The sequence below is a fragment of the Apodemus sylvaticus genome, chromosome 20 (genome assembly GCF_947179515.1).
Source record: "Apodemus sylvaticus chromosome 20, mApoSyl1.1, whole genome shotgun sequence".
In the NCBI taxonomy this organism is placed as follows: Eukaryota; Metazoa; Chordata; class Mammalia; order Rodentia; family Muridae; genus Apodemus; species Apodemus sylvaticus.
The window spans coordinates 2,826,193-2,898,281 of NC_067491.1; the positions used below are offsets into that span (position 1 = coordinate 2,826,193).

General features: G+C 35.5%; 2 long non-coding RNA genes across 3 annotated transcripts; both read left to right on the forward strand.

The window, feature by feature from the left end:
- The first annotated feature begins 15,695 nt into the window (after positions 1-15,695).
- Positions 15,696-39,858, forward strand: LOC127671349 (uncharacterized). Its single transcript, XR_007974720.1, has 3 exons — positions 15,696-15,795; positions 19,016-19,080; positions 39,763-39,858. It is a non-coding gene; the product is annotated as an uncharacterized LOC127671349 (long non-coding RNA).
- A 19-nt stretch (positions 39,859-39,877) lies between these two features.
- On the forward strand, positions 39,878-41,969 carry LOC127671350 (uncharacterized). 2 transcript variants are annotated; one of them, XR_007974722.1, is made up of 2 exons: positions 39,878-39,944; positions 41,717-41,969. It is a non-coding gene; the product is annotated as an uncharacterized LOC127671350 (long non-coding RNA). The 2 variants fall into 2 exon arrangements; XR_007974721.1 differs by lacking the exon at positions 39,878-39,944 and adding an exon at positions 40,851-40,914.
- Positions 41,970-72,089: the final 30,120 nt, after the last annotated feature.

Here is a 72,089-nt window from a genome sequence, read left to right on the forward strand (position 1 = left end):
ACTCAACATATTTTCCTTTTTACTGTATCTCAACAAAGCACAATAGCACCCAAAACAACAAAGAGAATAGGAACAATGAGATGTATGCACTGGTGTGGCCTGTGTCATGTGTGTGTGAGAGGATGGGTCTAAGTCCTCCAAGAGTTGTGTTACCTACATCATCATTCCTCTCCAGAAAGGAGCCCAAGATTTTTGCTATGCACAAAATGAGGAGTATCAGTTCCTCATATAAGAAGAACTGGGTCTTCTTACATTGGGTTGGATTCATGTAAGCAAATGGAACTCGGTAACTGAGGGGACCTCTTGTCTCTCTCTTAGAAACAGCCAGCCTAAATAGTGCTCTGCACAGAGTCAATCCATTCCAGATCTTCTTCACTGACCATATACAGTCAATAGTGAGCAGTTCGAGTTAAAGGAGCATTTCCTAGTACTTTTACAGCTCCTTGTATTTTATGTCTTACTCGGAGTAATTCTTCAGTGTTCCAACTTGATACGAATCTGCATGGAAAACGGTTGCTTGCAAGGATGTATTAAAAACAGTCTGTACAGACCACATACCTAAAAGATGTAAAAATGAAACTTAAGTATGCCAAGAGTGTCCTTTCTAATGATTATGTTTTGTATTTATGAAGAAGTACTTCCTTTGTGCCCAACCAAAGAGATCCTACAAGCTAGGTTTTCAAGTATTTGCGCATGCAGAGCATACATCTTTTGATTTTCAAGGGAACACACTATTTGCCTAGAGAGTCCTTTGGATGAGTATCTCATTTTCAAAGACTGCTGCTCACAAAACAATTGAAATTCTTGTAACTTGCTAAATATAAGCCACAACAAGGTGGTTTGCTCTTAGGTTTTGTAAGATCTTGGAGTCAGACCTTGAGAAGTGCTGATGTGTGAGGCAGTCTCCTGTGACTTCGTGTTCTTCCATCCAATTGCATCTATTCTTACTGCAATGCCTACTTCAATAATATAATATGCCCAATTGAAATTTGGCCTTTTGTGTCTTGGGACTCAAAAGGGAGATTATAGAGAAAATGAGTAAGGCACATGAGGCAAAAAGCACAATATACTGCCGGAGAAAAATATAGGCCAGTGTGGGTTGCAGAGGAAGAACTGCCACACATAAAGCAACTTATGATAACTTAGGAAGAGGAGTCCAAAACAGTATATAGGGGAGGGGGATAGCATTGGAGATTGATACACTGACCTCCTGTATCAGTGAGCATTTCTGTTGGCTGGGATTTATGGTTTGTATTGGAAAAGAATGCCTGATATGTGTTGATATCAGCCATCAGAACCATGCCATCCCTTGTCTTGGATGGACTGGAAAAGTAGTGGTGATTTTGAGTAGAGGGAAAACATTGTGGAGTATTCTGAGCAAAATTATGGTGTGATCAAAGCCATACTCTAGAAGTTAAAATGAAGGAGATGCAAAGCTGCTTGGTTAGGGAAAGTCAGGTGAGGTTTGGGAGCTGATACCATGGAATGATGATAAGGGGGGGGGGTGATAGTCTTGTGTGTGTGTGGAGGAGTGATCAGGGGAATTCAGATATCCAGGTAATAGGGATAAAGTTTGAGGAATCTGAGACAGGGCAGGATTCCAGTTAGGATCATGGTGAGGGCAGTGTTCATCTCATAAACATGAGTAGGATTTGTATAAGAGGACAGAACTTGAAAGTGAGATGTAGTTATAAAGTGTGCAATTGAAGGCACATGTGAGATATTACAACTACACCAACATTGGGAGAATGAAGTGAGAAGGCTAGAGAGGGACCTGAGGCACTTAAACATGCAGGCGGCTCATGAACTCGGTAAATATGGAGAACTGGCTGCAAGAGAAACAATTCCTAGCAGCTTAGGTGAATGTCTAATGAGGAAATCAGGGACCACAGTGGGGATGAAGGAACAACAAGGCTGAAAGGGCACTGGATATGAGGTCCACAGAAGCCATAGGATGGGGACACAGGAAGCAGGAATTCAGGATGGAACCTGCTGGAGTTCTGGGGATATTGACTTAATGTATTTTAAACCATGGAAGGCAGATAATGCAATGTCCAGTAATGTCATAAAATCTAGTTATACTGTCACTCTCCTGGACCCCCCAGCATTCAGGAGGATAGAGTGCAAGTTGGTGAATTTGGTGCCACGTTGAGTGAACAGTAATATTGTGCCTCAAAACAAAAGTCACTTGATGAGAAATTGGTCATTGTGGATTCTGTTATAACTGTCATACTGAAGCTGGCATCTAGGCCCTAGAATCTAGGGGAATTTGAAGAGGAGGCTGCTCTTTGGGAATGGGTTAGCAGATTACTGTCATGTAGGAGCTGTGAAATAGTTTGGGCATGGTTTCTTCTTGTTTATTGTTTTTTTTTTTTAATTTTTTACTTTTTCATTGATTTCACTTTAGATTTCCAAAAGCTTGATGTTGTAAATGATAGCTTAGGTGTGAGTATACATACATAAACACAGTTGTTTAATGGCTCATGTGGGAAGCCTCTGTGTTCATACACAACTTAGAGAAAGAAACGAGAATGTGCTAGAAGCCTGCTCGAAATCTCACTTTCTCCCTCGAAGAATGAAACCCCTCTTGCTCTCACCATGTCTTCCTCCATTTTACATGTGCACCGCTTCCATTCTAACAGTGATTCAATTGCAATGGGTAGAAATGTAACTTTTACAACTGGCTTGCAGGGCTTAACATCTGCAAGATTTATCACCATTCATGCAAGCAATTGTTTGGTGGGTTTTTACATATGGAGACCCAGTGAAGGAAGAAGAAAAGTAATGGAAAAAGACATAGTATGATCATATGACAGTAATACTATACCACATCAGAAGGACAGAAGTAGCTCCTTCTCACATAGGGAGAAATCCCATGGGTCTCAGGGGCAGGATACAATAAAAACAGCTGCATTATCAAAGAGATTGTTGAAGAAGTTATCAGAAATATTGATGAAGCAATCAGTCTGCTGTTGTCAGGAAGGAAGCAGAGATGGGTTAGAAGTGAAGACAAAACTTGGAATAGTTACTGTCTAGACATCAGGTTTAACTAAGCGTGGATGACCAAAAGGGCCTTGTCCTAACTGAGGGACAAGCTAAAAGTAAGTGTAGTGGTTGGAATACTCCTGTCCCAGGCAGGGTATTGTGGGGTATGGCCTTGATGGACTAGCATTGGCATTGTTGGAGGAAGTGTCTCTTTGCGCATGAACTTTGAGGTCCTCCTTGAGAGAGGAGGAGTCATTTTTCTCCTTTTTGCCTTTCAAACGAGATGTAGAACTCTATGCTCACCAGGCACCATGTTTGCCTGAATGCTGTCATACTTTCTGCTATGATGATAAGAGACTGAACCTCAGTACCTATAAGCAAGCCTCAATTAAATGTTATCCTTTATAAGTGTTGGATTAACCATGATGTTGATTCACAAGAATGAAAACACTAACTAAGGCACTAAATGAGAAAAATGCAGTACATTTTGAACATTATGAATTAGGAGGACAAAGAAGATGGTTCCACATTACTGCTACACATGACAGATGGCAGTCTACATTCAAGGATTTTGGAAATCACAGGAGAGAACAGATTGTTAATGTTCCTTGTGCCTCCCTTCCTTGGTGAATCAAGCATAGCTGGCTGGGCTAACTTAGAATTCTTTGCTTCTTTTGTCTTCTCAGACCCATCCAACCCAGACAGCCTTCTGGTCAAGTGCAGAACTGCACACACATTTTGGATATCAAGTGGTGCTCCCTGAATCCATTGCTGTGGTGTGTGCCCCCAAGTATAAATAGTAAGTATGTGAGATTCAAGTCTGGAATTTACAATACAAAATCACCAATGTCTCAAAACTATTTAAAAACTGTCTTTGTACAGAATGTCTTGACTGATTGCTATGAATGCCTTCCCTTTATGTGCATATTCTAATGATCACCAACCACTCTTAAAAGACAGGGTGACACCACTGCTGGTTTTTAAGACAACCTTTTAAGAAGTAACTTTAAGAGGCAGAGATTGAAGAAATTCAACAGGAAACACTATATGGGAGTTCCATGTCTCTTCCTTCCCAACGCTGTATTCTTCTGAATTCTTCGGGCAAAGTAGTGTTGGGTAAGCAATGAATATGATTAATTTATAATATGTTTTGTCACTTGATGTCCTAAAGAAACAAGCTAACCCCAGTTTTATATTATTGTCCCTTGTTCCTCACAATCAATGGGCAAGAATTCATTGTGCAAGAAAGGGATCCAGAGACAGTGAGACAGAGAATTTTTTACACACAGGGGAAAGAGAAGGAGGACACAGAGGACAGAGTGGAGGACATTGAGAAGATGAGGAGAAGGAGGAGGACTATGAAAAATAGAAGGAAAATGAATATCGAGAGAAAGAATACAAAGAAGGAAGGAAGAGAGGAGAGAGAGAGAGAGAGAGAGAGAGAGAGAGAGAGAGAGAGCTAGAGAAGGGGAAAGAAATCAAAGACAAGAATGGACAAAAATAAGAAACTAGAGGGCAATTAAGATTGGACAGGGATGACAAGGTCTAGAAGGAGGACAAAGATGACAATGATGAATTGCAAAAGGAAGATAAGTTCACAGTTTCTAAGAGAATGGCAACATTTTGCAGAGAAGATGAAACGAGAGTTGGGAGGAAAAGAGAGAGATAAGAAGGGAAAGAGAAAAGGGAGAGATAGGGAGAGACATATGAGAAAGAATAGAAGAGGAATGAGGAATGGAAAATTGAATGAAGGGAGGAAGGTGGAGAGAAAGGTGGAGATGAGAGACAGGAAACTTGGACTTGGAGGCAAATGTGTGCAACTGTGAGTCTGCCTTTTCTCATTTCAGAATTGGAATTTTCACACTGGTACCTACTGGATTAAAATAAATACCCAATTATCTACAGAGTGGGCTCCATGCCCACAGACAGGACACAGCTCTCTTTTGTGTATGTATCTTTGTGCAAGTAATCAAGGCCGTGTTTTCAGTCAAGACACAATGCTGATTGGTTTTTATCATTTTTTGCTTACCCTCCTGGCAGTTCAGCTTCATCACCCCCTTCTTAGAAATCCATAGTAACCAAATATCTATGATTCTGGGATTAGTGAATGTACGTTTTCTCATATTTGAAATCTGATCATTCACTGTCTCTGAGATGCTATTCCTTTCTGCCCCATAATCCTGATATCTGAGGATACTAATACTCTCAGGAAAAGATTAAGGAAAGAGGACGTGTGTGTACCTCAGAGTCAGAGTGTGAGAGCAGCATGCTTGAGGCTCTGAATTCCATCCCCAGTAACATGAGGAAAAGAACAAAGTATGAAACTCATTAGCTTATTTAATGCTTATTCTCTGTTACTTTGTTCTTTATCAATGTCAGTTACAAACTTTCAGTCAGAGATCTGTATGCAAAGGACAAACTTGCACAAAAGGTAAATTATGCAAATCTTGTTCTGGAATTTTTTCTAGAAGTGTATGGTTCTCACCATCTAGGGAGGTGGTTTCTTCTCCTATGTTGTGGTCTGTGATCTCACACTTAGTATGATCAGATATCTGCGTGTCAGATCAGACCCAGATAGTAAGATTCTATCTCTTTACTGCCTATCAGCCAGGACTCTTCCATTGAGTATAGATTCAGAGGAGATGCAGCAACATAGGGAAAGGACCAAAACGTGTCCCATGAAATAGATAAGAACCAGAAATTCAGTCATAGAGATCCAAAGTAATCTAAGATACTATATCACTCTCTCTCTCTCTCTCTCTCTCTCTCTCTCTCTCTCTCTCTCTCTCTCTCTCTGTGTGTGTGTGTGTGTGTGTGTGTGTTTCTATATACTTATAAATGTATATGTGTATACATTTTGCATTATTCTCCTTATCAAAAATACTGAGACCTAATAAAATTTAAGATTTCTTTTATAAGACACATATATTATCTTCCTTCTGTAGCATCATTGTGTAGACATGTGAAAACAGATACTATTTTTAGTTTATGCCTTTATCTGTGGTTTCAGTACCTGTTGTGGTGAGAAGAGTTTGGCAGATGCCCTAGATCTGGAGTCAGGTTATTGTGAAGTGCTTGCTTCCCTGCACGATCAGTGGATACTGTTACACACTGTAAGATTTCCCCAGATTCCCTTTGTGTACTCTCATGGATCAAAAGCAGAGAATGATTTTCAGTTGAATGTGAGAAAGACTTTTCTTGCAGATCTGATCTAAACTACATAGTCCTATCTTGGGAGACAATAATGTTTAGGTACTGGGATGTTGAAAAAGATTGCACGATTATAAAAATGCCTAGAACTCCAATCCAAAGGTTCTCTGTTGTAAAGATCCTTTCTAGTTCTGGCCAATGTAAAGCATACCTGTAATGCCAGCAGCAGGGCAGCTATAGCAGGTGAATCATGAGTAAGAAGCTATCTGACCCTACATAGACAAACTGTGATAGACTGATTAATCCTTGCATTTCTGTATGCCATATTTGAGCATCCCTCAAAAATTATTAGGTAACTTTTACTATGTGATTTATATCATGACTCCAATATGACACTGCACTTACTGGTCCTTGTAATAAAGCAATATTTTGCAAGTGACTCTGGATAAAATGTGCCAAGGTACGTGGTCGTGACACACCTACTCTGACCATAAGGAGAACTATGTAGGAGTACTGGTCCCTAGACCCTTTCGCATAGCTGCCACCAACACTGCAATCACACTCTCTAGGCTGAGAACTATTGCCCTACAGTGAGCTTTTTAATTAGAGGTTAGGGACAGGGCTCAGTAGGGAGAGTGCTTGTTTTTCAAGCTTTAGGCCCTGGATCTAGTTCCCAGCACTTCTGGAATCTGCCAAGGTGCTGCTTGCCTTTAACACAGCACTGGAGAGCAGGTGTCAGGAGGATAATTCCAAGATCCTTCTGTGCTCTCTAGGATATATGGTGTAACCTAGATCACATGAGACTCTCCTTTAGTATAATATAAAATGTATAAGTTGTTTCAAAATGGGAGTTTTCCATGACTTATCAACATTTCCTTTTCTCCAATTGCAGGACTGCAGTCATGTCACCATCTGGAACATCAAGGTAACTGTCACATATTTGAGATGAATCAAATCTCACTTACCTTCTGTTGTGGGAGTGTGTGTGTGTGAAAGTTTAAGTATGTTTGTGTGTGTCTGCATATGCACCTATATATGTCTCTGTGTGTTTTATATATGTGAATGTATTATATATTTGTATGTAGTGTAGTGTAAATATCTGTTCAATGGGTGTTATGCATGTTGTTTCTATGTCATGCATATTGTATCTATGTCATTTATGTGCACTGGTGTGAATGGAAGGCATACTATTATCGTATACAGTGCCCAGAAAGAAATATATATATATATAGTTATAGTTATAGTTATAGTTATATTCTTATATAATTATACAGTTATATATATAGTTATATATAGTTGTATATATAGTTATATATAGTTATATATATATATAGTTTTATATATAAATATAGTCTATATAAGTTTTATTTAAAGATAGAATGGTATATGACGAGTTCATAGCCATTAGAAATTAATTATTTTATATAGCATATTTATTAAGAGCTTAAGACAAAATTTTTGACCATGCACCAGTATGCGTGTAAGGCTCCAGTGCACCCAAATCTAGTCTGCCTTACCTGATGCAGGGTCAATATGGGACAGATTGCAATTCCAACAATAACCTACTGCCAAAGAAACATATCTCAATGGTCCCAGATATTGGTCTATATTTTTCATCTACTCAAAATGTAACCCTGAATAACAAATTGATTTTTGAATAATTAAGAGAATTTTCTGACTCAAGAGAAACTTACTTTCTTTTGGGTTGACTTTAATCTGAGATGAGTCTACACCAATATTCAGTTTCTAATACAAACTGCATAATATGATGTTTCTCCTCATGACACTCTTCCTTATAGTCTGGTACCCCATCATGGGAAACTGAAAAAGATGTATTTCCAGGAAAAGATGCTAGTGTTTCTGCTAGGCTCCCAGAAGCACTTTTGTGGATGCCAATTGAGGCTTATACCATTAAAGTAGTGACAGCTGTACTTTGATTTTCACTTCATATTGAATTTGCAGTTCATCATAGATGTGAAAAGAACTTTGATAACACAGTGACCACCTCTCAAACCCTGGAAGACAAGAGGAGATGACTACAGCCCTGAGGAAGTTGTTACATTTATATAAAATAAATAGGAAAAGGAAGACTTTCTCCACTCCTCATACGCCATGTCACTTGCTCCAGTTTGTCCAGTCCTGCTACCAAGTTGTCCTGATGGTCATATTCCTGACTGACCAATCTAGCCACAAAACACATCATAATATACCAGGAAAATCTATCTGGCCTAGAGACAGTAAAGACCTTGCCTGAACATGTTTTCTACAGCATGTGATTTCCATGAATTGTTAATGACTTGTCCACTGAGGATAGAGTTTGTGTCTACCTCACACAAAGTTACTGTCGTGAATAAGGGATGACACGACAAACTCACTGTTGCTGACAGACTGGCAGAAAGAAGCTCACTATGACCTGAGGGTGGACAACTATTCTCTTCAATGCCTCTGACTTTGGCCCTGTGCACATGTGAAGCTAATCAGAACACATTGATGCTTCCCTAAAATTTCACAGAATCCCTTATTTTATTTACATAAGTGAATGCTCAAAGAGATTCCTAGTTTCTTTAAAAAGTTATTTTAATTCTATAGTAAAAGTTAACTTTGATTCAAACTCTCGAGTCTTGTGCCTATTCCTGTTTCCCAAAAGCACATTAAATGAGAGGCCTGACTGTCAGGAAATAGGATTGGCAGGTGATGGTGGACAACCTTGTCCTGGTTATTTATTTCTCTTTTCTCTCCATTCCACCTTTTCCTTCTCCCTTCTTTTTCCTTGTGACTGGATTTCTGTGTGAAACAATGTCTGTCCTGAAGCCTGGTAGTACTTATGTTGTCCAGGCTGACAGGGAACTTAGAAAAAAAACATATGTTCCTGCCTCCCAGGTGCTGTGATTAAAGACTTTTTGGGTACTATGGCTGGAAACTTTGACATTTATCCTTTCACATTGACTCAGCACTTGTTTGCAACACACAGAGAGTAAATAAGGCTATGCATTAACAGATTTCCATGTGAGAGTTATCTACAATGTATCTTGATGACATTTAGTCCTTGCTGCCCTCTTGCATGCTTCCCCAATTAAAAAAAAGAGGAAGTCTCTCCTCTTATGGTTTGATCTTGAAAATATCATCCTAAGTGAGGTAACCCAGTCACAAAAGAATACACATGGAATGCAATCTCTGATAAGTGGATATTAATTAGCCCAGAAGCTCTGAATACCCAAGGCATAAATAGCATAACAAATGACTCCCATGAAAGAGGGCCCTGATCCTGGAAAGGATTGATCTAGCATTGGAGGGGAGTATCAGGAGAGAGAAAAAGGAGGGAGGTGATTGGAGAATGGGTGGAGAGAAGAAGGTTTATGGGACATATGGGGAGGGGGGATCTGGGAAAGGGGAAATCATTTGGAATGTAAACAAAGAATAAAAAAATAAAAATATAAAAAAAGAAATGCACATCTCTCTCTCTCTCTCTCTCTCTCTCTCTCTCTCTCTCTCTCTCTTTCTCTTTCTCTCCCCCTCCCTCTCTCTCCTCCTCTCTGTACATGAGTGTTTGTTTCTCTATATGAGTTTACTGTGTGTTTCTATCCTGAGAAACACCTATGCTAGATATTCTCTGGAGTTAAGGAGCACTTTCAGGCATCAGGTATTTCCTACTATCATGTGGGATCCCAAGATCAAACTCTTCTTGTCAGGCATGGTTGCAAGGGCTGTCTTCCTGGAAGCCAAGGGGCCTGTATCATTTAAAAAACCTGCCTTGTTTAATCAGGGTGTCTTGCACATCTTCTTGTGACATCCTATAAATTCTGGGCAAAATCCCACCTCATACCCCCAAACAGTTGCTATTAATAGCTCGTCTGCTAAGGCTAGAGCAGGAGCTTCTTTCATATGCATGATAGAATACTGAAAAGCCTTTACTTTTTAAAGCTGGAGTGGAAGTAAACACAGCTGCTGGGCTTTTATGAATGCAATTGCTTGTCCTGTCCAGAACAGAGGTTAACACAGCAATACTCCCCACCCTCCATCTATTATACTGTTTCTGGGTTATGTTACACCATGCCCTCTGAGTGGTGAGGTCTGGTGTTTATCTGTGTTCTATAAATTACTTATTTGGGATCAAACACTCAACATTTAGTCTCTACAATATAAGGAGTAAATAAATCTATACATTAACAGATGCAAAAGGAGTTTCTGTGACCAATGGGAAAAGTAGCACTAATCTATGGACATAACCACATTCAGGAAGGAGACTGACATGTCCAAAATAGCATTTGTTTGTTTCCTCTTGGTCAATGTATGGGATTAGGATGAGATTTAGAGCCTGTTATGCTTGTCTCTAGAGGGGCCCTGACAGATACAGATGAGAAAACTAGCAGCCATCCATTGGACTGAGCATGAGGTTCACAATGGAGGAGTTGGAGGGTGGACTGGAGGAAGTGGGGTAGGGTTGCAGCCCCATGGGAAGAATGATGATTTGGTCAACCACACACCCCAGGGCTCCCAGAGACTAAGCCATCAACCCAGGAGTACACATGGTTCCAGCCAAAAATGTGGCAGAAGAATGCCTTGTTGGTCATCAGTGGCAGGTGAGGTCCTTGGTCCCTAAGCCCCTCCCCCCTGAGCACCTCCAACTGCCAAGTTCCACAGAGAGAACACTCTAACTGCCCTACAGGCTGGCCTCAGTCTCCCCATCCACACTCCATCCTTACAGAGTAGCCCAAGCACAGAAGTCAAAATCGCAGCCATCCCTACCCTGGAAAGCTCTGTGCCCAACCCCACGAACAGGTTTATATCCCTGTCGTGTATTAAATTCTTTGTTGCTTTGCATTTGAGCAGAGGCAGACGCACCAGAGGAAGTTAAGTTCGGTTCTTTCTACCAGCCCCATTCTCCCAGGAAGAAGACTCAAACTCAAAATATATTTATAAATACACTCATCATATAGTTAGGCTCATTTCTGACTTGATCATAACAAAAATTAATCCATTTATTCTAATTGATATTCAGCTGTGTGTCTGTTTACCTTTGTTCAGCTAACATGGGCCTGTTTTTTCAGTTTCCCAGGCGCATCTTCCACCCAGCACTCTCCCAGAATTCTTTTTGCCTCCTGTATGCCCGCCTCCTTCATTGTGCCTAAGCTATAGGTCATCAGATTTTAATTGACAGGTACCTCATCCATACAGATAGAAGATATTCTCTCCACACAGCCCTCTGGGTTTTTCCTTCCCAAATAAACTTTGGTGTGTGATTTTTGAGCTATGTGACTCTATAGAATTCCTTGCCTTCTGATTGCCAGGTTACTTTTCTATCCCTGTTGTAACATGTACAGGGGGTTCCATCTCATATGACATCGCCTGAACTCAGATTGTTTAGTTACTCCCACATCTTTTGTGTCACTATTGCTGTGGCATATTTTCAGTCAAGATATTAAAAATAATTATGTCTTTCTTGGTTATATAAGCATAAGTGTTTTTGCATGAATGTGTGTGTGTGTGTGTGAGTGTGTGTGTGTGTGTGTGTGTGTGTGATGTGTATTCATATGTATGGATGCTGGTGCATGCCACAATGTACATCTGAAAATCACAGGACAACCTAGAGTATCTGCCTTCATGTTCCACCATTTTGGAGGCAGGGTCATATGATAATTTTTCTGCTGTGTATGCCAAGCTAGCTGGACCATGGGGTCTGGGGATTCAGTCTCTGCCTCCCATCTCCCCAGTAGTGTTGGGGTTGTAGACAATTACTCTATATGTCTAGCATTCACATGGGCTCCAGGCATACAAACTCTGTCAGTCCTCACTGTTGTACATAAGGCACCTTGACCTAATGAGCCACTCCTCATTAATATTAATAACATTAATATTAATAACATTAATAAGCTTCTACAGGAACACTTTTTCAGCTTGATGTGTTTGAGAGCCTGGGGAAAGCAGCCATCTTTGTTATTCACTGCTATAAACAGAACATAGCCTAGCAGAGTACCTTGCACACAACAAGTGTCAAGCAGTATCTAAGCTAGCTTGAAGGAGAGAATTTTACATTTAAAAAGAAAAAACAAAAGAAACACCCACAAATGCACTATAATCATTATAAGAGAATCATAGAAAATTCTAGAAAGAGCTATAAAATGCTAACAATGCTGATTTGGGTAGCACGTCCAACCTCTTTAGACCCCACTTGTCCATTATTTGTGTTAATGCAGCTTCGCAACACTTTTAATCAGGAAATAATGAGTGGGAAATGATAAAGGAGTCAAGTAGGGCAGAACGGCCCCATTAAATTCCGACCCACTGTCCACCATTGCTCCTCACTCCCACTCTCATGAGATAAGAAGGAGACAAGAACAACCAACTAAAGGGGGAAGAACAGTGAGCACAGCCCAGGTAAGACATCATTTGTAGCTACACTTCCTTGGATATAATTTCTATCATTTGGTCCCATACTCCAAGGAGACTAGAAAGTGCAGGAGACTACAGATGAAGTTAAAATGGCCCTTACTGGACAACCATAGCATCTGGCTATGGGGTAGATAAGAACCCACTGATCCTGACTGGATAATCAGAGCATCTGGCTACACCGTAGACAAGAACTCATTGGTCCTGAGTGGACAACTCCAGCATCAGCCTGTCAGGTAGACAGGAGTCCACTGAACTAGTCTTGTGAACTTTGAACTTTTACATAATAAAACACTTTATTAATGCATCTTGTAATTAGCAGCCTTGGTTAATGATTATTTTCCCTTGATCTCCATTCCTATAATAGCCACATACAGCAAACATGATTGAAAAGCCAGATCATCCAGAAAGGGAGATGACACATCTTTTACGACTCATAATTTAATCATTCATCTATAGAGAGGCAAGTTTACAACCAGGTCAACAAAGAAGAAATACTTTTCAGTAACTCTCACCTGCATACACACCGATAAACCATGAGCACAACAGGGCTGGTCCAGTTTGCTCTCTTATCATCTTATCACAGAGTTTCTTCAGGGATAATGGAAGCATTAACACTGTAATTCATCCTTCCTTCTTTCCTTCCTCCCTCCCTTCATTCCTTCCTTCCACGTGAAGAATCCCACTCGCTCACTTCTTCCCCTGCCTGTATAAGTTCCCTGAGAAAATACAGTTTACTAGGTCTTGAGCAGTTAATTTGACTTGACCTCGTTCTTCACGTCTCCTGTTTCTGTTTCTCTGCCCTTCTCTTCTAGGGTCCCCTGTCGAAAATCCCCGCGGGGCAGGGCAACTCTCATAAAATGCTCCCTTGTTTCCTTGCCTTCTTTCCTTCTTCCTTTCTCTCATTTTTCCCTTGAAGAAGCATTTTAACTTACTGCAACTCCTATAGGCTTGAGTTTAAGGCCCGTGTGCTGAGTCCAGAGGCACTGATCAATTGCTGTGATTTCATGTCAGTGTTTCCCTGGAATATATCCCAAAGAACATGAGCTAATGTGTTTCCTCCCACACTGAGTCAGCTGACAGGGTCCACTTGTCTAAGCCTCTCCTAACTCTACCTCTAACACAGCATCAGGCAGCCACTCTGTGGCTGAGTCTCTGAATCAAGTCAGATTGATATCATTCTGATTCCAGATCTCATTAAGAAAAGCCCTGTGCAAGCAAGGTCCTCTAAATGTAGATGTACACCTATAAAAGGGGGCACCTAGTGCCCATCCTAGGAGACATGAATTCATCCCTGTAGTCTGCTCTTCCATGTATTTTATAGAGCTACACCTTTATAAATAACTTCTTTCAAACTAAGGGGAAATGTAAGCAAAATGTAATGCCCACATAATGACCTCAAATGTCATTTTAGAAAGTAAGGAAGCAGGAAGCAGGAGAAAGACAAGGAAGATAAACAAAGAAGACATTCTACATCATAAAAGTCAGTGTGACAGAATGTCCCCCAGGGTTTCCCTGCTAAGTTAGTGCTGCCTGAGCCACATAATCAACTGAGCATCCTTGCCCTCAGGAAACCTCAGTCTGCTAACAGTGACTGACACCTCTCTCTCCTCTGGGTTTTTCAGTAAGTTTTGAGTGGCTGCAACTACCTCATCAATATGCACATCTGCACCTATAAAGTTTCTATCTTCAAACAGAAACCACTGGGTGTCCTCAGGGCAGAAATCACCTCCCCAGAGGGAAGCAAAATCAAAGGTGGAGAGGGGCAAACACAGGCTTTCTGGTTTTTCTGGTTCTCATATCACCTAGAAGCAGCTAGTTGCAACCTTAACTTCCATCCTAGCAGCAGGCTCTGGGATTTACTTGGGCTCCTTGCCCTGCCAGAGGCATCAGAGGAGCTCACTGAGGCTGTGGTGCAAATCTGAGACTCCATATGATCCTCTCACCACCCACTCTTACTTTGAAGCCCCGATTTTTTAACTCCTTCTTGACTCCTCTTTGGGGTAGGTAGAACCCGAAGGTAGCCTAGGGGAAAGAGGCCTGGCTTGTGGGTGAGGGACAGGAGTTGCTGAAGGGGGGGCTGGAGATAGCCATGGAAAGTGTGCTCTTTAGTCAGCTGTGATCCCAGCATCCCTTCCAAGTCCGAAGGACCAAGACCACTTCCTCTTTGAAGCAGGCAGTGGCCAGTGAGTGGGATTAGGGCTGAGAAGCAGCCCCTTAGCACTCCCAGTCACTGCAGCATCTTTTAAGGACCCCTCAAAGGGACCAAAATCTGTCGGTCAGCTGGACCAGAACTCAGTGTCACCTGGGGGTTAAATAGTAGGTTATAGTTTCTGCTAAGGGGTGCGGCGGGAAATGCAGGAGGTGATGGCGGGGTCCGGGCGAGGAGAGGAGCCGAGATGCACAGGAACTAGAGGGCGGAGAGCTCGGGACCGCCCGGCTCTGGCCCTTCCCCGCTGGACAGAACCGGGATCCAGGGCGGCGCTGCAGGTCCTAGGCCTGCTGAGGGCCAGGTGGAGCCTGCGTGTGCTCGGGTCCCAGTTTTCCCTGAACCTGCGGCCTGGCTGATGCCCTGGCAGCCGGGATGGGGTGGGGGGAGGCGCCGGCCCCGCATTCCTGCACAGGAAGGTCGTGGGCTCTTCTTGAGTAGGGTGGTGGGGACTGGACCTGCTGGCCAGGCGCTGGTGTCGCCTTCACTCTACTGCTAACTCTTCCCTCCCCACCTCCTTGGAAGGGCTGCAGGCCCTGGTGGTCTAAAACATTTTGTTTAGTTGAGGCAATCCAGTTCTTATAATTCTAAGAGACTTGGCTTTCACTTTTTGGGGACTCTTGTTAATTGAAGTCCTGAGTTACTTAGTGTGTTGAGTTTTGATGCCACCAAACTGTTCAGGTTTTGGATACTTAACGAATCTCAATTCTGTGCCCCTGCAACTTTTTCAAAGAAAGTAATATGCCTTTGAAAGAGTTGAAAGAGGGCTGGAGAGATGGCTCAGCAGTTAAGAGCACTGACTGCTCTTCCTAAGGTCCTGAATTCAATTCTCAGCAACCAAGTGGTGGTTCACAACCATCCATAATGAGATCTGGCTCCCTCTTTTAGAGTGTCTGAAGACAGCTACAGTGTACTTAAACAAGATTAACCATGTTTCCTGTTGTTCTCGCCTCTGTCAGATACGCCTTGTTGGAATTAACATTTTCACTGGCAGAAAACATGAAGATATCTGTCCCTCTACTCACAACATGGATGTTCCAAATATTAAGAGAAATGATTATCAAGTAAGTACTGATCTCGTTCACAGTGTTTCAGAAGTGTATAAATGCCCTCTTTGGTAGTAGTTTTTCAAGACTTGAGAGTAGTTTTATAGAGTATATTCCTTACCAGTTACTAGACTCCTCTTATCTTACACATTAGAGAAATAGTGTTTTGTTTTGTTCTGCTTTTGTTAATATTCTGTGCCTTTTATTGTTGGGAAATAGAGGATCATATATCTCAGACTGGCCTTGAACTCCCTATTCAAGGATAATCTTCAGTTTCTGACCCTCCTGCCTCTGCCTGTGAGTGCTGAGATTATAGGTTGCATCTTCATGGCTGGCTGTCCTGTACTGGAAGCCAAACCCAGGGCTTTGTGCATGCTTTAGGCAAGCAACCTACAGTTGTGCTGTTTCTCCAGCTTCTATTCCTGCATCTTAAAAATGCTGTATTGGACCAGTGAAATGGCTGGGTTAGGCACTGTCTGTGAAGCCTTAGTCTGGACAGAGGTGTTCTGTACTTGTGAGCTGGGAAACGCCTATACCTGCATATATACACTCACTAGATAAATAAATGTAAGTGAGGCAGGAGAATCAGAAAGATTTAGGAAGGTTGGAATCAGCTGCATTCACTCGATGACTTCCTTTTATTCTATCTGTCTTTTAATTCCTTAAGAAGTTTAAAGGAGATTGGTTCCCATTCTGGATCTCCATCATCCAGTGTTACAATTGGGAAAAGCGTCGAATTTTCCCATTGTTCTCCAGCCTTCTGTACTGTTTGTAGAATATGGGACTGGGGGGGTGTCCTTTTCTTGTCCATCATCTTAGGCCTAGGAGGTAGAAGAGGGAGCAAGTAAGGATTTTGATATTTAGCTGTTTCTATTTTGTGGAATAGTTTGAAGTGCCACGGTCACCCCAGCTGGGTATGGAGGTCCCTGTGATGAGGGTCCTTGATGTCCAGGTGGGTAAGGATTCAGCTGTGAGAAACAGAAACACAGAGGCAGCTTGAATCTGAGGGTATTTTGCAGCTCTCAAACAGGGGTTTTTATACATTAAAAATCAAATGTAGCAACTCTGAAACCGTATCCAGTGAAACAATGACTAACACCAACAAAAGTCATTTGGCACAGTAAAATACAAACATCATCTGAGCATTACAACTCTGAAAGTACATCAGTGTAGTGAATCAGAAACAGGACAGGTAACATCATTATTATTAATATAAATCATTAAAATATAACAATTCTAAAAGGATGTATTCAATAGGGCGGTCATCCAAGGCTAATGGCATATTCCCAAGAACAGGTTAATAAATCTATATGTTCAGTGCTCTCCAATGTCATAAGTGTAGCCATATGAAATTTTATTATTGGGAAAGTTTTCATCTATCATAATAATTTTATAAATGATTTAAAAAGTAAAGCATTGCTTTGCCTGGAGATACAGTCATGTTAGTGATCCCATCTTAAGGGATAGTTTCATACCCATTGTTCTTGCTTAGGATCATGGTCTAGGCTCCCAGGAACCTGTAACTAAGGAATGAAAGAGAACGGAACAGGAATGTTGTCATGAGAACTAGGGCTCAGTATGTTTGCTCCAGGGGAGAGTTCCACAACTGGCTCCAGTAGACCTCTTTCTTTTGAAGTTGAATTCTCAGTCTGTGGAACTTGTCAAACAGATTCTCCTGGTGTTGGTGTGGCATTGAAGGTTATTGGTATTAGGTCTTTGTTGAAGATCTGATAGAACTCTGCATTAAACCCATCTGACTGATCCTGGGCTTTTTTACTTTTTTTTTTTGATTGGGAGACTATGAATGACTACTTCTATTTCTTTAGTGGGTTTTGGATGGTTTAGATAATTTATCTGATCCTGATTTAGCTTTGGTACATGGTATGTTTCTACATAATTATACATTTCATCTAGATTTTCCAGTTTTCTTGAGTATAGGTTTTGTAATAGGATCTGACGATTTTTTGAATTTCCTCAGTATCTGTTGTATGTCTCCCTTTTCATTTCTGATTTTGTTGATTTGGATACTGTCTCTGTGACCGCTGGTGAGTTTGTGCAAGGGTTTATCTATCTTGTTGGTTTTTACAAATAACCAGCTCCTGGTTTTGTTGATTCTTTGTATATTTCTTTTTGTTTCCACTTGATTGATTTCAGCCATGTGTTTGATTATTTCCTGCCTTCTACTGCTCTTGGGTATATTTGCTTCTTTTTGTTCTAGAACCTTCGAATGTGCTGTCATGCTGCTAGTGTATGCTCTTTGCTGTTTCTTTTTGGAGGCATTCAGAGTTATGGGTTTTCCTATTAGCACTGTTTTCATTGTGTCCCATAAATTTGGGTATATTGTGCCTTCATTTTCGTTAAATTCTAAAATGTCTTTAATTTCTTTCTTTCTTTCTTCCTTGACCAAGTTATCATTGAGTAGAATGTTGTTCAGTTTCCATGTGTATGTGGGCTTCCTCTTGTTTTTGTTGTTATTGAAGACAATCCTTAGTCCCTGGAGATCTGATAGGGTACATGCATGGGATTATTCCAATCTTCTTATATCTGTTGAGGTCTGTTTTGTGTCCAAGATGAGTATATGGTTACTTTTGGAGAAGGTACCATGAGGTGCTGGGAAGAAGGTATATTCTTTTGTTTTAGGACAAAATGTTCTATAGATATCTGTTAAATCCATTTGGTTCCTAAATTCTGTTAGTTTCACTCTGTCTCTGTTTAGTTTCTGTTTCCATGATCTGTCCATTGATGAAAGTGGGCTCTTGAAGGCTCTCCCTATTATAATGTGAGGTGCAATGTGCACTTTAGTAAAATTTCTGTTATGAATGGGGGTATTCTTACATTTGGAACATAGATGTTTAGAATTGAGAGTTCATCTTGGTAGATTTTTTCCTTTGATGAGTATGAAGTACCCTTGCTTACATTTTTTGATTACTTTAGGTTGAAAGTCTATTTTGGAACATTTTCTTGGAAAATTTTTTTCTAGCCTTTTATTCTGAGGTAGTATCTGTTTTTGTGCCTGAAGTGGGATTCCTGTATGCAGCAAAATGTTGGGTCCTTTTTACATATCCAGTCTGTTAGTCTATGTCTTTTGATTGGAGAATTGAGTCAATTGATATTAAGAGATATTAAGGAAAAGTGATTGTTGCTTCCTGTTATTTTTGTTATTAAAGGTGGAGTTTTGTTTATGTGGCTTTCTTCCTTTTGGTTTGTTAAAAGAAGATTATTTTCTTTCTTTTTCTAGGGTGCAGTTCCCTCCTTTTTGAGGTTTCCATTCATTATCCTTTGAAGGACTGGATTTGTGGAAAGGTACTGTGTAAATTTGTTTTTGTCATGGAATACCTTGGTTTCTCCATCTATGGTAAAGTTTTTCTGGGTATAGCAGCCTGGTTTGGCATTTGTGTTCCCTTAGGGTTTGTATGACATCTTTTCAGATTCTTCTGGCTTTCATAGTCTCTGTCAAGAAGTCTGGTGTAATTCTGATTAGTCTGCCTTTAAATGTTACTTGACCTTTTTCCCTTACTGCTTTTAATATTATTTCTTTCTTTAGTGCATTTGGTGTTTTGATTATTATGTGTCAAGAGGAATTTCTCTTCTGGTCCAATCTATTTGGAGTTCTGCAGGCTTCTTGTATGTTCATGGGTATCTCTTTCTTTAGATTGGGGAAGTTTTCTTCTATAATTTTGTTGAAGACATTTACTGGCCTTTTAAGCTGGAAATCTTCATTCTCTTCTATACCTATAATCTTTAGGTTTGGTCCTTTCATTGTGTCCTGGATTTCCTGAATGTTGTGGGTTAGGAGATTTTTGTATTTTGCATTTTCTTTGAGTGTTGTGTCAGTGTTTTCTATGGTATATTCTGCACCAGAGATTCTCTCTACTATCTCTTCTATTCTGTTGGTGATGCTTGTTTATATGACTCCTGATTTCTTTCCTAGGTTTTGTATCTCCAGAGTTGTTTCCCTTTGTGATTTTTTTTATTGTTTCTCCTTCCATTTTTATATCCTGGATGGTTTTGTTCAATTCCTTCACATGTTTGGTTATGTTTTCCTGTAATTCTTTAAGGGAGTTATTTATGTCCTTCTTGAAGTCCTCTATCAGCATCATGAGCTGTGAATTTAAATCCAAATCTTTCTTTTCAAGTGGGTTGGAGTATCTAGGACTTCCTGTTGTGTTGCCATGCTGCCTTGCTTTCTGTTGATAATGTTCTTATTTTGCCTCTCACCATCTGGCTATCTCTGGTGTTAGTTGGTCCCTCCTAACAGCAGCTACTAATCAGGGGAAACTGCAGGCACTGAGTTCTTCCTGGTTGGTGATTCTGCACATACTAGAGAAAAGTGCTGTGATTAAATGAAGCAGTATACAAGGTTGCACTCTAACTTATGACCATGGAGGTGTTTTCTGGGACCACATCACATATATTCTCCTCTGCCCATGATCATAGCCTTCATATTATTTTAGAAGGTATGAAGTTGATACTGACATTATCAATTAAATAATTTAAGGTATGTTCTCATAAGTTCGTCAATCGTGTTGAGGACAGATATCAATGATACAATATTTTCAGTTTGGGGGGATAAATTTTCTGGTCATCCATAAATACTATTCCTGAATATCCACTTCAAAAATTGTGAAAAAATGAAATGTTTAGAAGAGAATAATAGGGTAAATTTGGATTTCACCCCTGATCAGTCACTGTAAGCTCCCAGCATAGAAAATATTAGTTAGTGTCTGATGCAGGCTCAAAATAGGTGAATGTCCAGGCTGTCTGTCAATCTGTCATCCTTCTTGTTATTTCTACTCAACTCACTTTCAGTCCACACTTGAAAATACTCACATTTTTTAGAAGATAGTAATCAACTCATTTGAATGAAAAATGAATATATATATAAATATATATATATATATGTTTATATCCTCATAGTGTGCCTTTCAAGTGTAGTTGGTATATGTAAGAGAAATTTACTTTAATTTTTGAGAGTAAAGAAAACTAAAATGAATGTTTTTCTTGAAAGACCATATATGTGTCCTGATTCTGCTGTCTAGTGAATAAAAAGTTAAATTATTTTGAGGATGTCTTTCATGTTATGTTAAGAGCATTATTAGTTTCATAGGAGATGATCATCATTATTTCCATTTGCAAGGAAGGTAATTACTTATCAGACATTTAAATTGGAGATTTCAGTTTTATGTATTTCTTCTGAATTTTGGTTCATATATACAGATATATATGTATGTTTACAATTAGATGTCTTGAGGTGAAAAGAAAATATAAGTACAAATGTTTCATTTGATTTGACATTTGTTTGTTGTTTGTTTATGAGTGTGCATGTGTATCCTTTAGTAAATATTATATATTCCCGTATTTTGAGTGTTATATGGTACATGAAATAGTGTGGGAAATTTTCTCTGTAGCATCATGTTTCAAAAATATCACACATTTGAAGAGTATGTGTATATGTATATGTATATATGTATATGTATATACACAAGATTTTTGATTCAGGGTTTATATTGTGTCATTTGCCTCCTGATCCGAGACAGTATCTTCAGATTTGGACCAACATATTAGCTTAACAGTGTCCAATACAGATTTATATACCCAAGTGAGCACACACACACACACAAACACACACACACTCACACATATACACACATTCATACACAAAGAGGTAATATTCACCCTATCATGAAGTAATAGAACATCACACATCTGGGAAGTATTCTGTCAAAAGTTAGAAGGGAAAAGAGAGAACAACCACAACAAAAAATAATTATGAACTATTACGTATGTGAATTTTACAAAGGACAAATTTTATAGAAAAGGAATTATGAAATCAGGAAATCAAGATTTGATTTGCTTCCAAGATTATTGTTTCTTATAAACACGTGATAAGATCAGAATGCTTGATGGGAAGACATATTTCTAATTACTTGTTTAAATTATTGAGACAAATAATCATCTTTTTGGACACTTGTATGAGATATGCTTTGTGTGTTTACTAAAGGAGCCATTGTAGTGAGCTGACGTTACTTCTTAGCATACAAAGAAGGGCAATGGAAAATGAATTTTATCCAGTTAGACAATATTTCTATATCATTTATTTTAGAAAAATTATTTAATGTGGTTAAGTAAAGTACAAAATTTTAACTAATATTTTATGGTATGGTCATTGTGGAAATAAATAAAAATGCTTACTAATTCACAATATTTAAGGAAGAAATCTTGATACATAGTTTTCTAAAAATGCCATATATATATATATATATATATATATATATATATATATATATATATGGCCATATTCACAGTATATTCATTTTCAACCTTCTTCAATCAGAAAACAATCAGGCTATGTCTGTTTGTGAGCACTGAGAAGCTCATATTCAGTACCGTCTTTCACACATGCTTTGTTGAATTCCATCTACCCTGGCTTGAACTGTGCCTGAAGTTCTCTGTTCTGGGGCAGGAGCAACAGGATTATTTCCACCAGCAATACCAACTACAATGGAAATCAAACTAACAGAGATACTTGATTCTTTTTCTAGGAGTAAGAACAAGTTTAAGATAAAATGTATCATCCCACTGGATAACCTGTGGGCTGTGGATAATGTGGACCTAGTCAGAAAACAAGCAAACCTGTCCAGCAAGAACATTTCCTGCCCACTGGAAATTTTTTGGCCACCTTTCTGTAAGACCAACACTCTGGACCAGTATTCACAGGAAGAGAGCTGTAGAAATTGTTGGGCAACTTAATGCTTCCTAATTCACAGATCAAGCCAATTAACCAGGATGTTTACAAAATCCAGTTTAGTTTGATTTTATACAAGGTGACAACTCCAACTTTACCCTTCTATGATGACCCCATTTTGTCTATAATTTCCACAACATACATTTCACATCTAAGGATATACCTTAGTTTTTGATCTGTGATGTTCATCAGGATTCCAAAAGATTCAAAAAGACAAATGGAGGAACATTGTCTTCTAAGAAGGATGTGGACAAAACAGAACAAAGCAAAACATATCCTCCACTTTCTTTGCTCCATAATGTCTGGTATTATTTAGGCTTTGAAAATAAACAAATTGATTTTTCTCCAATAATACTGCATAGAATAGCTAAATTTAACAAATACCTCTGATACTCCCCAGCTAATTTCCATAAAAATAGTATTTAATTGAACAGATAAAAATGGTTACTCATAGAATGCTCAAGTATTTGAAGGTCGGTGTAGCAGGCTATCACTGGTGGCATATTGTCGATTGATAAGGATAAAGGTCAAGGGATAAGGTTCCATCAGATCCTCAGATGAGCTCATGTTGATCTGCCTTAGCTCAATGGCCAGGCTCTTCCAAGCCTTCCTCACTTTTCACTCCTCTTCCCGACTTTTCTCCCACAGCTTCACACCTCTGAATCTGCCCTCAGCTTTTGTGCTCAGTCACCTTAGTCCAAGCTCAGCACCCTAAATCTACCCTCAGCTTAATTATGTTTCTAATCTCCTGCCTGCAACCTCATACCAGGTGTGGGAGTAGCCAATGGCCAATACTCCTAAGATCTCACATGGCTGGTGACTCTTTCTCCCTCTGTAGCTGGTGAATCTTTTGCTCCTCCCCTGAATCTGCTAGCCTTATTGTAGTGAAGCTGGAAATCCTGACTAGTCCAACCAGCTCATTGGCCAATAGGATCTTTATTGACAGATGAAGAGGCAGTTAGGTAACAGGACCTTCAGGGTTCACATGCAGATTCCTGATCAAAGTGTTGGAACCAACCCCTACATATCACCAAGCACCTGTGAGGTTTCCACTTGTGTCAGTTTTTATTTTAGTGATATGTGATGTGTTATATATATATGTGTGTATGTATATGTATGTATATATATATGTATATGTGTATGTATGCATATATGTACATATACACATAAGTGCATATAGATTAGTATTTATATGTGCACATATGCATGTATATATACATATATGTATAATGTATGTATATAAATGCACATATGTATGTTTGTATATATACATATATAAAAGTATGTGTATATATGTATATGCATATATATCCATATTTATATATACATATGCACATAAGTATGTTTATATATACACACACTCACACAAGTGTGAGTGTGTGTGTGTGTGTGTGTGTGTTTATGTTGGTGTAGGTTGAGGGGCACAGACAAAATCCACCCTTCTTTTTTTTTTAATATTTTTATTTTCTATATTCTTTGTTTACATTCCAAATGATTTCCCCTTTCCTGGATCCCCCCTCCCCATATGTCCCATAAACCTTCTTCTCTCCATCCCTTCTCCAATCACCTCCCTCCTTTTTCTCTGTCCTTATATTCCCTTCCAATGCTAGATCGGTCCTTTCCAGGATCAGGACCCTCTCCATACTTCTTCATGGGAATCATTTGTTATGCGATTTGTGCCTTGGGTATTCAGGGCTTCTGGGCTAATTAATATCCACTTATCAGAGATTGCATTCCATGTGTATTCTTTTGTGATTGGGTTACCTCACTTAGGATGATATTTTCCAGATCAAACCATTTGCCTAAAAATATTGTGAATTCATTGTTTCTAATTGCTGAGTAGTATTCCATTGTGTAAATATACCACATTTTCTGTATCCATTCCTCCTTTGAGGGACATCTGGGTTCTTTCCAGCTTCTGGCTATTATAAATAAGGCTGCTGTGAACATAATGGAGCATGTGTCTTTATTGCATGCCGGCGAATCCTTTGGGTATATGCCCAGGAGAGGTACAGCAGGGTCCTCTGGAAGTCTCATGTCCGGTTTTCTGAGGAACCTCCAGACTGATTTCCAAAGTGGTTGTACCATCTTATAGCCTCACCTGCAGTAGACGAGTGTTCCTCTTTCACCACATCCTCGCCAACACCTGCTGTCTCCTGAGTTTTTGACCTTAGCCATTCTGACTGGTGTGAGGTGAAATCTCAGGGTTGTTTTGATCTGCATTTCCCTAATGACTAATGATGTTGAGCACTTCTTAAGGTGCCTCTTGGCCATCCAAATTCCTTCAGGTGAAAATTCTTTCTTTAGATCTGTACCCCATTTTTAATAGGGTTATTTGGATCCCTGGGATCTAACTTCTTGAGTTCTTTGTATATATTGGATATTAGCCCTCTATCAGATGTGGGGTTGGTGAATATCCTTTCCCAATTTGATGGTTGCCGTTTTGTCCTTTTAACAGTGTCCTTTGCCTTACAGAAACTTTGTAATTTTATGAGGTCCCATTTGTCAATTCTTGATCTTAAAGCATAAGCTATTGGTGATGTGTTCAGGAACTTTTCCCCTGTACCCATGTCCTCAAGGGTCTTCCCCAGTTTCTTTTCTATTAGTTTCAGTGTGTCTGGTTTTACATGGAGGTCCTTGATCCACTTGGAGTGAAGTTTAGTACATGGAGATAAGAATGGATCAATTCGCATTCTTCTGCATGCTGACCTCCAATTGATCCAGCACCATTTGTTGAAAAGGCTATCTTTTTTCCACTGGATGTTTTTGGCTCCTTTGTCGAAGATCAAGTGACCATAGGTTTGTGATTCATTTCTGGGTCTTCATTTCTATTCCATTGGTCCACTTGTCTGTCACTGTGCCAATACCATGCAGTTTTTAACACTATTGCTCTGTAGTATTGCTTAAAGTCAGGGATACTGATTCCCCCAGAATTTCTTTTGTTGTTGAGAATAGTTTTAGCTATCCTGGGTTTCTTGTTATTCCAGATGAAACTGAGAATTGCTTTTTCTAACTCTGTGAAGAAATGAGTTGGGATTTTGATGGGGATTGCATTGAATCTGTAGATTGCTTTTGGCAAGATGGCCATTTTAACTATATTAATCCTGTCAATCCACGAGCATGGCAGATTTTTCCATTTTTTGAGGTCTTCTTCGATTTCCTTCTTCAGAGACCTGAAGTTCTTGTCATATAGACCTTTCACTTGTTTGGCTAGAGTCACACCAAAATACTTTATATTGTTTGTGGCTATTTTGAAGGGTTTCATTTCCCTAACTTCTTTCTCAGCCTGCTTATCCTTTGAGTATAGAAGGCGACTGATTTGCTTGTGTTGATTTTATAACCAGCCACTTAGCTGAAGTTGTTTATCAGCTGTAGGAGTTCTCTGGTGGAGGTGTTCGGGTCACTTAAGTAGACTATCATGTCATCTGCAAATAGTGATAATTTGACTTCTTCCTTTCCAATTTGTATCCCCTTGATCTCCTTATGTTGTCTAATTGCTCTAGCTAGAACTTCAAGTACTATATTGAAAAGATATGGAGAGAGAGGACAGCCTTGTCTAGTCCCTGATATTAGTGGGATTGCTTCAAGTTTCTCTCCTAAATGGATGTTTGATGTTGGCTACCGGTTTGCTGTATATTGCTTTAATGATGTTTAGGTATGGGCCTTGAATTCCTGTTCGTTCTAATACTTTTAGCATGAAAGGATGCTGGATTTTGTCAAATGCTTTCTATGCATCTAATGAGATGATCATATTTTTTTTCTTTGAGTTTGTTTATGTAGTGGATAGCATTGATGGATTTCCTTATATTAAACCATCCCTGCATCCCGGGGATTAAGCCTACTTGATCATGGTGGATGATCGTTTTGATGTGTTCTTGGATTTGGTTGGTGAGAATTTTATTAAGTATTTTTGCATCAATATTCATAAGGGTAATTGGCCTGAATTCCTCTTTCTTTGTTGGATCTTTGTGTGGTTTTGGTATCAGCGTAATTGTGGCTTCATAGAACAAGTTGGGTAGAGTTCCTTCTATTTCTATTTTGTGGAATAGTTTGAAGAGTATTGGTGTTAGGTCTTCCATGAAGGTCTGATAGAATTCTGCACTGAAGCCATCTGGTCCCATGCTTTTTTTGGTTGAGAGACTTTCTATGACCCTTTTTATTTCTTCGGGTGTTATGGGACTGTTTAGATCTATTTGATCCTGATTTAGTTTTGGTGTAGGATATCTGTCTAGGAAACTGTCCATTTCCTTCAGATTCTCCAGTTGTGTTGAGTATAGGCTTTTGTAGTAGGATCTAATGATTTTTTTGAATTTCCTCAGTATCTATTGTTATATCTCCCTTTTCATTTCTAAGTTTGTTAATCTGGATACTGTCTTTGTGTCCTTTGTTTAGTCTGGCTAAGGGTTTATCTATATTGTTGATTTTCTCAAAGAACCAGCTCCTGGTTTTGTTGATTCTTTGTATGGTTCTCTTTGTTTCCTATTGATTGATTTCTGCCTTGAGTTTGATGATTTCCTGCCTTCTACTCCTCCTGGGTGAAATAGCTTCTTTTTGTTCCAGGGCTTTCAGATGTGTCATTAAGCTGTTAGTGTATGCTCTCTCCATTTTCTTTTTGGAGGCACTCAGGGCTATGAGTTTTCCTCTTAGCACTGCTTTTATTGTGTCCCATAGATTTGGGTATGTTGTGTCTTCATTTTCATTAAGTTCTAAAAAGTCTTTAATTTATTTCTTTATTTCTTCCTTGACCAAGGTATCATTGAGTAGAATATTATTCATTTTCCATGTGTATGTGGGTTTTCTGTTGTTTTTGTTGCTATTGAAGACCACTTTTACTCCATAGTGATCTGATAGGAGGCATGGGATTAGTTCGATCTTCTTATATCTTGTTATATTTGTCTTGTGACCAATTATATGGTCGATTTTGGAGAAGGTACCATGAGGTGCTGACAAAAAGGTATATTCTTTTGCTTTAGGACAGAATGTTTTATATATATATATATATATATATATATATATATACACATATATATATACACATATATATACACATATATACATATATATACATATATATACATATATATATACATATATATATGTGTGTGTATGTATATACATATATATATATATATCTGTTAAATCTAATTGGTTCAAAGCTCAATTAGTTACATTATGTCCCTGTTCAGTTTCTGTTTTCCTGATCAGTCCATTGAGGAAAGTGCAGTGTTGAAGTCACCCACAATTATTGTGTTAGGTGCAATGTGTGCTTTGAGCTTTAATAAAGTTTCTTTTATGAATGAAGGTGCCCTTGCATTTGGAGCATAGATGTTCAGGATTGAGAGTGCTTCTTGTTGTATTTTTCCTTTGACCAGCAAGAAGTGTCCCTCAGAGTCTCTTTTGATGACTTTGGGTTGAAAGTCAATGTTATCTGATATTAGAATGGCTATTCCAGCTTGTTTCCTGAGACCATTTGCTTGTAAAATTGTCTTCCAGCCTTTTACCCTAAGGTAGTGTTTGTCTCTGACCCTGAGGTGTGTTTCCTGTATGCAGCAAAATGTAGGGTCCTGTTTATGTATCCAGTCGGTTAGTCTATGTCTTTTTATTGGGGCATTGAGTCCATTGATATTAAGAGATATTAAGGAATAGTGATTATTACTTCCTGTCATTTTTTTATGTCATTTTTAAAATTTGATTGGTTAACTTCTTTTGAGTTTGATGAAAGAAGGCTACTATCTTCCTTTTTCCAGGGTGAAGATTCCTTCCTTGTATTACTGTTTTCCTCCTATTATCCTCTGTAGGGCTGGGTTTGTGGATAGATATTGGGTAAACTTGATTTTGTCGTGGAATATCTTGTTTTCTCCATCTATGGTGATTGAGAGTTCTGTTGGTTATAGGAGTCTTGGCTGACATTTGTGTTCTCTTAGAGTCTGCATGAGATCTGCCCAGGATCTTCTAGCTTTCATGGTCTCTGGTGAGAAGTCTGGTGTGATTCTGATAGGTCTTCCTTTATATGTTACTTGGCCTTTCTCTCTTACTGCCTTTAATATTCTTTCTTTGTTTAGTGCATTTGGGGTTTTGATTATTATGTGACAGGAAGTATTTCTGCTCAGGTCCAGTCTGTTTGGAGTTCTGTAGGCTTCTTGTATATTCATAGGCATCTCTCTCTTTAAGTTAGGAAAGTTTTCTTCCATAATTTTGTTGAAGATACTTGCTGGCCCTTTCTGTTGTAAATCTTCACTCTCATCTATACCTATAATCCTTAGGTTTGGTCTTCTCATTGTATCCTGGATTTCCTGGATGTTCTGGGATACAAGCTTTTTGCATTTTGCATTTTCTTTGACAGTTGAGTCAATGTTTTCTATGGTATCTTCGGCATCTGAGATTCTTTCTTCCATCTCTTGTATTCTGTTGTTTCTATTTGCATCTATGGCCCCTGATATCTTCTCAAGGTTTTCTATCTCCAAAGTTGCCTCCCTTTGTGATTTTTTAGTTGTTTCTACTTCTGTTTTTAGATCCAGGATGGTTTTGCTCAGTTCCATCATTTGTTTGTTTGTGTTTTGCTGTAATTCTTTAAGAGATTTTTGTGTTTCCTCTTTCATGACTTCTGCCTGTTGACTCAAGTTCTCCTGCATTTCTTTAAGATTTTTTTGCCTTTCTTCTTTATTGGCTTCTATCTCTTTTTTAAGATGCTTCTCCACTATCCGAAGTTCTTCAGGTGAAAATTCTTTGTTTAACTCTGTACCCCATTTTTAATAGGGTTGTTTGGTTCTTTGGGGTCTAACTTCTTGAGTTCTTTGTATATATTGGATATTAGCCCCCTATCTGATATAGGGTTAGTGAAGATCTTTTCCCAATTGGTTGGTTGCCGATTTGCCCTTTGATGGTGTTCTTTGCCTTACAGAAACTTTGTAATTTTATGAGGTCCCATTTGTCAATTCTTGATCTTATTGCATATGCTATTGCTGATCTGTTCAGAAACTTTCCCCCTGTACTGATATCCTCAAGGGTCTTCCCCAGTTTCTTTTCTATTAGCTTCAGAGTGTCTGGCTTTATATGTAGGTCCTTGATCCATTTGGAGTTGAGCTTAGTACAAGGAGACAACGATGGATCAATTTGCATGCTTCTGCATGCTGACCTCCAGTTGAACCAGCAGCATTTGTTGAAAAGGCTATCTTTTTTCCATTAGATGTTTTCCACCCCTTTGTCGAGTATCAAGCGGCCATAGGTGTATGGGTTCATTTCTGGATCTTTAATCCTGTTCCATTGATCCACCTGCATGTCACTGTACCAATACCATGCAGTTTTTTTTTTATTCGATATAATTTATTTACATTTCAAATGATTTCCCCTTTTCTAGCCCCCCCACTCCCCGATAGTCCCTTCTCTTCCCCTATCCTCCCTCCCACCCCTTCCCACTTCCCCGTTCTGGTTTTGCCGAATACTGTTTCACTGAGTCTTTCCAGAACCAGGGGCCACTCCTCCTTTCTTCTTGTATCTCATTTGATGTGTGGATTATGTTTTGGGTATTTCAGTTTTCTAGGTTAATAACCACTTATTAGTGAGTGCATACCATGATTCACCTTTTGAGTCTGGGTTACCTCACTTAGTATGATGTTCTCTAGCTCCATCCATTTGTCTAAGAATTTCATGAATTCATTGTTTCTAATGGCTGAATAGTACTCCATTGTGTAGATATACCACATTTTTTGCATCCACTCTTCTGTTGAGGGATACCTGGGTTCTTTCCAGCATCTGGCAATTATATATAGGGCTGCTATGAACATAGTAGAGCATGTATCCTTATTACATGGTGGGGAATCCTCTGGATATATGCCCAGGAGTGGTATAGCAAGATCTTCTGGAAGTGAGGTGCCCAGTTTTCGGAGGAACCGCCAGATTGATTTCCAGAGTGGTTGTACCAATTTGCAACCCCACCAGCAGTGGAGGAGTGTTCCTCTTTCTCCACACCCTCTCCAACACCTGCTGTCTCCTGAATTTTTAATCTTAGCCATTCTGACTGGTGTAAGATGAAATCTTAGGGTTGTTTTGATTTGCATTTCCCTAATGACTAATGAAGTTGAGCATTTTTTAAGATGCTTCTCTGCCATCCGAAGTTCTTCAGGTAAGAATTCTTTGTTTAACTCTGTACCCCATTTTTTAATAGGGTTGATCGGTTTTCTGGAGTCTAACTTCTTGAGTTCTTTATATATATTGGATATTAGCCCTCTATCTGATGTAGGATTGGTGAAGATCTTTTCCCAATTTGTTGGTTGCCGATCTGTCCTCTTGATGGTGTCCTTTGCCTTACAGAAACTCTGCAACCTTATGAGGTCCCATTTGTCAATTCTTGCTCTTAGAGCATACGCTATTGGTGTTCTGTTCAGAAACTTTCTCCCTGTACCGATGTCCTCAAGGGTCTTCCCCAGTTTCTTTTCTATTAGCTTCAGAGTGTCTGGCTTTATGTGGAGGTCCTTGATCCATTTGGATTTGAGCTTAGTACAAGGAGACAAGGATGGATCAATTCGCATTCTTCTGCATGCTGACCTCCAGTTGAACCAGCACCATTTGTTGAAAAGGCTATCTTTTTTCCATCGGATGTTTTCAGCCTCTTTGTCGAGGATCAAGTGGCCATAGGTGTGTGGGTTCATTTCTGGATCTTCAATCCTGTTCCATTGATCCTCCTGCCTGTCACTGTACCAATACCATGCAGTTTTTAACACTATTGCTCTGTAGTATTGCTTGAGGTCAGGGATACTGATTCCCCCAGAATTTCTTTTGTTATTGAGAATAGTTGTAGCTGTGCTGGGTTTTTTGTTATTCCAGAAGAATTTGAGAATTGCTCCTTCTAACTCTGTGAAGAATTGAGTTGGGATTTTGATGGGTATTGCATTGTTTGAACTATTAAAGGAAGTCTGCTGACTTCTAAATTATATAACCAGTGACTTGCTATAACCCAAAAGATCAATGACAAAGAGAACTTAGCAGCAGTGCGGAGGTAATGTGTGGTCAAATATGTGAACAATATCAACAAAATAGAAGTTATATTTGCTTGCACACATTAGAGATTATGTATCCCAGAAATAGTCACTAAAAATAGTGACTGACAACAAAAGTTTCAATTGTTCACAAACATGGAAGACATCCTGAAACAGAAGTATGACTTGGTGAGTCACAGTGGATCATCCTTATGACTATCATCTTTTTATTCCATGTACATTTTTCATTTCTCCCTGAATCTAGGGAAACATTTTAAGCAATATTTCGAATGTTTATTCTTACTTTGATTTTATTCATGGAAGTCCATACATAAGATGCAATTACTCTGTCTGCTTTCTTCATATTTACAAATCTAGTAAGCTTGTTTTAAAATAACTGCCTCTTTGTTCAATCTTTTAGATAAACTCCCAGAACCAAATGCTGCTCTTCTGGGACAACATTTTAGGATTTTATATAAAATTGCATGAAATTCTTCTATTAAGCTAATGCCACCTTACCATCTATATGCTGATATAGCACCATATATCTCATGGCTTCCTAGCTATCACAATAAAGTCCTGGAAATTTTTATTACCTAAAAGGTAATTAGGCATAAAATTTAAACCTGGCTTTGAGAAGCCTTTACAATGAGATAGGAATGTGGGATTATTCTGAGACTCTGGGCTATTTTGTTGTTGATGATGGTTTTGATTTTGCTTTTGTTTCATTTTGTAAAATAAGTAAAACTGTAAATGGTGTTCGTCTGGAGAGGAAAAATCATTGGTGGATTTTAAGTAAGAAAAATATAAATGAGTATTTGAGCTCAATGACTCAGTGTTTTGTCAGTTCTGATATAGAATATCCTTAGATTAAACCAATGATAAAAATGCTGTGAAATGATCAAAAATCCTGGGTACTGAGTTCAGCAATCAAGACTGAATTCTGATATAATTAGTGTAGAATGTGTGAAATTCTACTCATTTTCAATGTGCTTTCTTCAACCAAAGAAAGGCAATATAAAATTAGTGTGGTTAAATATACCGTTGGCCTCTTGATGCTGGTTATGATTGGTTTAGAGAAATTATAGAGTACCATTTTCTATTTGCCTTTCAAAAACTATACTAAAATATCAAAACTTTTACAGTACTGGTATTAAATGTTTATTTTGACTCTCAGTATTTGAATTTCTGAATCATTATTAATTGGTCAACTGCCCATTGACCTGAAAGGAATATATTTTAGGACAGCATAACTGAGAATAAATATTCCTCATATTATATAGGGTCAAATATGAGAAGGAAAAAATAGGATTCAAAAGACCCTGGCATGGGAGATCCATAAGTCTCCAGTTTCCTCCACATAGGCATTATTTCAAATACCTCCTGACATAATAAACCTGAGATTGCGCTCTTCCCATAGCTTCTGCATTGAGCCATCAGAGACATGGGAATGTTTCTGCTCAGATGGGTTTGCCTGTCTCTAGCTTTTTAGTTAGCCCTTGGGAGCTGTGAGTAGGATGGAATCCCACTTAAATGACCAAATTCAAAGCTCATCTTGCCTCCTGTTTCTATAAGGACCCTAACAAGTATGCACAGCCGTGAATGTGTCAAAGACATCCAAAGTTAATCAAATGACCAATGTGTATAACATACACATCACAAGGTGAAAACTGGAAAACATCCTCTTATATCAAATTGGACTATGATGATCTCACTTGAATATCTGACCTTACAATGTTTAAATTTCTGACAAGAAGCCCACCCCTATGGTTTATTAAAGCTAATATTTTCTCACAATTTTGAACTTTTAGCCTCCAAGAGTTTTAAATAAAATGTGATTTGTAACCATGCAAAATGACAGAGACCCTCTGTATTTGCCCTGTTTTATCACAGATTTCCTGGTAACATTTATAATTGAAAACTCTCCAAAATATTTCAGATTAGACATGGTTACAGTGTGGTAAGAAACATCATTTTTTCATCCACGTGGAGCAAATACTTCTTGTTCCCAGAATACTCCATCTATCATCAGCAACATAAAGGAACTAGAACATGGACTCAGCAGCTGCCACAGTAGGAGGACATGGACCCCTGGCCATTGTGCACTGGCGTCCAGTGGCTCCTCTTCTCTAGGAGAGTATTGTAGGTGTGTGTAGATATTCTACTGCCATAACGTAAAACTTAGAGTCATTTAGCACTTAAACTATGAATTATAACAAACAGCAATGAAGAATTTAATAGACCATGTAAAGGGAAACTTCACCTGTGGGTTATAAACTCCTGTTGTAAGAAATAGCCTCCAAATGTTGGTACCTCTTTCCAATGATCATGAATTTATATAAGAGGTAAATCCCAGAAATGAGATTCTGTAATTACTTAAGGATGTGTCACTTGCTTTGATATGTAGAGTATTGATATAGATGTGTATAATACAAAGAACAACCACTCAACACCAAATTAGGTTTTCCCTACGTAAAAGATCTGGCTGTTCTGAAATTTCCTGTGTAGACCAGGCTGACCTTAAACTTACAAAGATCCATCCTCTTGGCTCAGCTTCTGAGATCTGGGTATAAAGGCATGTTCCACCATGCTTTTCTCTTATGATAGTCTTAAAATATAGCCTAATGTACCCATATGAGAGACATGGACACCATGATCTCCCATTTGAGCTCTTGGTTGGGGGGGGAAGGGGGTAGTAGAGAGGAAGCCAAGGACTGTAGAAGAAATATAGCCAGCCAAGTTGTGTTTTGAAGTGCAGATACTGCTGATAATTTGCAGTTGGCCATTGCTGTTCAGTCAGAAAGTAACACAGGTGAACTAACATGTTGGTACTATTTCATTGTTTGACTCTAATACCTATATGCATAGCTTTCAAGGCAAACACAGAAATTACTTTGTATACCAGAAGCATGGGCCATATACTACAAGTTATCCAATGTCTTATCAAGCAATGCCATTATTAGAAATTTTATAATACTGATCACTTATTTTCTGTGTATGTGTGGTGAAGCATAAGGCATGCAAGCTATGAAATGGGAGGGGCATGCAAGAACCAAGTGCGATCAATTACGGCAAATAATGATTTCCCTTTATTAGATTCAGAGAAAACAGAAGGCAATATGGATATAACATTACAAACACCTTTTCAAACTACTCTTGCACCAATAAAAAACCAAGTATTTTATAAATTCCCACCCATTGTTTGTTTGGACAGAATGCTGCCTTCTCCTGTACTTATGAGTTTCATTTTGGGTTTCTACAACTGACCTATTTCACATAGTTTCTGGGTACCTTTCTTCTAAGTAAATTATTTTATCAAACTGATGAATGTACAGATAACCTATTCATGAGGGTAAGATCCTTTTAAAACAGATATAAATCCCACTGAAGTTTGAGTCTTCTGATTTAAAGAGAAAGGAAAAAAAGAGAAATGATACAATATTCCCATGATTTGAACTGATTTCAGAAAAGACCCAAACTCACCAGTTTTTAGAATGAAATGAATCTTTGGAAGTGCCCTATTGATTTTCCAACTGTCAATATCTTCAGCAGTGTTTTGACTCCATAATACTCTAGATTGTACTTTAATATAATTGCCTCCGAGATTACTAAATCTTATAATTTAAAACATTTATAGACACTTATTTGATATTATCAATTAATTAGATATACACATTGTTCTTTGATATATATTGATCTTTTTATGCTACTGAGCTATATAAAATTGGCACGTAATAAGGCTTAGTCTATTTTAAATATGCTACTAGATTTCCATTGGAAATATTCTTTCACTGTCCAGGATCTATTTTAGCACTATGCCTGTGCCAGGAATTTATTGTGCATGTTAACAAGTTATCATGTTAGACACATGAGAATTATTGCCCATTCCCTAGGTTTTTTAGAGTAGAAGTTACTGTCATCAATGACTGTACTCATGTAGTCAATTATAATGAGAGAAAATGTGGAGTAAATCTGTGTTTGCTCATCACTTCTACAGAATGAAACCACTGGAGAACGATTGACATTTGCTTGGGTTCTTAAATGCGACAGCATCTTTCGATGTAGACACTGGAAAATAACAAGTCACAGATGAAGGAAATAAAACTCTCAGTACTATAGTGCATAAAGAAAGCTTTCTTAAAATCACAAATATTAGGATTCATAATAGAGGCATAACAGACAGGAAGTAAAAGAGAAACTTGTTCTGTGAAAGAGAACTATCCCAATAGTAACTTGGAATGGCATGCTTGGGAAAGATATTTGTAGAAGAAAAGAAAAAGTAAGAGAACACTGACCACCAAAATGCTTTGGTGAACAGAAGTGTGATTCAGTCTTGAAGATTAATTAATTCCAAGAAACATTGATGTTCCAAAGTTGGAAAACTCGATGGGGAATAAAATATATTTGGAAGCTAAAATAGAAAAAAAAGTGAAATGTCTTCTTCATTCCTTTCAGTTGTAGCTATGCGTCCATTATTGCCATAGCTCTGGTTTACTTTAAAAGACACATTTGTACTTCAGGTGTTTGGATCTGAAATAACCGAAGTTTGTCCTTATCCCACACAGGATATGTTATCCATAATTGCGGGAAGGGGCCAAAGTTCATATCAAATATTCAGAGTCGTACCAGAAAAACCACACTGGTCCCTGAGGGATAAGATTTACACTGAACTACATATTAACTGTAGTGAAGAATCTGTGCTCACAGTAGCTTCCGTTTTAAAGGTAAGAACAATTTTTGCATCACCAACATTCAGCATCACTCTAGATATGTACATTTTAACCTTGAGATTGCCTGATGATGATAGTTTTCTTGAACTATGGACACATGACCTCTGAATAAGAGGCATGTTATGTAAAATTCTCGTAAGCTCAAAGATTAATCACCAAGACACAGGTGAACACCTTCTCTTGGAAGTTAACTTCCTTATTTATTGGAAGGGCTTGTTTTGGCATTGCAAATGTTCCCAGAGATTTACACTCTGTGATCTGAAAGACCTCTATAACTGTACCATGTCAATTAATAGCAAAGTAAGAAAAATAGTGCTAAAAATGTGTTTTACAAAATCCATGCCTTAAATCATACTTAACAAAAAAAAAACCTATTCCTCATAAATAAACATAGTACAAAATAGCTGGTCCAATACACACTTACAATAAGTTTTTAAAGAGTTGAGTGTTGCCCTCTGTCCAGTAGATAAACTTAATTCTTTTCCTTCTCTACCAAAAAAAATAAAGCAGCACTTTTACATTAGTCAGATATTGCCATTTTAACCCCGTGTCAAATAGTGAAGAATTAGCCTCCCTACTTCTAAATAGTCTACCAAGTTTAAGTTACCAGTGGGCAGCAGTAACTCTGGAGCAATTATCACTATTTTATTTTTATTTGGGCCATGATCTGAGTTTGCCTCTCAGTAGATTATAGAGCTATGGTCCCAAACATCAAAAGAAAAGATAATGCTCTGAGAATAGGCATGGTTAATAATATTAGGCAAAGGTACTGAATGATCCATCCTTGGCCCTGGAGCTTTCAGTGTGTGTCTGGCTCTCATTGCCAGAAACCTGGGACCACGTCATGGGGAGGAAAATGAAGATCAGTAACTGGAGGTGGCCATGAGTTTTCACAGCAATTTAAAGGTACAGGAACACCTGGGAACCTTCCATTTGTCTGATTTGTAATCCTTGGTACAACATGAAAGTTAATTGTGGTATTTCATGAGCAAAGACACTTTTCTGTCCTCAAACTTGCTGCTGCTTACAATTAATTAAATAGCTGATTATATCCACATTTTAAGGAATGGAAGTGAAATTGTAAGACCTTCTCACATGTAAAGCAGGGTGTTGAATAAGAAATTTCACCACATTCCAAGTATGCCTGTATACAAAGGTATACTTGTATATTACAACTTTACACTCTGTGATCAGAAAGACAAATTGACCCAATTATACAACAGGAAGGAGGTATTTTCTGTCCCTGCCATTGTTTAATTGTTGCTTATTTACAGAAAGAACACTTACAATTTTTGTATGTTTGTTTTGTTGGTTTTATATAGTTACTGTTACTTTTTTCCTTTATTTAGCTGTTATTAGTATTATTACACATTTATTTATGTATGTATTTATTTATTTTACATCTTGAATGCTGACCTCTACCTCCTCACCTGTTACAGAGTCTTTTCCCTTCTCCCCTGAGTGTTATCCTTGCACCCCGACACATCAAATCTCTTCAGGGTTAGCACATTTGCTCCTACTGAAGCCAGTTGGTGAAGGGCTTCCACAGACATCCAAAAGCTTTAGGAATAACCCCTGTATTTGACTTTGTTGGTCTTCCTGTAGACTCCCAATCTTCACCAGTGCCCTGAATCCCTTCCCTAACTGTTCCATAATAGTCAAAGTGCTCTCTTCAATGTATGCCTGTGGGTCTCTTTATCAGTTTTAGTCAGCTGCTGGGTGATGCCTCTCAGAGAGCAGTTATAAAGGCTCCTTTCAGGATGTCCCACAGAGAAGCTGGCCTCCTTCGAGACAGACAGACCTTCAGGCTATGGACTGGAGTGCAGTTCTCTGATTGCAGGTAGTAGTATGGACTGGAAACCAGGAAAAGCACTTAGAACAGACAGTAGGGTTATTTCACTGATAATGCAGCCAGAACTCTGCATCTTTGATTCTAGTTTTAGGTAAGAACACATGGGCTTCTGCCTGTAGTTTCCACCTAGAGGCAAGTTTCCAGTTGGTGATAGGCTGATAATATCTTAAGGAAGTAGGGTCTCGACCAGTTGTTCTTAGCCTTCCTAATCCTCTGAAATCATGCTGTGATCATCCATAACCATGACATCATTTTGATGTCATTTCATAGCTGAAATTTTACTACTATTATGGAGTATTATGCATACTCTATGGAATATCGATATACAGGATATGTGACCCCCAAAAGTATTGTGGCACACAAGTTGAGAATCACTGGACTAAACTGCTGTTTTTAAACAGAAATGTTTCTCAAATACTTTCTAAAATGTACATTGATCATTAATTTTCTTGTGATTTTTCTCATTAAAAAGAATTTCATTAGAAATAGTTAAGGAAGCTTGCTTTCTTCCGATTTATATGAAATTTGGCTTAGTGTCCTTAATGACCAATCTCTGCTTAGAAAATTTTCTGCTATACAAAGGTATTGATACAGTAAACACTTGGGGAACTGCACATAGTCAGAATCAATGTATTTTCAAGGTACATTGGTTTGTATTTACAGGATTATAAACTGGACCAATGTCCCATGCCAAGAGGTATCCTTTGCTCAGACATGTATATTTACTTTATAAACCGGTGCATTTCTCAAGCAAGAGTGTTATACCGTGTCTGTAATCCCACCACTTGAGGGTCTTCTACATTATAACTGTCATGGTTTGGAAGACAGAGCATGCTACACAGTTGTGTGCAGGTCAGACTAAAGTATTGGTTTGAATTCCTGTGTGAGACAAATTAAAAGAAGTGTGTATGTATAATACCTGTGGGTTATTGACATCCTAGTATTATCACCATGGTATTGAGAATATTGCACATGTTAAATATATGTCATTGATTAGAACATGAAGCTATTTCTGAGTTCCCCTTTCTCAACTATAACTACCTAGAGAAGTCTGGGTCAGGCATAGCTTTGACTTCTGTGAATCATTTTCCTGTACAATATTCCATACAATGATTTCTTTAGTAACAGGAGCTTTGTGCTCCCATTTCTACCCAGGACTCCAGCATCTCTGCCTTCCCTATAGCAGGAGCTGTTACACCTGCATTGTGTTGGGTCACTAGTGTGCTTTCTGCTTCTTGTGTTGCAGAGTGTTGCAAGAGTATTGCATGGATTCATACTACAATAGATGTTAAATATGTCCCCATGGTGGCTGGAAAGATGGTTCCCTTTTTAACAATACTGTTTCCATACACAGAACACACATGACCTGCAACAATCTTCATTCATTCTATTTCCAGGGAACCTGACACCTTCCTCTGGGTTCTGAAGGTAGCAGTTATACATGTAGTACTGAGAAATTCAAACATGATTTTCAAAGTTTCCTACAATTCTATAAGGAGAATTAATTTGAAGAAAATATTTAGGGCAATACTTAAGCTGTATATTCTTATTTATTTTGAATTCTGAATATACTATGAGCTGGTCTACAAAACATTTATGCTGATCTTTCTTTGTATTCATAGTTTTGTAAGCAACATTAATTGTAAGACAATCAACAGTAAAATTTTCCTTTTTTATGTATAGTATTCTACTGAAGATGCCATGTACAAATTACATCCTGCTAAAACAGCTCATCTCTGTGCTATTAAAATGAAAACCTCTACCAGGAATCACTTAGACACCTACATATCTGTCTGCATAGCCCCTCATGTGCTGTGGGATCCAACTTGCTGAACTCATGATTTGGGAGTGACCTCCCAAAATAGGTAAGGGGATATGATTATTCCCTTTGGGAACAAAGTCTTCATTGTGATCCAGGAATTGGGAATGTCTCAGAAAGGTCACTGAATTAAAGGACAAACTAGGATTGCATTCTTCTGGAGTTGGAGTGTCTATTATATAATATAATTAGCGTTCTTTTAGGGCTCGCTCTTACTTCTGCCAAATAGAATCATGTATGTTTTAATTATTTCAGGTACAGTATAATGTACCTCAGTCTTTTTTTCTGTAGCTCTTAATTTTACTATGAAGCTGTATGCATTGATATTTTTATTACTTTCATTATTTACTTTATATCCTGATTGCAGTACCCTCCCTCTAAGTCCCATCCTCAAAACCCCTTCTTTTATCAGTTTAATTTTAATTTAAAACTTTACTTAATTTATATTTAATTTTTAATTTTGGGTGGAAGTTTCCAGGGGAAAGAGTAGATGTGGTCAGACTAGAAAAGGAGTGTTACTGGGTGGCATGATGAGAAATTCACAGAGAATCAATAAATACCATATGTTTTGGAAAGGAAAAAAGTTAGACAACCCAAAAAAGACAATAACAAAAGAAGAAAAGAGACCTAGGATTCTCCTTAACAGCTAGCTTCCAGAAATAAGGTCCACAGGAAGAAAGCCATACTAGTATTACTCAAAAAAGAGTAAGATAGGCGAAGAAATAGGTTCCTCAATTTAGAAAGTGTCTTAATTTATTACTGTTGATATGATAAAACACTGATGAAAAGCAACTTACAGAGGACAGGTTAACACTTCACAATATACTCCTTGTTACAGTTAACTACTGAGGAATGTCAGGGCCCAAACTGAAGCAATGCAGGAATCTATCTAAAGTTGTCACAAAGATGGTGTCATATATTGTGATACCTGCAGTTACACGGCCATCCCATTCAATATCGTTGTGACCATAACCAAAAGAGGTTAGATGACATAAAGACATCAGTAAATACTGCTGGTAAGTCACCTGTTATGTTAAAAAAACATAAATGGCCACAGTGGGAAACTACAGATGCTCATACTACAGAAGTAAAGATTTCATCTGATGTTCCTCGGGTGGAAGGTCCTACAAGTTAAGAGAACTTTTAATTAGTTATCACAGGGAACGAACAATAATATCATTCCTTGATTTCATAAATTTGTAAATATCAGAACAGCATTTTAGCACATCATGGTATTAAGGCATTGGAAAATATTTTAAACAACCCTTAAATTATGTAACTATATGTATATATACATAGGTAAGCATACAGACACACATATATACATACATACATACATGTATGTATGACAAGGGAATTCTTTTTTTAAAACCCTGTAAGAATTCCAGAATATTACTTGCTATATTTCTATCCTTTTCTTCCCATGGTCCATAAGTCATGTAGAATAACTTAGATATGAAATTATTTTTAAAAAGTTCACTTAGAAACAATTATTTGATTTAAAAATGCACTAAACTTACTACAAGATTAAACCATGTGCCAGCAAGCTGTGCTATCCTTGTACAAAAACAATGATGTTTGAGAGATGATCTTGCCAAATGCCTAGCATTTGGTATAAATATTAATTTACATGGGATCCACGACAACACATATGTGAGAATCTTAACCTGCAATATTATTCAAATTCAGATATAGTGTTAACTCAATTCTTTGTGTAGATTCTTTCATAAAATATACTGAAAAACTAGTCTTATCTGAAATGGGGTGAATCTATCATCTGAGAATGTTTGTACAATGAAATTTTTATGTTTCCTTTAGCAGGGGAAAATGAAACAACTTCAACATATATCTTTTCACAATGGAAATTTCCTCATGACTGAAGAAGTTGCTGGTCATTTTATTTCAATGTTCCCTTCTACCTCCCTCTTAACCACAGCAGAAGAGATTATTACGAGAAACAACTTCAGTTTTATATTTAACCATATTGTTACATAGTTTCACTCACTATATTTATTTTATGTTGTGTATTACACATTCTTATCTATTAATATTAATAAATGGTATTAAATTATGTTATTGCTTAGACTCCAATTTGTCTGATTCATGATTCTCCATAGTCTTTGGAAAATGGCATTTTCAGTATTCTCCTTCACCTCTGTTACTCAGGCACCTGTATTCCTGTGACAGATCCATGTTAGTATTTGTTTCTTCCAAAGTTCCAAAAATGGGCATTCTATGTACTGCTCAATAAATGAAAGGTAGAGATTTATCTGCCCAAATTCTTCCATATTGTCACTATAAAATACTCCCCATGGCTAAGTGTCAACTATTTAGTTGTACAATAAAATCAGACTCACTCCTGTGCATTGGAGCAACACTTTTTTAAAAAAAAATATATTCCTATTTCTGTGAAATGGTACTCTAGAAAATTGTTTATATTAGGAAAAATAGCTCATTATTTGAGGGCTCAAGATATCATCAAACAGCACTTGTGATGTCAGGAGGTTGTAACTAGTGAAATCCTCACCTAGTTGAGAAGCAGAGGATGCTGAATATTCATATTCAGTAAGCTTCTTCCTTTTATACAATCGAAGAACCATGAAAGGAATTGTAGAACCCAGTTACATTTTTAGTTTGCCCATATCAGTTACTTAAGCAGATACATTAATACATTATATATATCCTAAGTTTTGCAAGCAAATGGATGAAATTAGAAAATATCATCTTGAGTGAGGTAACTCAGACACAAAATGACACACATGGTATGTAATCAGTAATAAGTGGATATTAACAAAAAAGACAAAGAAATACAGAATACCAAAGATACAGTCCACAGAACGCAAGAAGTTAAACAAGCTGAAGGTGAGGATGGCTCAGTACCACCAGCGTAAGAAGAAAGCAATCACAAGGGGGTAAGGAAAGAACTGGGAGGGAAAGTGGACAGATGGGAGCTTGGGTGGGGAAAGGAGATCCTGGTCTGTTAATGGGTGACAGAAAAGGACTGAAGCCCTGAGGGCCAGCAGAAAAAAAGAGTAACAGGCAACCTCAGGAAGTAGGATGTTGTGGGGGGAGCTTGCAGAATGTACCAGAGACATGGGAGGTGAGAGGCTTTCAGGACTCAAAGGGCAGGACCTCAGATGAAATCCCTACAGTAGAGAGAGGAAACTTATAGAGCCTGCCTCCAGCAAGAAGACAGGGCATCAAGTGAGGGATAGGGTTGCCATCCCACAGACACACTCTGACCCACAATTGTTCCTGTCTGAAAGAACTGCAGGGATGGACATGAAGAGGACCCTGAGGAAAAGAAGGACCAGGGACAGGCCCAAAGTGGGATCCAGCTCAAGTGGAGGCCCCAAGGCCTGACACTATCCTGAGGCTATGGAGATTTAAGACTAAGGCTGCCATCATGACTGGCCTCCGAAAGACCCAATAAGCAGCTGAAAGAGTCAGATGCAGATATTTGCACCCAACCAATGGACAGAAGCTGCTGACTCCCATGGCTGAATTAGAGGAAAGTTAGAAGAATGAGAACAGGAGGGCAACCCAGTAGGAGAAAAAGCACTCTCCATTAACTTGGACCCTGAGGTCTCTCAAAACACTAAACCACCAACCAACCTGGCAACATACACCAGCTGATATGAGGCTCCCCACACATATACAGCAGAGGACAGCTGGGTCTGGTTTCAGTCAGAGAAGGTGCACCTAACCCTCAAGAGACTGGTTGCCCCAGGGGATTTAGAGATCTGGTGGGATGGAGCAGGGATGTGGTGAGGGTGTTAGGCACATCCTTGTGGAGACTGGGGTTGGGGGGAGGAGGTATGTGTAGTGGAACAGTCAGAGTGCAGATGATGAGAATAAAATCTGGAGTGCAAAAATAGATAGATATTCTATCTATTTTCTTAGGAACCACCAGACCGATTTCCAGAGTGGTTGTAGCAGCTTGCAACCCCACCAGCAGTGGAGGAATGTTCCTCTTTCTCCACATCCTTGCCAACACCTGTTGTCTCCTGAGTTTTTAATCTTAACCATTCTGACTGGTGTGAGGTGAAATCTCAGGGTTGTTTTGATTTACATTTCCTAATGACTAATGCTGTTGAACATTTCTTAAGGTGCTTCTCAGCCATTCAAAGTTCTTCAGGTAAAAATTCTTTGTTAAGTTCTGTACCCCAAGAAGTTAGACTCCAGAGAGCCAAATAACCCTATTAAAAAATGGGGTGCAGAGTTAAACAAAGAATTCATACCTAACGAATATTGAAAGGCTGAGAAGGACCTAAAGAAATGTTCAACATCCTTAGTCATCAGGGAAATTCAAATCAAAACGTTCCTGGGTTCCTTCCTTTTCCCTCCTCTCTCGACCCTTATAGGAGGCAGCATTAGGCCCCACCCATGAACCTCTTCTCAAATCTGTTGCCAAGCCCTTTCAGAGGCTCCAACAGGCTCTTCTTAAGGCCTCAGCCTTACATCTCCCTGACCTGACTCGCCCTTTTCCCTCTATGTAACTGAAAAGGAGGGATTTGCCCTTGGAATCTTAGATCATCAACTGGGACCTTCCTTACACCTGTAGCATACTTGTCAAAAAGACTGGATTTGGGGCTGGAGAGATGGCTCAGCGGTAAAGAGCACTGACTGCTCTTCCAGAGGTCCTGAGTTCAATTCCCAGCAACCACATGGTGGCTCCCAACCATCTGTAATGGGATCTGGTGATCTCTTTGGTGTGTCTGAACAGCTACAGTGTACTCACATACATAAAATAAATAAATCTTAAAAAAAAAAAAAAAGACTGGATTTAACCATCCAGGGATGGGCACCTTGTATTCGTGCCTTAGCAACTGCTCAACTCCTTATTCGAGAATCAAAGAAATTAAACTTGGAGTCTCCTATAACTGTGCTCTCTTCTCATTACCTGTCACAGATCCTAACTTACAAAGGCTTGCAGACTCTACCTCCCTCCAGAGTTTTTTCTCTCCAGGTAGCACTAATACAGGATTCCACACTCAGCTTCCAATCATGTCCTCCTCTTAATATTTCTACTCTTCTCCCCTGACCTAATACTAACCACTCCCTGTCTCATTCCTGCACTGAGACTTTAGAGCAACTATTACCTCATGCTTCACACATACAGGAGGGCACAATGCCTCAAGCCACTTATACTTGGTACACAGATGGAAGCTCCTTTCTATATGAAGGGACTAGAAAAGCTGGCTATGCCATAGTTTCAGACACCAAAGTGGTAGAGGCACAGGCCCTTCCTGTACACACCACTAACCAACAGGCTGAGCTGATAGCTCTCACCCGTGCCTTTCAACTGGCACAGGGACAATCCCTCAATGTTTATACAGATTCTAAATATGCTTTCCATATCCTCCTCTCCCACGCTGCTATCTGGAAAGAGCACGGGTTACTTACCACAACAGGAGGATCAGTAACTAATGCAAACCACATTTTAACCGTGCTAAAGTCCTCCCATCTCCCCACAGCTATTGGGATTGTCCATTGCAGATCCCACCAGATGGATGACTCTATTGTATCTAAGGGAAACAACTGAGCTGATGAGGCAGCTAGAACTGCGGCCCTTAGGGGGCTAAACACATCTGACCTTCCCCAAGACATGCTTGCACTACAACCCACATCTCTACCTCCACCCCCTGACACTCGCCAAACTCTATCCTATCTTCACCAACTCTTTCATCCTAACAGCCGAGCGTTATCTTCTTTTGTTAAGACCCACTTACAGCCTACTCCTGAAGACTTAAATTTCTTAAAAATCTATCACTGCTTCTTGTAAAATCTGTCATATTTCAGATTCCAACTCGAGATATTGTAGTACCCCTTTCCCTACCTATCAGGCTAGAGGTTACCTTCCTGGAACTGACTGGCAACTTGACTTTACCCATATGCCTACAGTCAAGCATTCCAAGTACCTCCTGGTCTTGGTGGACACCTTCTCGGGGTTGGTAGAAGCCTTTGCTACCACTAACAAAAGGGCTCAGACAGTCTATGATCTCCTCCTCTGAGAGATCATCCCCCAATTTGGTGTTCCAACCTCCCTTCAGTCAGACAATGGTCCTGAATTTACTTCCCAGATCTCTCAGAGTCTATCTAAGGCCTTAAACATCCCTTGGCATTTTCACATTCCTTACCATCCTCAATCTTTAGGTAAGGTAGAAAGAACCAATCGCTCTTTAAAAACCACTCTTGCTAAGCTATCACAGGAACTTCACCTTGACTGGGTAAAACTCCTACCTCTGGCTCTTTTCAGGCTATGAGCTCTCCCCAAGCAAACTCTTCTTATCTCACCCTTTAAACTATTGTATGGACGTCCAGTTTTAACTCCTGGTCTCTCACCTAAAGGCTCTCCCCTCCCAGACCATGTACTCACCCCATTGCTTTGCCACCTTTGCTCTCTCCTATGGGACTTTGCTGACCACCATCTACCGCGGCCACAGACTGTCTCCTGTCCACTACCTGTCATGGAGACCAAGTCCTCTTATCCCTCCAGATCATCGGCCCTCACCCCTCTCTCCCAAATGGCAGGGTCCTTTTAAGGTGATTCTCGTGACCCCTAAAGCCGCTAAACTTGAAGGATTTCCTCATTGGGTCCATCTATCTCACCTTAAACCTTTCATCCCTCCACCTAAAGATAACTCTTCTTCATACACGTCAACCCTGACAGGACCGTGCTCTATTAAGCTCCGGAGGACATCGAGACCACCCACCTTGTCCCCAATTCCAGATCATGAGACTCCACTCCGGCAGCCGAGCTCGACCTCATTGGATTAGACATGGGTTTCTTGTCCTACCCCTGCTGTTCTTCATTTCCATCCAGGGCAGTCCTTACATCTGGAGATTTGAGGTTCAAGAAACCCCCACAGATAACAAACAGTCTTTCCAAATAAGGTCAGGAAACTGCTCCATAGCCAGATGTCAGGAACCGATCCAAATCGCGATCATCCCTGTATCTGTTATCCCATCTAAGTATTATGATCTCTATACTTGCTTTCTCTTTGACCGGACAGATTACTGTAAAAAATGGCCAGACAACTATGGGGGCTGCCCATATTGGTCTTGTCAGATACATATGCTAGGATCACGGGTCAATCATTTCTTCTATCAACACCGCAAGACACTTTTCTTCTACATACAAGACCCGTGGGATTCCAGTTGGGAAACAGGAGTTGTTGGTAAGCTCTATCATAAAAACCAGCCCAGTTCCCCAGTAAGTACCATCCATATTTAGAGAAAATATATCTCAATCGCCCAACCCCTAGATATTGGAAAAGTAGGGGAGATAATTAAACACTCCTCTGAGGTCCTTGATTCTTTGACAGCACCCCTCATAAATGGCACTAACTTGTCATTTCGCCTGTTGCTTCAAACCCTGACCTCAGCATACCAGCTCCTTAATGTCACCAGGCCTGGTTACTTTAAAGATTGTTGGTTATGTGTAACCCCAGGAATTGACTCAAAACTGCCACTTACAACTTCCCCAGTGATACTGTCAAATAACCTTACCTCACCTTTTGTTAGCTGTCCTGACTCCGATGTCACCATGACTCCATACCTTACCTCTGTCCCTCTCTTTGGCATGGCAAACTGTTTTAGTACCTCTGGGACACATTCTGTAGGAACACTAAGCTCCCTAGAGTGTAATAAAACCATAAGCCTTGATATATCATCTCTGCCACAATGCCCTGCAATCCAAAACACGTCAATTCTTTGTGGCACTCAGGTATATCATCGCCTACCTGCCAGCTGGTCAGGAGTTTGCACGTTGGTACTCCTTTTCCCTGAGCTGGGAGTAATCCAGGGAAATGAGCCCCTGCCAATCCCGGTTGTAGACATGATAGCTGCTCAACACGAGAGAGCAGTTCAGATCGTGCCACTCTCAGTAGCTACAGGAATAGATATAGGTGTTGGTACTGGTGTGGCAGGAATAACAACTTCTCTGGCCCAATACAATACATTCACTTCCCAGTTTAAAAGTGATCTCCAGGGAATGACTGAAACTGTGCTTACTGTCCAGAAGCAGATAGATTCTTTGGCAGCCATGGTCCTTCAGAACCAACAGGGTCTAGATGTTTTGACAGCTAAAGAAGGTGGTCTTTGCCTGTTCCTCCAAGAAGAATGCTGTTTCTATGTCAACCAATCCAGGATAGTGAGAAACAAAATCCAGGAGCTTCAGTCAGACATAAAGAACTTCAGAGATCATGAGACCTCCAGCTCTGACATTTTCGAAAACCCTATATGGAAATGGATACTCCCTTTTGTAACACCTTTTCTAGTCATCTTCCTGGTGTTATTATTTGCTCCCGGCCTAATTAATCTTGTTTCTACATTCCTCCAACAGCAAATGCAAAAAATTTCTAACCAAACTATTAATCAGCTTCTGTTACAGAATTACCAGTCGCTGCCCACGGAAGAGCCCCCATCCCCAGATGTACCTGATGCCAACATGCACCAAGTGGACCCCGATGATGAAAGTCAGCTACACCCCAAAATTGACAACGCCCCTAGACAGTAGGAAGTAGTTTAAGAGACACAGCGCCCTCACTCCTTTTCATCATTGGGTCCCCCCCTTTTTTCTTTTCCTTTTCTTTTTAATGGAAGAAATGCAGGAATGTAGGTACCAAGACCTGCGAGGCTTGTGAAGTCATACAAGCAACAACTAAGACAATGTATAGGTCTGTTGCCAAGGCAACAGCTGCCGTTTACCCAGAATTCCATAGCCCACCTTTACCTGTAACTACATCATCACCCATATATAACCAGGCAGCGTTTCTCCCCTGTCCTCTTTTCTTTTCTCTCTTTCTAAATGCATTGGTATGCCTAGATTTGTATCAGAGCGTTTTTCCAAAAAAAATTATTTTATAAATTATCCTATGTAATCCTCAATTTTGTGACACATATGTTAAAAGAAAATCTTCAGTTTTATCAGAAAATGTTACCACTTCATTTATCAATTATATCCTAAAAGTATTTGTATACCTACTATTTTATATGGGTTTTTTTCAAAAAAAATCTTCAATATTTTCAATTATTCTATGTAATCCTCAATTTTTACACACAGGATAGATGAAAATCTTCATTATATTCAAAACTATGTGAACTTATTTTTCAATTAGATTCTAAATGCATTTGTATGCCTAGAATTGTTTCTGTTTTTCTGAATAAATCTGCAATTTTATCAAAAACACTATGTAATCCTCAATTTTATCATACATATGTTTAATGAAAATATTCAGTTTTTTCAGTTAATACCTTCACTTCATTTTTCATTTATATTCTAAATGCATTTGTATGCCTAGATTTGTATCACATCAATTTTCACCAAAAAAAAATTTATAAATTATTTTATAAATTAAAAATTATCCTATTTTATATCTCAGTGTTTTTACAAATAAATCTTCTATTTTATCAATAACACTATGTAATCCTCAATTTCATCATACATATGTTTTATGAAAATCTTCAGTTTTATCAGAACATGTTACTACTTTATTTATCAATTATATCCTAAAAGTATTTGTATGCCTATTATTTATCTGAGATTTTTTCCAAAAAAACTTCAATATTATCAACTATTCTATGTAATCCTCAATTTCTACACACAGGATTATATTCAAAAACACACTTCATTATATTCAAAAATATCTAAACTTATTTTTCAATTATATTTTAAATTTATTTGTATGCCTAGAATTGTTTCTGAGTGTTTTTCTGAATCAATCTACAATTTTATGAAAAACCCTATGTAATCCTCAATTTTATCATACATATGTTGTATGAAAATCTTCAGATATTTCAGATAATAACTCCAGTTCCTTCTTCATGTATACTCTAAATGAATTTGTATGCCTAGATTTGTATCAGAACGTTTTTCAAAAAAAAAATTTTATAAATTATTTTATAAATTGAAAATTATCCTATTTGATATATGAGTGTTTTTATAACTAAATCCTCAATGTTATGATACATATGTATATGAAAATCCTTACTTTTATCTGAACCAGATTCCACTTCATTTTTAATTATTTACTAAATCTATTTATATGCCTATTATTTTATCTGAGTTTTTCTCCAAAAACTCTTCAATATTATCAATTATCCTATGTAGTTGTCAATTTTTTCACACTCAGGTAAGATGAAAATCTTCAGTATTATCACAAAATGTCTACACTTACTTTACCAATTATATTCTAAATGCATTTCTATGCCTAGCATTGTATCTGAGTGTTTTTCCAAAAATATTTGTATTATCACTAATCCTATGTAATCCTCGATTTTATGATACATTTGTTATATAAAATCTTCAGTTTTATTGGAAAATGTTACCACTTCATTTTTTAATTATGGCCTTAAAGTATTTGAATGTCTATTATTTTATCTGAGTTTTTTTTTCCAAAAAACTTTCAATATTATCAATTATCCTATGTAATCCTCAATTTTCTCACAAACAGGTTAGATGAAAATCTCCAGTATATTCAAAAATATCTACACTTCTTTTTCAATTATATTCTAAATGCATTTGTATGCCTAGAATTGTATCTGAATGTTTTTCTGAATAAATCTTCAATTTTATCAAAAACACTATGTAATACTTAATTTTATCCTACATATGTTATATGAAAATCTTCAGTTTCTTCAGAAAATATCTCCACTTCATTTTTCATTTATATTCTAAATACATTTGTATGCCTAGAATTGTATCTGAATGTTTTTTCTGAATAAATCTTCAATTTTATCAAAAACACTATGTAATACTTAATTTGATCCTACATATGTTTTATGAAAATCTTCAGTTTTTTCAGAAAATATCTCCACTTCATATTTCATTTATATTCTAAATGCATTTGTATGCTTTGATTTGTATCAGAGTGTTTTTACAAAAAAATTATTTTATAAATTATCCTATGTAAACCTCAATTTTGTGATACATATGTTAAAAGAAAATCTTCAGTTATATCAGACAATGCTACCACTTCATTTATCAATTATATCCTAAAAGTATTTGTATGCCTATTATTTTATCTGAGGTTTTTACAAAAAAAAAAAAAACTTCAAAATTATCAATTATTCTATGTAATCCTCAATTGTCACACACAGGATAGTTGAAAATCTTTATTATATTCAAAAATATCTAAACTTATTTTTCAATTATATTCTAAATTCATTTGTATGCCTAGAATTTTTTCTGATTGTTTTTCTGAATAAATCTTCAATTTTATCAAAACACTATGTAATCCTCAATTTTATCATACTGATGATGTATGAAAATCTTCAGTTTTTTCAGATAATACCTCCACTTCATTTTTCATTTTTATCCTTATAAATTATTCTATAATTTTTAGAGTGTTTTTATAAATAAATCTTTGATTTCATCAATAACACTATGTAATCCTAAATTTCATCATACCTATGTTTTATGAAAATCTTCAGTTTTATCAGAAAATGTCTCTATTTCCTTTATATTCTAAATGCATTTGTGTTCCTATGACTTTACCTGAGTTTTTATAAAAAATATTCAATATTATCAATTATCCTATGTAATCCTCAATGTTATGATACATATGTATTTGAAAATCCTCATTTTTATCAGAAAATGTTTCCACTTCATTTTTTCAATTATATCCTAAATGTATTTATATGCCTATTATATTATCTGAATTTTTTCCAAAATATATTCAATATTATCAGTTTTCCTATATAATCCTCAATTTTATCATATATTTGTTTGATGAAAATCCTCAGTTTTCTCAGAAAATGTCTCCACTTCCGTTTTCATTTATATTCTTAATGCTTTTGTATGCCTAGCATTGTATCTGAGTGTTTTTCTGAATAATTTTATATTATCAATAATCCTATGTCATCCTCAATTTTATGATACATAAGTTATGTGAAAATCATTAGTTTTCTCAGAAAATGTTTCCACTTCATTTATCAATTAAATCATTAATTTTTTATGCCTATTATTTTATCTGTCTTTTTTTTCAAAAAATCTTCAATATTATGAACTGTCCTATATAATCCACAATTTTATCACACAAAAGTTAGATGTATCTAAGTTTCTACCAAAAATTTTTATATTACCTATTATCTTATATAATCATCAATTTTATGAAAAATGTTATATGAAAATCTTCAGTTTTATCAGAAAATGTTTCCATTTCATTTTTAAATTATATTCTAGTAGTATTTATATGCCTATTATTTTATCTGAGCTTTTTTCCAAAAAATCTTCAATATTATCAATTATCTTATGTAATCCTCCATTTTCTCACACACAGGTTAGATGAAAATCTATAGTATATTCAAAATATCTACACTTTTTAAAAATTATATTCTAAATGCATTTGTATGCCTAGAATTGTATCTGAGTGTTTTTCTGAATAAATCTTCTATTTTAGCAAATACCCTATGTAATCCTCAATGTTATGATACATATATTGTATGAAAATCTTCAGGTTTTTCAGAAAATATCTCCACTTCATTTTTCATGTATATTCTAAATGCATTTGTATGCCTAGATTTGTATCAGAGTGTTTTTCCAAAAAAAATATTTTATAAATTATCCTATGTAATCCTCAATTTTGTGATACATATGTTATATGAAAATCTTCACTTTTATCAGAAAATGTTACCACTTCATTTATCAATTATACCCTAAATGTATTTGTATGCCTATTATTTTATCTGATTTTTTTTTCAAAAAAAAGTTCAATATTATCAATTATTCTACGTAATCTTTCATTTTCAAACAGGATAGATGAAAATCTTCATTATATTAAAAAATATCTAAACTTATCTTTCAATTACATTCTAAATACATTTGTATGCCTAGAAATGTTTCTGAGTGTTTTTCTGAATAAATCTTCAATTTTATCAAAAACACTATGTAATTCTCAATTTTATCATACATATGCGGTATGAAAATCTTCATTTTTTTCAGATAACACCTCCACTTCATATTTCAATTATATTCTAAATGCATTTGTATGCCTAGATATGTATCAGAGCATTTTTTAAAAAAATTGTTTTATAAATTATTTTATAAATGATAAATTATTCTATTTTATATCTGAGTGCTTTTATAAATAAATCTTTGATTTTGTCAATAACACTATGTAATCCTCAATTTCATCATACATATGTTTTATTTAAATATTCAGTTTTATGAGACAATGTCTCTACTTCCTTTTTTTAATATTCTAAATGCATTGTATGCCTATCATTTTATCTGGATTTTTTATTAAAAATATTCAATATTATCAATTATCCTATGTAATCCTCAATGTTATGATACGAAAATCCTCAGTTTTATCTGAAAATGTTTCCACTTCATTTTTCAATTATATTTTAAATGTTATTATACGCCTATTATATTATCAGAATTTTTTCCAAAAAATCTTCAATATTACCAGTTATCCTGTATAATCCTCAATTTTATCATACATATGTTTTATGAAAAGCTTCAGTTTTCTAAGAAAATGTCTCCACTTCCGTTTTCATTTATATTCTTAATGGTTTTGTATGCCCAGCATTATATTTGACTGGTTTTCCAAATAATTTTTATATTATCAATAATCCTATGTAATTTTCAATTTTATGATTCATAATTTATATGAAAATCTTCAGTATTATCAGAAAATGTTTTCACTTCATTTATCAATTATATCATAACTCTATTTATATGCCTATAATTTTATCTGAATTTTTTCAAAAAAATCTTCAATATTATGAAATGTCCTATATAATCCACAATTTTATCACACACAAGTTAGACGTAAATCTTCAGTATTATCTAAAAATGTTGCCACTTCCTTTTTCAATTATCTTCTACATGCATTTGTATGCCTATCATTGATTCTGAGTTTGTCAAAAAATTTTATATTATCTATTATCTTTTGTAATCATCAATTTTATGAAACATGTCATATAAAAACCTTCAGTTTCAGGTTGTGGGCGGCGGCAGCAGGAGAGGCAACAGCAGCAGTGGCTGGTTCAGAGGAAGGGCCATCAGCCATGGAACCAAGGTGACAGGGTCCAGGCAGGCCCTGCGCCCACTACCACTGACCTTCACTGGCCAGCCGGGCTGCAAGCGGTGGTGGATTTACAGCGCCTTTTGCCTCACAGAAGCCACATAAGAAATCTGCCTCCCGCCAGTTATGAGAGATTTGCCTCCATCTCGGTATTCAGATGCCAGAGAGATCAGACAGCCTGAGGTATGCAAACATAACCCAAGGCCAACATCCCAGGGGTCTAAGCCTGATGGGCATTGGTCTTCACCCAGGCCCTGGACTGTTCGGAGGCCATCAGTGTTCCAATTTGGCCAGGAGGATGTTTGCCCGTCCCAGCGCGTGCCATGGCACCGTTTTGGCTATCGGAAGCCAGAGACTTCTAGCAGGCAAAGCTGGCTAACATTCATAGCCCGAGGCTAACATAGTGGGAGGGCTAGGCCCAACAGGCCCTGGACTATCCCCAAGACCTGGACTGCTCGGTGGGCCATCTGTGTGCCAACTCAGCCAGGAGGTTGTCAGCCCAGCAGACTCTCCCGGCACTTTCAGGAAGTGCGCTCATGCCTCTATCCTGGCCACCTGACAGAACCAATTAACACTCATAGCCCTAGGGGACCTTTCCTCGGACCTTGGCCTGCCAGGCTTTTGCCTAGACTTGGAGCCTGAGCATCTAGGCTAGCCTTGTGTGCACCAACCTGGTTGGGATATCGGCTGACCAGCAGAGTGATTATCACTTGGAAAAGGTCCCGCAGCATACACCATCAGCACTCCCTGAAGGAGCAAGTGGGCAATATCTGGTTCACAGACACAATCTGGGGCAAGGCACACTAAGGCTGCAAGGGCACCCAAGAGGAGGATAGTACATCAGCAATCTGAAACAGGGGAAACTCAGCCATCCAGTGTTGTGGAAATAGCCCTAGAGCCTCACAGGAGGCTCAAACTCCAGCCAGAGACAAGACCAACTAACACCAGAGAACAAGATGGCAAAGGGTAAACACAGGAACGCCACTAACAGAAATCTAGGCAATATGGCAGCTGCTGAACCAACATCAGCAAGTCCTGGTTACGCCAGCACTCCAGAAAAACAACATGTGGATTTAAAATCACTGGCCATGATGCTGCTAGAAGAACACAAAAAGGACATAAATGAATCTCGTAAAGAAACACAGGGGAACATGAATAAGCTAGAAAGCCATATAATGGAAACACAAAAATCACTTAAAGAAAATCAGGAGAATAAGGTTCAAGAGATAGAAGCCAATAAAGAAGAAACACACACACACACACACACACACAAAACTTAAAAGAAATGCAGAACTTGAGTCAATTGGCAGAAGTCATGAAAGGAAACACAAAAATTTCTTAAAGAATTAAAGGAAAACACAAACAAACAAATGATGGAACTGAGCAAAACCATCCTGGATCTAAAAACAAAAGTAGAAACAACTATCAGTTATCCTGTATAATCCTCAATTTTATCATACATATGTGTAGTCACCCACGGCCACATGTGAACTGGATACCTGGAAGAGAATTCTGGGGATAAACGGGAAGGGGATGAAAGAGAATTGAGTCAAGACGACAGTTGCCGATAGAGACTGACTTTACTATTATTTAGCCAAGATATATAGTCTTTAGAAAACCACCCTGCCCCCCAAATGGCCGCGAATTCCTTGGATCTTCTTCTCAGCGGGTTGCCTGCTTCCAGTCACACAGGTTTTCTGCTGGTCTCCAGGTGAGACTGCCCTGAGGCAGCCTTGGTTGTTAAGGTGAAAGCAGCTGTATTGTTCCCAATGGGCCAGAGATAACACCAGGGGAAGGGTGGAGGCTGCAGGCCAGGAATGTGGGGTGCTGCCAGCCAGGAATGTCACAGCTTGAATAGGATGGGCTAAGAAGTCCAGCTAAATACTGTGGGGGAAGGGACACATACGTTTTATGAAAATCATCAGTATTTTTAAGAAAATGTCTCCACTTCCGTTTTCATTAATATTCTAAATGAATTTGTATTGCTAGCATTTTAACGGAATGTTTTTCAAAAAAAAATTTATATTATCAATAATTCTACATAATCTTCAATTTTTGATACATAAATTACATGAAAATCTTCAGTTTTAACAGAAAATGTTTCTACTTCATTTGTCAATTATATCGTAAATCTACTTATATGCCTATACTTTTATCTGATTTTTTCAGATAAAAATCTTCAATATTAGTGGGAAGGGATGGGAGGGAGGACAGGGGAAGAGAAGGGGGCTTACGGGACTTTCGGGGAGTGGGGGGGCTAGAAAAGGGGAAATCATTTGAAATGTAAATAAATTATATCGAATAAAAAAATGTAAAAAAAAATCTTCAATATTATGAACTGTCCAATATAATCCACAATTTTATCACACACAAGTTAGATGTAAATCTTCAGTATTATCTAAAAATGTCACCACATCCTTTTTTAATTATCTTCTACATCCTTTCGTGTGCCTATCATTGTATCTGAGTTTCTTCCAAAAATTGTTATATTATCTATTATCTTATGTAATCATCAATTTTAGGAAACATGTTATATGAAAATCTTTAGTTTTATCAGAAAATTTTTCCACTTCATTTTTAATTATCTCCTAAATTTATTTATATGCCTATTATTTTATCTGAGTTTTTTTCCAAAAAATCTTTTTTATTATCAGTTATCCCATGTAATCCTCAATTTTTTTTCACACACAGGTTAGATGAAAATCTTTTTATGATACATATGTTATATGAAATCTTCAGTTTTATCAGAAAATGTTTCCACTTCATTTTAAAATTATATTCTAAAAGTATTTATATGCCTATTATTTTATGTGATTTTTTTTTTCAAAAAACCTTCACTATTATCAATTATCCTATGTAATCCTCAATTTTCTCACACAGGTTAGATGAAAATCTTCAATACATTCAAAAAATATCTACACTTATTTTTCAATTATATTCTAAGTGCATTGGTATGACTAGCATTGGATCTGAGTGTTTTTCTAAATAAATCTTCAATTTTATCAATAACAGCATGTAATCCTCAATTTTATCATACATATATTTTATGAACATCTTTGGTTTTATCAGAAAATGTCTCTACTTCCTTCTTCCTATGTATTCTAAATGTATTTATATACCTATCATTTTATCTGAGTTTTTTATTAAAAATATTCAATATTATTAATTATCCTATGTACATCCTAAATGTTTTAAATAGCTAATATATTATGTGAATATTTTCCAAAAAATTTTCAATATTATCTGATATCCTATATAATCCTCAACTTTATCATACATATGTTTTATGAAATTCTTCAGGTTTTTTCAGAAAATGTCTCCAATTCCCTTTTCATTTTTACTCTAAATGCATTTGTATTCTGAGCATTGTATCTGAGGGTTTTTCCAAACATTTTTTATATTATCAATAATCCAACGTAATCTTCAATTTTATGATAAATAAGTTATATGAAAATCTTAAGTTTTTTCAGAAAATATTTCCACTTTATCAATTACATTGTAAATGTATTAATATGCCTATTATTTTATGTGAATATTTTCAAAAAAATCTTCAATATTATGAACTGTCCTATATAATCCACAATTTTATCACATGCAAGTTAGATGTAAATATTCAGTATTATCTAAAAATTTCACCACCTCCTTTTTAATTATATTCTACATGCATTCGTATGCCTATCCTTGTATCTGAGTTTCTTTTAAAAATTTTATATTATCTATTAGGTCATGTAATCATCAATTTTATGAAACATGTTATTTGAAAATCTTCAGTTTTTTCAGAAAATGTTTCCACTTCATTTTAATTATCTCCTAAATGTATTTATATGCCTTATATTTTATCTGATTTTTTTCCAAAAAATCTTCAATATTATCAATTATCCTATGTAGTCTTCAATTTTCTAACACTCAGGAGAGATGAAAATCTTTACTATTATCACAAAATGTCTACACTTACTTTTTCAATTATATTCTAAAGACATTTGTATGCCTAGAATTGTATAGGAGTGCTTTTCCAAATCAATTTTTAATTTTATCAAAAACACCATGTAATCCTCAGTTTTATCATGCATAAGTCTTATGAATACCTTCAGTTTTATCAGAAAATGTCTTCTCATCCTTTTTTCTTTATATTCTAAATAAATTTGTATGCCTATCATTTTATCTGAGTTTTTTCGAAAAAATATTTACATTATCAGTTATCCTATGTATTCCTCAAATTTTGTGATACATGTTATATGCAAATTTTCAGTTTTATCAGAAAATATTTCCAGTTCATTTGTCAATTATATACTCTATGTATTTATAAGCCGATTATTTTATCTGAGATTTTTCCAAAACATCTTCCATATTATCAATGATCCTATGCATTCCTCAATTTCATCACACACATGTTACATGAAATTCTTCAGTATTTTCAAAAGAGTCAACACTTTCTATTTCAATAATATTCTAAATGTATCTGTATGCCTGACAATAAATCTGATATTTTTCCAAAAAAATTATATTATCAATTATGCTATGTAATCCTAAATATTGTGACATATATTATATGAATATGTTCCGTTTTATCAGAAAATGTTTCCACTTCATTTTCCAATTGTATTCTAAATGTATATATAAGCCTATTATTTTATCTGAGTTTTTTTCCCTAAAATTCTTCAATATTATCAATTATTCTATGTAATCTTCAATTTTATCACACACAGGTTAAATGAAAATCTTCAGTTTTATCAGAAAATATCTACACTTCTTTTTTCAATTATATTTAAAATGATTTGTTTGCCTAGCATTTTATATGAGTTTTTCCAAACAAATCTTCAACTTTATCAATAACTGCATGTAATCCTCAATTTTAAATACATATGTTATATGAAACCATTCAGTTTTATCAGAAAATGTCTCCACTCCCTTTTTCATTTATATTCTAAATGCATTAATATGCCTATCATTGTATCTGAGTTTTTTCAAAAAATATTTATATTATCAATTATCCTATGTAATCCTCAATTTTATGATACATGTTATATGAAGATCTTCAGTTTTATCAGAAAATGTTACCACTTCATTTTTCAGTTATATCCTGAAAGTATTTGTATGCCTATTGTTTTATCTGAGATTTTTTTTCAAAAAAAAACTTCAATATTATGAATTATTCTATGTAATCCTCAATTTTCACACACACAGGTTAGATGAAAATCTTCAGTGTATTCAAAAATATCTACACTTCTTTTTCAATTATATTCTAAATGCATTAGTATGCCTAGAATTGTATCTGAGTGTTTTTCTGAATAAATCTTCAATGTTATCAAAAACACTATGTAATCCTCAATTTTATCATACATATATTGTATGAAAATCTTCAGTGTTTTCAGAAAACATCTCTACTTCATTTTTATTTATATTCTAAATGCATTTGTTTGCCTAGATTTATATCAGAGCGTTTTTCAAAAAAAATTTATCTTATAAATTGTTTTATAAATTATAAGTTATCCTATTTTATATCTGAGTGATTTTATAAATAAATGTTCGATTTTACCAATAACACTATGTAATCCTCAATTTCCTCATACATATGTTTTATTAAAATCTTCAGTTTTATCAGACAATGTCTCTGCTTACTTTTTTATTTATATTCTAAATGCATTTGTATGCCTATAATTTTATCTGTGTTTTTTTTTACCTAAAAATTTTTCAATTATCAATTACCTATGTAATCCTCAATATTATGAAACATATGGTATATGAAAACCTTCAGTTTTATCAGAAAGTGTTTGCACTATATTTTTCAATTATATCCTAAATGTATTTATATGCCTATTATTTTATCTGAGCTTTTTCTAAAACATCTTCAACAAAATAAATTATCTTATGTAATCCTCAAATTTATCACACACAAGTAAGATGAAAATCTTCAGTATTATCAGAAAATACCTACACTTCCTTTGTCAATTATATTCTAAATGCATGTGTATGCCTAGCATTGTATCTGAGTATTTTTCCAAAAAATCTTCAATTTTATCAATAACACAATGTAATCCTCAATTTTTCATACATATGTTGTATGAAAATCTTCAGGTTTATAAGAAAATGTCTCTGCTTCCTTTTTCATTTATACTCTAAATGCATTTGTTTGTCTATCATTGTATCTGAGTATTTTCCAAAAATTTTTTTTCTATTATCAATTACCCTATGTAATCTTCTGTTTTATGATACTATGTTATATGAAAATCTTCAGTTTTATCAGAAAATGTTTCCACTTCATTTTTCCATTATACCCTGTGTATTTATATTTCTATTGTTTTATCTGAGATTTTTTTCCAAAATATCTTCAATATTATCAATTATCCTATGCAATGCTCAATTTTCACAAACAGGTTAGATGAAAATCTTCAGTATTATAAGAACATGTCTAAACTTTCATTTTCAATTATATTCTAAATATATTTTAATGCCTAGCCTTGTATCTGAGTGTTTTTCCAAATAAATCTTCAATTTTGTCAATAACACTATGTAATCATCAATTTTGTCATACATATGTTGGATGAAAATCTTCAGTTTTATCAGACAATGTCTCCACTTCCTTTTTCATTTATATTCTAAATGCATTTGTATGCCTAGCATTGTATCTGAGCTTTTTCCAAAATTTTTTCTATTATCATTTATCCTATGTAATCCTCAATTTTGATACATTTGTTATATGAAAATCTTCAGTTTTTTCAGAAAATGTTTCCACTTCATTTTTCATTTATATTCTACATGCATTTGTATGCCAATCATTGTTTCTGAGTTTTTCCAAAAATTTCATATATTTTCAATTATCCTGTGTAATCCTCAATTTTATCACACACACTTTAGATGTAAATCTTCAGTACTATCAGAAAATGTCTACACTTGCTATTTCAATTATATTCCAAATGCATTTTTATGTCTAGCATTGTATCTGAATGTTTTTTCCAAACAAATCTTCAAATTTATCCATAACACTATGTAATCCTCAATTTTATCAAACATATGTTATATAAAAATCTTCAGTTTTATCAGAAAATGTCTCCACTTTATTTTTCATATATATTCTAAATGAATTTGTATGCCTATCATTGTATCTGCATTTTTTCAAAAAAAATTCTATTATCAATTACACTATGTAGTCATCAATTTTATGATACATATGTTATCTGAAAATCTTCAGTTTTAACAGAAAATGTTTCCACTTCATTTTTCAATTATACCCTAATATATTTATATGCCTAGCATTGTATCAGAGAGTTTTTCAAAAAAATCTTCAATATTATCAATTATCCTATGTTATCTGTAATTTTATCATACACAGGTTAAATGAAACTCTTCAGTATTATCAGAAAATGTCTACACTTCCTTTTTCAATTATATCCTAAATACATTTGTGTGCCTAGCATTGTATCTGAGAGTTTTTCCAAACAAATCAACATTTTTATCAAAAATACTATGTAATCCTTAATTTTATCATACATATGTTTTATGAAAATCTTCAGTTTTATCAGAAAATATCCCCACTTCCTTTTTCATTTATATTCTAAAGGCATTTGTATGCCTATCATTGTATCTGAGTTTTCTTCAAATAATTTTTCTATTATCAATTATCCTATGTAATCCTCAATTTTATGATACATATGTTATAGGAAAATCTTTACTTTTATCAGAAAATGTTTTCACTTCATTTTTCAAATATATCCTAAATGTATTTATATGCCTATTATTTTACTTGAGTTTTTTCCCCAAAAAATCTTCAATATTATCAATTATCCTATGTAATCCTCAATTTTATCACACACAGGTTAGATGAAATTTTTCAGTATTATCAGAAAATCTCTACACTTCTTTTTTAATTATATTCTAAATGTGTTTGTATGCCTAGCATTGTATCTGAGTGTATTTTCAAACAAATCTTCAATTTTATCAATAACACTATGTAATCTTCAATTTTATCAAACACATGGTTTATGAAATACTTCAGTTTTATCAGAAAATGTCTCCACTTCCTTTTTCATTCATATTCTAAATGCATTTGTATGCCAATCATTGCATCTGATTTTTTTCCAAAAAAAATTTTGCTTATCAATTACCCTATGTAATTCTCAATTATATGATACACATGTTATATGAAAATCTTCAGTTTTATCAAAAAATGTTTCCACTTCATTTCCCAATTATATCCTAAATGTATTTTTATGCCTAAAATTTTATCAGAGGTTTTATCAGAAGATTTTCCAAAAATCTTCAATATTATCATTTTACCTATGTAAGCCTAATTTTTATCATACATATGTTTTATGAAAATCTTCAGTTTTATCAGAAATTACCTCCACTTCCTTTTTCATTTATATTCTAAATGCATTTGTATGCCTTCATTGTATCTGAGTTTTTTCCAAAAATTTTTTATATCACAAATTATCCTAAGTAATCCTCAATGTAATCATACATGTGTTGTATAAAAATCTTCATTATTTTTTAGAAAATGTCTCCACTTACTTTTTCGTGTATATTCTAAATGCATTTGAATGTCTATCATTTATATGCATTTTTCCAAAAAGTTTTGTATTATCAATTACCCTATGCAATCCTCAGTTTTATGACATATATATTATATGAAAATCTTCAGTTTTATCAGAAAATGTTTCCACTTTATTTTTTCAATTATACCCTAAATATATTTACATGCCTATTATTTTATCTGAGTTTTTTCCAAAAAATCTTCTATATTATCAATTATGCTATGTAATCCTCAATTTTATCAGACACAAGTTAGAGGAACATCTTCAGTATTACCAGAAAGTATCTACACTTCGTTTTTCAGTTATATTCAAAATGCATTTGTATACCTAGCATTGAATCTGAGTATTTTTCCAAACAAATCTTCAATTTTATCTATAACCCTATGTAATCCTCAATTTTATCATACATATGTTGTATGAAAGTCTTTAGTTTCATCAGAAAATGTCTCCACCTCCTTTTTCATTTATATTCTAAATGCATTTGTATGCCCATCATTATATCTGAGTTTTTTCCAAAAAAAAATTTCGAAATTATCAAGTACTCTCTATTCAATCCTCAATTTTATGATATATGTTATATGAAAATCTTCAGTTTTATCAGAAAATGTTTCTACTTCATTTTTCAATTATACCCTATATGTATTTACATGTCTATTAGTTTATCTGAGTTTTTTCCAAAAGCTCTTCAATATTATCAATTATCCCATGTAATCCTCAGTTTTATCACACACAAGTTAGATGAAAATCTTCAGTATTACCAGAAAGTATCTACTCTTTCTTTTTCAATTATATTCAAAATGCATTTGTATGCCTAGCATTGTATCTGTGTATTTTTCCAAACAAATCTTCCATTTATCTAAAACATTATTCAATCCTTAATCAAACATATGTAGTATGAAAATCTTCAGTTTTATCAGAAAATGTCTCCACTTCATTTTGCATTTATATTCTAATTGCATATGTATGCCTAACTTTGTATCTGAGTTTTTCCAAAAAAAATTCATGTTATCAATTACCATATGTAATCCTCAATTTTATGATAGATATGTTATATCAACATTTTCAGGTTTTTTGTAATATTTTTATTTTCTATATTCTTTGTTTACATTCCAAATGATTTCCCCTTTCCCGGATCCCCCTTCCCCATATGTCCCATAAACCTTCTTCTCTCCATCCCTTCTCTAATCACCTCCCTCCTTTTTCTCTGTCCTTATATTCCCTTTCAATGCTAGATCAATCCTTTCCAGGATCAGGACCTTCTCCATACTTCTTCATGGGAGTCATTTGTTATGCAATTTGTGCCTTGGGTATTCAGGGCTTCTGGGCTAATTAATATCCACTTATCAGGGATTGCATTCCATGTGTATTCTTTTGTGATTGGGTTACCTCACTTAGGATGATATTTTCCAGATCAAGCCATTCACCTAAAATTTTTGTGAGTTCATTGTTTCTAATTGCTGAGTGTAAATATACCACATTTTCTGTACCCATTCCCCTTTTGAGGGGCATCTGGGTTCTTTCCAGCTTCTGGCTATTATAAATAAAGCTGCTATGAACATAATGGAGCATGTGTCTTTATTGCATGTGGGGGGAATCCTTTGGGTATATGCCCAGGAGAGGTATAGCAGGGTCCTCTGGAAGTCTCATGTCCAGTTTTCTGAGGAACCTCCAGACTGATTTCCACAGTGGTTGTACCATCTTACAGCCCCACCAGCAGTGGAGGAGTGTTCCTTTCTCCACATCCTCGCCAACACCTGCTGTCTCCTGAGTTTTTGACCTTAGCCATTCTGACTGCTGTCAGGTGAAATCTCAGGGTTGTTTTGATCTGCATTTCCCTAATGACTAATGATGTTGAGCACTTCTTAAGGTGCCTCTCGGCCATCCGAATTTCTTCAGGTGAAAATTCTTTGTTTAGATCTGTACCCCATTTTTAAATAGGGTTATTTGGTTCCCTGGGGTCTAACTTCTTGAGTTCTTTGTATATATTGGATATTAGCCCTCTATCAGATGTGGGGTTGGTGAATATCCTTTCCCAGTTTAATGTTTGCCGTTTTGTCCTTTTAACAGTGTCCTTTGCCTCTACAGAAACTTTGTAATTTTATGAGGTCCCATTTGTCAATTCTTGATCTTAAAGCATAAGCTATTGGTGATCTGTTCAGGAACTTTTCCCCTGTGCCCATGTCCTCAAGGGCCTTCCCCAGTTTCTTTTCTATTAGTTTCAATGTGTCTGGTTTTACATGGAGGTCCTTGATCCACTTGGAGTGAAGTTTAGTACATGGAGATAAGAATGGATCAATTCGCATTCTTCTGCATGCTGACCTGCAATTGATCCAGCACCATTTGTTGAAAAGGCTATCTTTTTTCCACTGAATGTTTTTGGCTCCTTTGTGGAAGATCAAGTGACCATAGGTGTGTGGATTCATTTCTGGATCTTCAATTCTATTCCATTGGTCCACTTGTCTGCCACTGTGCCAATACCATGCAGTTTTTAACACTATTGCTCTGTAGTATTGCTTGAGGTCAGGGATACTGATTCCCCCAGAATTTCTTTTGTTGTTGAGAATAGTTTTAGCTATCCTGGGTTTTTTGTTATTCCAGATGAATTTGAGAATTGCTTTTTCTAACTCTGTGAAGAATTGAGTTGGGATTTTGATGGGGATTACTTTGAATCTGCAGATCGCTTTTGGCAAGATGGCCATTTTAACTATATTAATCCTGCTGATCCACGAGCATGGCAGATTTTTCCATTTTCTGAGGTCTTCTTCGATTTCCTTCTTCAGAGACCTGAAGTTCTTGTCATATAGATCTTTCACTTGTTTGGTTAGAGTATACTTTATATTACATTTTCAGTTTTATCATAAATTGTTTCCACTTCATTTTTCAATTATACCCTAAATGTATTTATATGCCTATTATGTAATATGAGTTTTTTCCAAAAAAAAACTTCAATATTATCAGTTATCCTATGTAATCCTCAATTTCATCAAACACATATTTTATGAAAATCTTCAGTTTATCAAAAAATATCTTACTTCCTTTTTCTTTTATATTCTAAATGCATTTCTATGCCTATCATTTTGTCTGAGTTTTTCCAAAAAAATTTTATATTATCAATTATCCTATATAATCCTCAGTTTTATGATACATATATTATATGAAAATCTTCAGTTCAATCAGAAAATGTTTCCACTTCATTTTTCAATTATATCCTAAATGTATATTTAGGATTATATTATTTTATCTGTTTTTTCCAAAAAAAATCTTCAATATTATCAATTATCCTAAGTAATCCTCAATTTTATCACACACAGGTTAGATGAATATCTTCAGTATTATCAGAAAATGAATATACTTCATTCATCAATTATATTCTGAATGCATTTGTAGGCCTTGCATTGTATCTGAGTGTTTTTCCAAACAAATGGTCAATTTTATAAATAACACTATGTAATCCTCAATTTTATCATACATATGTTGTATGAAAATCTTCAGTTTTATCAGAAAAGGTCTCCACTTACATTTTCATTTATGTTCCGTATGCATTTGTATGCCTAGTATTGAATCTGAGTATTTTTCCAAACAAATCTTCAATTTTATCAATAACACTATGTAATCCTCAATTTTATCATACATATGTTTTATGAAAATCTTCAGTTTTATCAGAAAATGTCTCCACTTCCTTTTTCATTTACATTCTAAATGCATTTGTATGCCGCCTATCATTGTATCTGAGTTTTTCCAAAAAAATTATATTACCAATTAGAATATGCAATCCTCAATCTTATGATACATATGTAATATAAAAATCTTCAGTTTTATCAGAAAATGTTTCCACTTCATTTTTCAATTATATCTTAAATGTATTCATGTGCCTATTATTTTATCTGAGTTTTTTCCCTAAAAATCTTCAATATTATCAATTATCCTATGCAATCCTCAATTTTATCACACACAGGTTAAGTGAAAATCTTCCTTAATATCAGAAAAAGTCTACACATCCTTTTTCAATTGTATTCTAAATGCATTTGCATGCCTAGCATTGTATATGAGTGGTTTTCCTAACAGATCTGCAATTCTATCAGTAACATTATGTAATCCTCAGTTTGATCATACATATATTTTAGGAAAATCTTCAGGTTTATCAAAAAAATGTCTCCACTACTATTTCCATTTATATTCTAAATGCATTTGTTCGCCTATCATTGTATCTGAATTTTTTCCAAAAAAAAAATATTATCAATTACCCTATGTAATCCTCAATTTCATGATATGTATGTTATATGAAAATTTTCAGTGTTATCAGAAAATATTTCCACTCATTTTTCAACTATATCCTAAATGTATTTATATGCCTATTATTTTATCTGAGTTTTTTCCAAAAAATCTTCAATACTATCAATTATCTTATGCAATCCTCAATTTTATCACACAGAATTTAGATGAAAATATTCAGTATTATCAAGAACTCTCTCAACTTCCATTTTCATTTCTATTGTAAATGCATTTCAATTCCAATAATTGTATCTGTTTTTTTCCAATAAATTTTCTATTATCAATTGCCCTATGTATTCCTCAATTATATGATACATATGTTATATGAAAATCTTCGGTTTTTATCAGAAAATGTTTCCACTTCATTTTTCAAATATATCCTAAATGTATTTATATGCCTATTATTTTATCTGAGTTTTTCCAAAAATTTTAATATTATTAATTATCCTATGTAATCCTCAATTTTACAATACACAGGTTAGATGAAAATCTTCAGTATTATCAGAAAATCTCTACATTTCTTTTTTAATTATATTCTAAATGCATATGTATGCCTAGCATTGTATCTGAGTATATTTTCAAACGAATCTTCAATTTTATCAATAACACTATGTAATCCTCAATTTTATCAAACATGTTTTATGAAATACTTCAGTTTTATCAGAAAATGTCTCCACTTCCTTTTTCATTCATATTCTAAATGCATTTGTATGCCAATCATTTCATCTGAGTTTTTTTCAAAAAAATTTTCACTTAACAATTACCCTGTATAATCCTCAGTTTTATTATACATATGTTATATGAAAATCTCCCGTTTTATCAGAAAATGTTTCCATTTTATTTTTCAATTATACCCTAAATGTGTTTACATGCCTATTATTTCATCTGAGTTTTTTTCCAAAAAATTCTCAATATTATCAATTATCCTATGTAATCCTCAATTTTATCACATAAAGGTTAGAAGAAAATATTCAGTCTTATCAGAAAATGTCTACATTTCCTATTTCAATTATATTCTAATTACATTTGTATACCTAGCATTGTATCTGAGTGTATTTCTAAACAAATCTTCAATTTTATCAATAACATTATGTAATCCTCAATTTTATCATGTATATGTTGTATGAAAATGTTCAGTATTATCAGAAAATGTCTCCACTTTATTTTTCATTTATATTCTAAATGCATTTGTATGCCTATATTTGTATCTGAATGTTTTTCTAAACAACTCAATTTTATCAATAAAAATATGTAATCCTCAAATTTATCATACTTGTGATTTATGAAAATCTTCAGTTTTATCAGAAAATGTCTCCACTTCCTTTTTCATTTATATTCTAAAGGCATTTGTATGCCTATCATTGTATCAGAGTTTTTCCCAAACATTTTTTATATTATTAATTACCCTATGTAATCCTCAATTTTATTAATCATAGGTTTTATGAAAATCTTCTGGTTATCAGAAAATGTTTCAAATTCATTATTCAATGATACCCTAATGTATTTATATGCCTATTATTATGTCTGAGTTTTTTCCAAAAAAATCTTCAATATTATCAATGATCCTATGTAATACTCAATTATATCACACATGGGTTAGATGAAAATCTTCAGTATTATCAGAAAATGTCTACACTTCCTTTTTAAATTATATTCTAAATGCATTTGTATGCCTATCATTGTATCTGAGTTTTTTCCAAAAATTTCTTATATTTTCAAATACTCTATGAAATCCTCAATTTTATCACACACAGGTTAGATGAAAATCTGCAGTATTATTGGAAATGTCTAGACTTCCATTTTGAATTATATTCTAAAAGCATTTGTATGCCTAGCATTGTAACTGAGTGTTTTTCCAAACAAATCTTCAATTTTATTACTAACTATATGCAGTCCTCAGATTTTTTATACATATGTTTTATGAAAATCTTCAGTTTTGTCAGAAAATGTCTCTACTTACTTTGACATTCATATTCTAAATGCATTTATATGCCCATCATTGTATCTGATTTTTTTTCCAAAAATATTTTAGATTATCGATTACCCTATGTAATCCTCAATTTTATGATACATGTAATATGAAAATATTCAGATTCATCAGAAAATGTTTCCTCTTCATTTTTCAATTATATCCTAAATGTATTCATATGCCTATTACTTTATCTGGGTTTTTTACCAAATAATCTTCTATATTATCAGTAATCATATGTAATCCTCAAATTTATCATACATATGTTTTATGAAAATTTCAGTTTTATCCGAAAATATCTCCACTTCATTTTTCATTTATATACTAATTGCATTTGTATGCCTATCAATGTATCTGAGTTTTTCTAAAAATTTGTTATATTATCAATTACTCTATGTAATCCTTAATTTTATCACACACAGGTTAGATGAAAATCTTCAATATTATCAGAAAATATCTACACGTCCTTTTGCAATTATATTCTAAAAGCATTTGTATGCCTAGCATTGAATCTGAGTGTTTTCCAAATATATCTTCATTTTTATCAATAACACTAGGTAATCCTCAATTTTTTCACACATACATTGTATGAAAATCTTCAGTTTTATCAGAAAATGTCTCCACTTCCTTTGTCTTTTATATTCTAAATAAATTTGGATGCCTATCATTTTATCTGTGTTTTTTTCCAAAAAAATTTTCTATTATCAATTACCCTATGTAATCCTCAATTTTATGATACATGGTAAGTGAAAAATCTTCAGTTTTATCGGAAAATGTCTCCACTTCATTTTTCAATTATATCCTAAATGTATTTATATGCCTATTACTTTATCTGGGTTTTTTTTTTTTCAAAAAATCTTCAATATTATCAGTTATCCCATGTAATCCTCAAATTTATCATACATATGTTTTAGGAAAATCTTCAGTTTTGTCATACAACATCTGTATGATAAAATTGAGAATAACATAGTATTATTGAAAAAATTGAAGATTTGTTTGGACAAACACTCAGATACAATGCTAGGCTTACACATGTATTTAGAATATTATTGAAAAAGTAAGTGTACACATATTCTGATAATAAGGAAGATTTTCATCAAACCTGTGTTTGATAACATTGAGGATTACCTAGGATAAATGATAATATTTATGACTATTTGGAAAAAATCTCAGATAAAGTAATATGCATATAAATATATTTGGGATATAATTGAAAAATGAAGTGGAAACATTTTCTGGTAAAACTGAAGATTATCATATTACATATGTATCATAAAACTGAGGAATATATGGCAAAATTGATAATATAAAAATTTTTTAAAAAACTCAGATACAATGATAGGCATACAAATACATTTAGAACATAAAAGGAAAAAAGTAAGATATTTTCTGATAAAACTGAAGATTTTCATAAAATATATGCATGATAAAATTGAGGATTACATAGGATAACTGATTATATTGAAGATTTTTTTGAGAAAACTCAGATAAAGTAGCAAACATATAAATACATTTAGGATATAATTGATAAATGAAGTAAAACATTTTCTGAAAAAAATTAAGATTTTCATAAAACATATGTGTGAAAATTGAGGATTACATATTATTATTGATAAAACTGATACTTTGTTTAAAAACACTCAGATACAATGCTAGGCATACAAATGCATTTAAAATATGAATGAAAAAGGAAGTGTAGACATTTTCTGATAATACTGAAGATTTTCATCTAACCTGTGTGTGATAAAATTGAGGATTACATAGGATAATTGATAATATTGAAAAATTTTTGCAAAAAAACCCAGATAAAATTATAGTCATATAAATACATTTAGGATATAATTGAAAATTGAAGTGGAAACATTTACTGATAAAAGTGATTATCATAAAACACATGAATGATACAACTGAATAATACACAGGATAACTGATAATATTGAAGATTTTTTTGGAAAAAACTCAGATAAAGTAATAGGTACATAAATGAGCTTAGGATATAATTGAAAAAAAAGTGGAAATATTTTCTGATAAACTGAAGATTATCATATACATATGTTTCATAAATTTGAGGATTATATAGGATAATTATTAATATAAAAATTTTTTGGAAAAAGCTCAGAACAATGAGAGGCATACAAATGCATTTAGGATATAAATGAAAAAGGAAGTTGATACATTTTCTGATAAAACTGTAGATTTTCATACAATATATGTATGATAAAATTGAGAATTACATAGTGTTACTGATAAAATTGAAGATTTGTTTGGAAAAAACTCAGGTACCATGCTAGGCATACAAATGTATTTAAAATATGAAAGTAAAAGGAAGTGTAGTCACTTTCTGATAATACTGAAGATTTTCATCTAACCTGTGTGTGATAAAATTGAGGATTATGTAGGATAATTAATAATATTGAAGATTTTTTGAAAAAACTCAGATGAAATAATAGGCATATAAATACATTGAGGATATAATTAAAATGAAGTGGAAACATTTAGCTTTAAAACTGAATATTTTAAATAGCATATGTGTCATAAAATTGAGGATTACATAGGATAATTGATAATATAAATTTTTTTGGAAAAAACAAAGATGCAATGATAGGCATACAAATGTATTTAGAATATAAATGAAAAAGGAAGTGGACATATTTTCTGATAAAACTGAAGATTTTCATAAAACATATGTATAATATTATTGAGGATTACAAAGGATACCTGATAATATTGAAGATTTTTTGGAAAAAAAATCAGATAAGTTAATAGGCATATAAACACATTTAGGATATAATTGAAAAATGAAGTGGACACATTTTCTGATAAAACTGAAGATTTTCATAAAACATACATACGATAAAATTGAGAATTACATAGTTTCATTGATAAAATTGAAGATTTGTTTAGAAAAATAATGAAATGCAATTCTAGGTACAAAAATTCATTTAGAATATAATTGAAAAAGGAAATATAGATATTCTCTGATAATACTAAAGATTTTCATCTAACCTGTGTGTGGTAAACTTAGGATTAAATAGGATAATTGATAAAATTCAAGATTTTGGAAAAAACTCAGATAAAATAATAGGCATAAAAATAAGATATAATTGAACATAAATTGGCAAAATTTTCTAATAAATTTAAGATTTACCTATAACATATTTATCATAAAATTGAGGTTTACAAAGGGTAATTGAAAATATAAAAATTTCTTGGGAAAAACTCTGATACAATAATAGGCATACAAATGCATTTAGAATATAAATGAAAATGGTAATGGAGAAATTTTCTCCATTACCATTTGGTAAAGGAGAACTTTAATCAACAGGCAGAAGTCATGAAAGAGGAAACACAAAAATCTCTTAAAGAATTAGAGGAAAGCACAA